Below are 72,089 nucleotides of genomic sequence, written 5' to 3'. Positions count from 1 at the left end.
TTTATCCTCTGCAAAGAAAACTAATCAGAATTTTTCAATGCGATTTTCTGCGATTTATTTAGACTAAGTGATGGAAATGTACAGAGAGGTTCAATAGAAATTATTGGTTGGTTTTCCTTCAAAAAATGAAACATGATCAGATATTTTTGCTGTCGCGATCTGAAAAATTCATTTTTTTTTTTAAAATTCTTGCCACGAATACATGACTCTCAACAGGAAAATCGACCTTGAGTCTTGTACTCGGGTGGCAGTGGCGGTAAACCAGCGTGTTGCCAAAAATTGACAAGTGCATAATGCCATTTCCACCTAGAAAGTAATCAAGTTTCTTCATACTTCGAATATTTTCCTTCACTGAAAGCCATCCACTTTCCCAGTACCTACAATGTGCTCAGGTGCCTATGAGAGAGGTTGAATCGAACGTCATCAAAACATCATGCGCATTACTGCCGTGCTAAGGAAGAACGCCGTATGAAAATTCAAGAGTTGCCAAATTTCCTTCGATAAAATGTTTCTTTTTGAAGAAAATTAGGAATATATTTTCTTGAAATTTTCAGGAACTTTAGGTGAAATTGCAAACAATATATCTGAAAAATTGGAAGAAAAATGGTCATGAGTTTACCCGGTGTTTCGTGCCTTGCCAATCGAAATATGGCAACGCCTGGGGGTTCATACGGCGTTCTTCCTTAGCACGACAGAATAATGAAGGACTTATTGTTAAGCCAGGAGCATTGACTCAGGGTTTGATACCACAGAAATGAAGTTCAAGGTGCTTCTAGATCAATGTTCGCAGTGCTTCTGGATCAAAGTTTGCAGTGTTTCTAGATCTACTTAGATACGTGTGCATCGAAATCAAGGTAAAAACTCTCAAACTTTTTTCTCATTTAGCCGCAATTTAACCCAACGCCTTAGGCGTAAAAAACTATTTTCTGAGAACGGAAAACCGTGATTCCGCGAAGTCTGACAGATGAGATACGGTGGCTTTTTTGTTATATTGTCTGCTCATTTTTCAGCCTTGGGACTTCATAAAAAATTTAACGCTTAAGAAGAGGGGAGGAGGTCGAGAGAAGGGCTACGCTATTAAGGAGCTTTCCGGAAAAAGGGCACATAGCAAAAAATCGCGTGTGAGAAAAATGCATTTTAAGTTTCCATCATTACTTTTTGGCCACTGATGGTAACTTTCATCGCAGCTTGGACTCCCGATCTAGAACGTAAGTCACAGTCAGTGGCCGTAGAGTAATGATAGAAACTTCAAATGCATTTTTTCAAACGCGATTTTTTGCTATGTGCCCTTTTTCCGGAATGCTCCTCTATTGTTTTTTTACGAGTTAAAGGATGGTAAATTACGTTACTTTAGCGTTACAAGGTCCCAAGGGTGGTAAAAAAAAAAAAAAAAAAAAAAAAAAAAAAAAAAAAACAATAATTAGCGTTACGTATTCTAGGGACGGCCTATTGAGGGGGTTTTGTTTCATAATTACAGTGTTTGAAAATATCAAAGACTTTTAAAAGAATCTTAACAACCAAAATTAAGGACTCTCAAGAACTATTCACCAACTTTCGAGCAAATTTCAAAAGCTCTCAAAGGCGTATACAAAATTTATCAGGCGATATTGAAAAATGCCTTCTATTTCCCAGAATTCCACCCAGTCAGTATTATTTACGTGAAAAGAGGCAAATGTATGACGTGCATGAAAAAACGAAGCCTTTATTGCGAAACGCGCCACATTAAACGCGAGAACAACCTATCTGCCGAAGATTTAAAAAAATTCAGTAGCGCCATTTCCGCCCAGATTGGCTGAGGACCGATACTTCGCGGGTAAATATTTTATGATGTTTTTTGTTCCAACATTTTTGCGGTGCAAAATTCTGTGCTCTCGCATCTGTAAGTCAAGTCAACGTTTTCAGGAACTAATGGTATCTTTTTCAGCGGATGAACATATTTTAATGAGCAAATTCTAGTCTTACTAACTTGCAAAAATTGCTAATGCTTGTTTTTTTCCCCTCTTCATTAAACCGAAAACCCAGAAAATCATTAAAATGCGCTAGGAATTATACAGACAACTTGTATTAACGATGGAAAACTTCCAACACATGAGAATGTGTGTAATATGCATTAAGTGCTACTGGTAACTTTGCAGGTTTGCATCTTTCTTTTTAAAAATAATAAAAAAAGAACATGTCGGTAAAACGTGCCAGATGTTTCAGAATGATTTTAGATTCATTCCTCACCAAGCATAAACATGTCTCTTTTCCTTCCAAGGCCAAGTTTAGACAATCGGCGAAACCCTTTAAAAAAATGAACATTTCCAAATAATCGACAGAAATTGGAACAAATTCATTCCTGAGAAAACACTTCAGTATGAATTGGGCGTATTGAAATCAGGAAGAAATTGAAGGAACCTTGCATCATTGAAACGGACAATTTTTGTAAACCTCGAGTAAAATTCAGTGGAGACACCCTTCTGAAAAACCCTTCACCCTTCTGGAAATGTATCCTTTTGGGGGCTTAAAATTATTTTCCACTATGAAAATTACAAAACATGGAAGTAATAATGCAACTTTTGTACATTTTCACGGTAAATCGCTCCTACTTTAAAGTTTTTTCAAAATCCGATTTTTTTCTTCTTTTTTTACGTATTGTAGTGACAAATCATTGCAATCTCCCGTGAGGATCGATTTTCGAAGTTTCACCACTGAATTCGACTAAGGGTTTGCAAGAAGTGTCCTTGTGATGATCCCACCTATAATAGTTACCGGATCTATGTCAGCAATTCTTTCGTTCACGATAACCATCGTTAGATTTACGTTAGCTGTCTCAAATTTTGTAATTTTGTCCATTTTGATCTGATGAAGAACTGTATAGATTTTCGGTTGAATCGCATTTACCGTTTACTTATAAACGGTAATTAACGTAAGTGCCCTACTTACGCTGTTTTCCACTAAACTGTTTTTATGAAAGTTCCATTCCTGGTTTCCTTGGTAACCTTTGTTTGCTATCAGCTGATGTTTTATTTCAACTTATTTTTTGATTTTTATTCATTTTTTTTCTTTCTTTTTTTAAAAAATCATTGCTAGGTTAGTTCTAATTTTTTTGCCAGCATTTATTCAAACCCCCCCCCCCCTCCACCCGCAGCTCATTTTTCTAGCTCCATCACCCTCTCCTCACAACTCATTTTTCTATCGATTTTATAATTTTTTTTGTATGGCATGTCTTACTACCCTACCACCATTTTTTCGGGGTTATAGATATTTTAGCGGCCTCTAGACCCGTGACTCCAGTCACGGGCATTTCGCTAGTGCTGTAATAAAGATCACATTAAACCTCCCCTGGTCACCATGGAAACCATTCGGGACCTCCTAACGAAAGGAGCTGATTGAAGAACTTTTATGAATATGACCTATGGGTGCGTTCATAAGGGGTTAATGGCACTGCGTTTTGGTTTAAAACTAAACTGACGTGTTACTGTATTTTTTATCTCAGCAGCACCGCACAGTGGAACGAGCAAATAGAGGAGGTCGGATATGAAGTTTTTGGCTTTCATTTAAACTTTTGAAGTTTACTTCGTCACAACGTTTACTTACCCTTTACAATAGTTACGTTTAATTACCCGTCATAATAGCAATTTAAAGCTAGCAACGTTTAATTGCCCTTCACAATAGTAATTTAAAGCCAGCAAAATAAGTAAAATCTTCAGCGCACTGGAAAAAAAACACATTGGATCTAGAGTCCAGACTCTTGAAAACATTGACAAGAAAAAATACTCTGGATTCAATCGGATTTTTGCTTGAATCAAATCGAAATCCGCTTAAATTAAGAGGCTTGGTTCTTAAGTTAAGCTAGATTCTGATTGAATCAAGATTACTTATTCTTGTCGATGTTTTTAAGAGTCTAGACTCTAGATCCAATGTGTTTTTTTTCCAGTGCGTCTTAAAATCTTTGTGGAACCCCGAACCATATAATTTATTATTTCATGTTAAAAACAAATTTGTAAAGACTAAAGCTGTCTAGAAATGTGTATGTAAATTTGTTCGATTGTTAATTTACAGAAAAGAAAAAAAAATTATCACAAATTCAATTTCAAGGTGTGTTTCCGTAAGGAGATTTCACGAAAAAACCAAAGGCACCACTCTCAATTGTTTTATTCATATTTTCGAAATAATGGGGAACATTTAGTTATATTTAATTATTTCATGTTAAAAACAAATTTATGAGGACTAAAGCTATCTACAAATGTGTATGTAAATTTGTTCAATTGTTAATTTACAATAAAACAACAACAAACAAAAAATCGTCACAAATTCAATTTTAAGGGGTGTTTCCGTAAGGAGATTTAACGAAAAAACCAAAGGCACCCCTCTCAATTTTTTTGTTCAAATTTTCGAAAAAAATAAGCTTCAAAGTTTCCAAATTTTGTCCGACTTCTCCTATTGACGCGGCCCAGTGTGCGCCGTTACCTTTTCCAGACGAGGTGTCAGTTGCTTCGATAAACGGGCATTACAAGAGTATAATTTATTTTTTTTTTTACCGATGTTCAGGTCCGTCTATTACAATTTCAACTTACTCAATTGTACGCACAATCCGAACTGCGGCATCAGTTCGGTTGCTCGAGTTGTGCGTTGCTATCACGCGATGGATGTTGTTCGGGCCTCCATCTTGTTGGTGAGTAAAACTTTGGGTAATTCAATAAAATTTCACTGTAAGGTTTAGAACAATGATTTTAAAATCCAACATACATTTTGCGGAAAACTTCTCTGTGGTGTATACAAGGTGTCTGCCAGTAAAAAAAAAGCAAAAGTGGGGGATTTTGGGGGACTTTTTTTAAGGAAATCGGGGACTTTTTGTCCCGAAATAGTAAGAAAAAGGGAGCTATAGTTAGAGCTTAAAAGGCGTATTTTATACGACTAATTTTACAAGTCATCTTGAACCGATGAAAACATACGAAAAACCAAGCAACACTTCAGTTTTTATATTCACTGGAAAAAAAACACATTGAATCTAGGGTGCAGAATCTTAAAAACATCGACAAGAAAAAATATGCATACGTGCATTTTGTGCATATGTGCATAATATGCATAAATTGGACGGGCAGACACTTCCAAATAACTTCAAAACTACGCCCCAGTTGAATATCGTGATTTTCTATGTATTCCGATTTGCGAAAACTATTCCCGATGTACCTTTGGGATGTTATTTGTATTTCAAAGCAATTTTCGATCAAAGTTTGTGTGCAAATGCCTACTCGGCCAGCGTAATGTGACGCTCAGCAATTTTCGAAAAGATGTCCGAAAATCCAAAGAGTCTCAGTTGAGCTACAATCCTCAAACTGCAATGTGGCTGAGGCATCTTATTATTTAAGCTCTCGTACTATGGTTTCACTCGAAAACATGTCGAGACATTTGAGAGAATTTTTTTTTTCGAAAAAAAACCCCTCTGGCCATGAGTCGATCCAATTTTGTTAATTTTCTCTATTTTCCTCTGTTTCTCTCTCTCTTACGAGTAGCTCACGTTCGTGAACCTTGGCATAGCCGCAGTGATTTCACCTGAAAAAGAGAATCATGTTGCAACATTACACGTACCAGACCCAAACCAGGTGAGTTTTAATCCTTTCAAAAACAACACAAGTCGATTCGATTATATGTATAGGTAAATTTTGAAATTGAGTTTAAATGTTAACTTGGATGTTGCAGATCCGAAATTAACCTTACATGGAGAAAGAAAAAATGAACATATTTATGCTAAAAGGAACTATGTGCATACGGATTGCGTGTCCCGGGTAAAAATTGGCAGTAGAATGTGTGTTCCAAAATACTATAGACCTATAGCCGGCTGTACAATTCCTTATAGCCTTTTATAGCCGATGGCGATTACCGCTCTCGTTTTGTGCCGTAGTATCTTGATTTATTTTGCGAGGAAAGCTCCGTACTTTTGAAGGATGCCTCTCATTCTTAATATGTTGGAGCGCAATGCGTGAAGTATCCCTGTTAGGTTTGTAGGCGCCAGTGCGTCGCCGCGCAATGCGTGAAGTATCCCTGTTAGGTTTGTTGGCGCCAGTGCGTCGCCGCGCAATGCGTGAAGTATCCCTGTTGGGTTTGTAGGCGCCAATGCGTCGCCGCTCCGCTTTGTGTTAGGCTCTAATATTTAATCTCGCTGAGTCAGCGTTTTTCAACTCATGATTTTGAAATGTTTGCACACTCTGTATGGACTATCTCATTTTAATTGATGAAAAAAAAAATATGTTTTAAAAGAAAATATGATGTGTGTTTTGTAAATATTAAGGTAGTTCCGTATCAAACTTAATGATTTCCAAAGCACACGAATTTCTACACAATTTCTTATAGCCTTTTATAGCTAATGGCGATAAAGAGTAAAGCCCGGCGATAGGAACTATAGCCAAACTGTATACTTTTTTATAGCTTCGTATAGCGCGGCTATATGATTTGCTCCGCTTTCTACATAGCCAACTATATGATTTTCAATAGCCTTCTTTAGTCGGCTATAAGAACTCCTATGGTATTTTGAAACGCAGCTCGTATCGCCAATTTTTACCAGGGGTAACCTATAACATAGTTCCCTTTTTTAGCAAAATACATCCAAATGGCGGTATCGACTTGAATGATTGGCCATTGTATTTTATGTTGATCCCCCAAAAAGGTAGTGAGGGACTCGAGGCCCTTACCTCTGGGGGATGTACAAGACGTGGCCAGGGATTATATTAATGCAGCGTAATTGACTCATACCTCCTTTAAATCGACGTGCTTATGCTAAAAAGTGCTATATTTTACTTAAACCCTTTACACATACTATACCTTTTAGCATAAATAACGCACCATTTTTAGCTAAAAGGGTAAAAATTCCGCCAAAATGTCGAGTAATCAATCTCGGTCTCGTGATACCAGCGAATCAATGACTCCTTTTTCGCTTTTTTGATTCCACTTAAAAAGGAAATTTTAAAATTATTTCGAAACGTCCCGGGTTTTTTGACCTCCTCATTTTTTGTACGTTGCAGCTTCTCCCCAGATTAAGTTGTGATTGTAGAATTTCAAGATTTTCAGCCCTCATAGAGTGGTATCAAAAATTCAAATATTCTACGAGGTGGTAAAATGTTGCTAGGTCGACACGATTTTGCGGGGAAAAACAGGGCCAGAAAGTTCAAAAATTTAAATTAGAGTCAAAAGTTTTGAGCTATAATGAGTATAAGTACAAGACTGAGAGGAGAATGCTCAGCTCTGGCAGTTGCATTGTTGCATGCCTGCGCTGAACACTCCCTCTGCCTCAGTCTTGTACTGATCAGTGTCGTGGCGTGCTTTGCGATATATCGATTGATCGGCCATTTAAACCTATGGAAAAGTATCGGTAAACCGGGTGTCCGCAGCGAACACCTTGAAAATCGATTATTTACTACAGCTTCAAATGGCAGCTTTCAACAATTTAAGTCTTCAAAAATATGTCCGACATGTTTCAAACGTACATTCTACAATAACGGAAAGCTTATAGTGATAGTGGGTGGCATATTTTGTATTTTAAAATATACATCGAAACATGCCGGACACATTAAATGTGTGAAAAATGGGATAAAATGTTTATCTACAAAATTGTTCAATCAGTGAATTCATTCTTTCCCGTGCGCTCAAAAGAAGCTTGCGTTCGTTTGCAGGACACATTTGATCTCGACCATGTGGATGCGGAAGCCCTGATCGAACCGGATAATCCGGGTGTTGGACCCGTCGATCAGAAACTCGGAACTAGAGGCGGGGGCAACTCTAACAACTCGTTCAAGGACAAGCTTGTGAAGACGTTCAGCCTGAAAAGCTGGAGACATCGGTTAACCAAGAGCAGATCAACGGTCTCCAACCAGGCTCCATCGTCGACCACCTCTCACGATCCACAACGACTCACGGCCCAGAATAAGGGATCAGCAACCCCTCAACCGAGGAGCAAAAACAAAGGACGGATACCCGGGGTGCTAGGCGGCGGGAAGTCAAAACCGGCGAGAGCGGGTATGGACGACTTGAACAGGAACACACCGGACAGCCAATCTGACAGTGACTCCAGCTCTGACGGAGATACCGGGAATAACAAGGCGAAAAAAAAGTACTCCAGGCGAAACAAGCCAGTAGGAAAATTGGAATATAATCCTAATCGCGGTGCCTTTGGTACTCGCTAGACACCAAGCGTCGGAAATTGAGTCTTGAGCTCTTTTTGAAAATATTACAACTAATATTTAGATAGTTAGTTAGTATAATTTTGAGACATTCAGCGTCTCAGGCTATTAACGTCTTTACAGATAATTTTGAAAATGGGAGTATATACGAAAATTCAGATTTTTAAATTAAGAGAGGTGAAGAGTTTTAGAATTTTGGTAGTAATATTGGGTTCATCGCATGTAAGTGGGTTTAGGCGATTAAGTATGTTCCAGATACATATATACGAAATCAGTGTTTGAAACTCACAGGCGCCAACACGCCAAATGCGCCTGAGAAATCGGTCATGGCGCCTTTAAAATGAAGGCTCTGCGCAAACGTGACCCCTATAAATTGCCCCCGTCTCCCCCCCCCCCCTTCGCAAAAAAATCCTAATTTTTCTGTTTCGTGACTTTTCGAAATCTCCTTGAAATATCTTGCGTCTATCTTTTCATTATATGCGCCACAATACAGGCAAAAAGTTAATTTGACCCCCAAAAATCAAGCTTCATGCGCCACATGGCTCCTGAAACATTAAGGTGAGGTTCGAACACTGTATATAATAAAAGCTACGTGAAAAAATTCTTAAGTGTTAGGATTTTTACTTGTAATTACGGATAAAGCAAATAAATTTAACTTTTGAGTCTTTGTTCTTTTCTTTGTGATAATTTATTTTTAAACAAATCCATTATTAAAGAAGGCATTCCTGATAATTATACCCTGGAGCTAAAATATCAAGAGAATATGGCTAACTATCATCTCTTAGATGTGGAATTGAAGCGCTTGGAACCTATACATTGTTCAGATTCTAGATTTTTTGATCCGAGGTGTTGAGATTTGTACCTTTAATTTTACCTATAATTACGGATGAAACAAGTAAAATAAACATACTAATCTTCGTTCATTTCTCTCGGTTGCAATTTTTGAAAAACTATTATTAAAAAATAGCATCATTGATAACCATAACTCGGAGTTTAAATATCAAGAAAATATGACAAAATATCTACCCTTAGCTGTGAAGGTGAAGCGATTATGAAACCTGAACATTTCTTACATCAAATAGAAAATAATTTCAATCATGGGGATGGTTCCAATATGTTTAATTTATTATCTCCAAGTCATTGGAATGTAGAGTTATACCTGCTCCAATCAATTATTAAGTTCGTCGTTATGAGCACTTCAAGCGTCGCCAGGTCATTTCATAAAATCGATTAATTTTCTCGTGGACGCAATTTTTAGTTATTCAATTTTTTGCTTTGTGGAATTTTTCCGTGTTCTAATTGGACGTATTTATGCGAAAAGGAACTAAGCGCAAAGGAAAAGATGGGGTGTGCTCGTGGAAGCTGGATAAGAAACAATGCAAATATGGATATAGTTCCTTTTGAGAAAACGGAAAAGCGGGATTTTCAATTAAATCAAAAGGAACTGAGCGCTAACTCGTGAGCCTTCGGCATGTAATAGGATCGTTGTGGAAAGGGCTTATGAGTTAAAAAGTCCCGCCACCGATCTCCCCGTGGGCTCCGTCTTCCCGGTAGCCGCTGACGTCACTGGCGCTTTTTAATTCCCATTCATTCTTATGGCCCTCAACTAATAAGCACACTCCATCTTTCCACTTGCACATAGTTCTATTTGGCATAAATACGTCGAATTGTACTTTTAAGTCTACAATGTTTAGGCAAGCAAGAGTGTATATTGGGAAATTTTGTCGGTGGCCCCTCAGTAGTACTCTTATCAGAAGTGAACACTAACTCTCCCTTTTTACTCTTGAGAGGTGAAAACATAAAAACCAAAAACAAGCAGGAAGCTCCAACGCATTGGCGTCGGAGAGCGGCTCTGGGGGCAGTAGTTGTAGTCAAGAATGAGGGCCTAGACACATTTTGTCATTGATGTACAATCCGACAACTGTCGATTCAATCAACGAAAACGATTCAAACTGTCGAATCGCCCCAATGGCCACGATAGTTGTTAGACGTTTACGGTTTCCCTGGTAACCTTTGTTTGCTATCAGCTGATATCAAGTAATATGACTAGGAAGCTCCAACCCAGTGGTTAAAGCTTCCTTAACCGCGAAAACTTTAAAATTCAAATTTTCAAATTTTGAACGTAAAGTACATTTTTTCCATCACGAGATAAAAGCACAAACAAGTTTTGAATTGTTGACTGTATCACCATGATTCCAAAAATACAATACACAACATAGCATTGACTAACAATAAAACAGTATGCAATAAAATAAAGTCATGACAAGGAACATAGCCGAAAATGGCGCCGATTCCCATCAACCAACGCGCGGTCTCTACAATGTAACATGCTGCATTGATACTCCCCAGCTGGGACCGTCCGGAATAGCAGCTCTAGTGCAAGCACCAGAGCCGCTAAAAAGGTAATAGAAGTACTGCTGAAGGGCGGCGAGTTCAAGTCAATGTTACGGCAAAAATAGGCCAAAATGAAAAGTATGTTGGATCAAGAGGTTGAAGTAGGTCCAGAAAAAGGTATATGTATGAAGTCGCTCCTACAACGCACTCTGGTGTTCTGCGACACCCAAACGCCACATATGCCTGTCCTCCCAGAGGTTATCGAGCAACAGACACCGCGACAATGCAACATCTCCTCGTCAACGCCCTGGCGCCAACCCTCTACAGGACGTCCTCGTCACCTCTTCCCAGGCATAGAGAAAAAAAGGAGGTGCTTGCATCTTGAGGTTTGTTTACCCTGTGACGTAGGTCGGTACAACCTGGCCAGCGAAATCCGGAATTCGAAGTATGAAAAACGAACCATAATGTCCCATTTTTTTTTGCTTAGATCAATTCATGAAATAATTTCAAGCACATTTTATGGAATGACTTGTTTCCATAAATTACACCATTTCCGAGAAAATTGATGATAAAAGTCGCTGTACCGACCTACGTCATCAAAAAATTCCAAGATGCCCGAAATGCAAACACCTCCTTTTTTTCTCTATGCTTCCCAGGTGGTACCCAGTCCAAAACTTGATTGGGCAAACTTGTTGGGAGAAAAAGATACTGAAGGAGAAACGAGGAACAAGAGGTTGATGTGAGTGGAAATAATACAAAAAATTAGAATTATAAACTCGGGAAGAAAAGATAGAGAAGCCTCGATAAAGAGACGCCTAGATGAGCAAGTAACGACGCAAAGCCATTCGGAGCAAGCGACCACACGAGACTGCAAGGCTTCCTCATTAGATGACTTTAAACTTAAGGGAACTTTGTAGGTATGCATTAAATCAAACGGAGCTTTGAAGCAAGCAAAACGTCGCACGTAGTTTCTTTTGATTTAATCAGTTTACCCATAGTTTCTTTCGGTATAAGTACGTCCAATTATACGTATAGTTACTCAAGTCTCTCAACAGCTAACCTGCCGTGATAGCGAAGAGAGCCGTAAGTGCAAAATTTTCGAAATCGAGTTTTCTTCAAAATTCGTCTAAACTCTTTTAGATGAAATTACTGAGACAGATAAAACATCAAAATTCATCCTAATTCAATGAAAACAAGACGTATGAGAAAGCCGTAAGTGCACAAAAAATGACATAGTTTTTCTCAAGACAGCCGCAGGTGCATGAGAGCCAATGAAAACAGTGCTTTCCAGTAAGGTGCCGCCCTCTTCTGTCAATTTCTAACCTGAAAATGTGTTTGTTGTGCGTCCAAAACGCAACCACGAAAGCATGCAGAAGATAGCACTTACGGCTGTCTTGCCTAACAATAACCTAACATGAAAATGAAAAATACCCTTTTTATGTAATGGAAATAAAATTAGTCGATTTTTAACCATCCATACGATTTCTAGGAGTCTTCCGGACGATTAGTGGCCAATTTGACAAAGAACGGAGGCTTCTTTCAATAAAATGTTCTTGTCAGGAGCTTCTGAGCCCGTTTTCTCAAAACTTCATTTTTGCATTTACGGCTCTCTTCGCTATCACGGCAGTAACAAGATGGTGCTTTTACTATCGAGAGGCAAAGTTCGGAGGTAAACACAGATTTTCACTCGATGTTACGGTAGCTTCACCAATCTGCCGCGATAGCGAAGAGAACAGTAAGTGCATGCTGGGATGAACCTTGGGACACATAAAAGCATGTGCTAATCATCATGGTTCATAAAGAGATACAATTACTGCTCTCTTCGCTATCACTGCAGCGTTTTGCTTATCCTCGTGATCAGGAAGATACATTTAAGTATATTACAAACATGACAAAAGGTGCGAATAATTTTCTCAAACATGAGCATGGTTTTTGCGCCAATAGACCACTAGACAAGGCACGAATTTCAGCATTCTGATACATGCCTCTTAACCAAAATTTCACGTAAAACACGATGCGCACAACGGAAATTACCGAAATCAACTCCTTCCGAAGATATTTAATGATTCTTGATGCGTGCATTCAAACTACCCGCTCATGAAAACTCAGTGCTCTACGTGATTCACATCGCGCGCTAAACGTTATCATGACTTTCTCTACGATATACAAATCTGGCAACCTCAATATTGACGCTTTGGCTCAGCTGTAGCAAATTGCTTATAGTTTGAACAACACATGGTGGGACATGAACATTGCTCGACTGAGAAGCTTGCTGAAACCGTTGTAGTGCTCGATTTGACTTACGTAGAGCTTTGAGTTTCTTGTGAGCGGGCAGCTCAAATTCTTCGTAAAGAGTCAATTTCAGTAATTTTCGTTGCACGAATCGTGCTCTACGTGAAATTCTGGTCAAGAAACATGTATCAGAATGCTAAAATTCGTACCTTGTCTAGTGGTCCATTATATTACAAACATGACAAAAGGTAAAACTAATTTTCTCAAACATGAGCATGGTTTTTGCGCCAATTAAAAGGGGGTTTTGAGAACTATTCATACCCAAATATACTCCTAAATTTATTCCACCTAACAATAGGACAAGAAAAAAAGCCAAGAAACGTGGCCCGAACTGTATGTAACAAGGTGGTAAAAAGTGCTGCGTCTACACTATTTTGCGAGGAATACAAGGCCAAAATGTGTTTTTGCTCGCTGACGAGGACATTTTGTCAAAAATTTTTTGTCCGAGCGCCTGTTTTTTTCGAGTAGTTTACGTCCACGGGTAAAATAAGCAACAGTGACTTAGTGCAAGCGTTATATTTTAGTCCGTATGTAACATTATATGGACAATATCGAGACGAGAAAATTGAGAGAGAAGATGGTTTTGTTATGGTGACTCATGTTTTAAATAAAACGTTACTTTCTTCTTTTGATTAATGTTTTCAAATTGTCATTGGTGAATATTTAAATGGTTTTATTCATATCCTTAAAATTTTCGATATAAAATATACATTAAAAAACATTTTTCCCCCCTCCAAATGAAAGTATTACTTTATTTAAAAACATTTACATTTTTAAAACGTGGCAAATATTTATAAAACCTTTTCCAAGCGAAGACATCAATATTAATGTCGATGAGCCATAGTTGTGTTGGAAAAAACTATACAACAATTTATAAAAGAGGGGAAACGATGAAGAAGCACGAAATCTTTGGTTTTAACCCTTTAGTACATCGAGCTTTTTGAATCAAATACGTCCAATTTTGAGCGTTTGATTGCAAGTACACCACGCTGCAGTACTTTCAAAGCACGAAATATATAGGATAATTTAAGTGCTTTGGAAAGCATGGAACCACCTTAATATTTACTAAACACGCATTATACTTTCTTGTAATACTATTTTTCTTTTCATCATTTAAATTAGAATAATCCATGCAGAGTGTGAAAGCATTTCAAAATAATGAGTTGAACAACGCTGACTCCGCGAGTTATCCAAACAGAACGGAGCGGCACGTGGTGTGCTGCTAACGCGACATGCGCCTACAGACCTAACAAGGATACTTCAAGCATTGCGCAATGCGTGAAGTATCCCTGTTAGGTTTGTAGGCGCCAATGCGCGTGTCACGCTGGTCGCCCTCTTAACGTCTAAACTTAAAATTACGTTTTTTTACAATCTGTACATTTTTGTCTAGTAACTTCTGGAATATATCTCATTCAATTTTGAACAGTCCGAGTCAATATTGTGCAACTTTTTGAGATTTCTTTCCTTTAAGTATTAGAACAAATCTGAGGGAAATTTTCCCCTGGAAGATCCTTTTCACAGATCCGGTCACATATTGTCGTTTTCCGTACGAAAGAATGTAACCAAATTGCAATGTTGCAAAATTTTCCCTCACAAATTGAATTTATACCAGGAGAATGTGGGGCATTTTCGACTGAAAATTTCACCAATTTTTTGTCTGATTTCGCATGCAAAAAAGAGAGGAATTTCAGACAAATTTTCGTAGTTTATTCTTGTAAAAAATTAAATTATTTGAGTCGATTTTGCAATCTTCAATGGAAATGCGTTCCTTCATCCGGTAGACCAAGATTTCGGTGCAACTTCAGAGGTGGTATGACTCTTCGTCGCCCAGCTGACGAAAGGGCGTAACTACATGTTGAAATGAACCCGGAAAAGCATTGAATTGTATGGACGACAGGGCTCATTGCTGATTGTAGTTACGCCGTTAAGTCAGGAGGGCGACGGAACACTCCCCACATTTTTTGGCAGATTAACGTAAAAATTAGGATTTTTCTCTGGGGAAAAGTTGAATGTCTAACATGAAAGTTCTTCATGAGATAAGTTCTCATTACTTTCTTGGTTTCTTTTTCTAATCCGGGCATTGGCGAAAAATAGATTTTCCAGTAAAAAACTCACCGCTTTGTAACGCAGTAAATATGAAACTTTTTTAGTGCGCTCTGCTGTGCTAAGTTAAAACGCCGTATGAGCATTCGGGAGCTGAAATTTCCTTTCAGAAAATATTTGCTTGCGAAAGAAGTTATGAATATTTTTCCCTGAAATTTTGGTACTTTTTAGATCAATTTACGAACAAAATCTTCTGAAAAATCTGATCAGAAATACTCACAAATTCTACGATGATATGTGATTTGTCGAAGAAAATGTGGCAACGCCTGATGGTTCACACGGCATTTTACCTTAGCATAACATCGCTCCTCGTGGGTAACTTTAATGCGATGTAATCTTTAGAATCCTTATTCATCATCTGCGTACATTGTACACACTAGACCTAAGACTAGAGATTTTTCTGCTCGTCGCTCTTCCAAAAATTTTAATTTTTACCTGAGAGTTCAAAACATTTTAGACACCTGCACATAATCCATTACGATTCGGGCGAATAAGTTGATATTGAGGCTAAAATACCGCCGTGCTAGGAAAAAACGCCGTATGAATCTTCAGGCGTTGCCAAATTTCCCTTGAGAATACACGAATTTCCTGGCCAACTTAAGAATATTTTTCCTCTAAAATTTTCAGACAATTTTGTGAGCAATTTAATCTAAAATATCTGAAAATTTTAAAGAAATATGTAAACAAATGTCGTCAAAAATACATGTCTTATCAAGGGAAATTTGGCAACTCTCAAATGTTCATAAGGCGTTTTCCCTTGCCACGACAGAATAGGGGTTTACCGCACAAGCCCCATCCATTTCGACTTTTTTCCACTTTTTTCATACGTTTTTTCACTCGCATTTTTAGACACCCGTATTTTTTTGCGGCCTCTCACAGCTCTTGACGTCATGGTTGTAAGCTTTCGCCGACAACATCTACGCGCACCGAACGGAGATCGGGAAACTTACGGGTAACAATGCTCAAAAGTTTTCGATAATAAGTCGCGCGGTTTTTGTTGTAGGTCATTTTTATAAACACAAACTCGGTTCAGATACTACGGATCACTTCCGAAAATTAAAAGAAAACCGAAAAGATCGTTCGTCTTAAGTTGTTCCGCGTTTATCAAGGTCATTGAATATGAATAAAAAGTTCAATTTTTAGCCGGAGCGTTGTAAATTTTTGCGCTGTGTTAATTGCATTGTTGAAAGTTTTACATCTAATTTTGAGATTTATAATTTTTTGGTTGCGTCTTTGAGAATATTGAGGTGATTTCTATGTTGTGTTATGTGTTAGTACTCTGTGGATAGGTGAAACTCCGAAACGTTACAGCGAAAAATGTAAGTATCAATTTATTAAAATAAACACCCTGAATTCACAAACGCTATAACTTAACATCGAACTTCTTATTCATAGATTGTTTTGGGCCACCGTCTAAAAGGTGAAAGAAATTTATGACAGTTTTGACAAATCTCTGGTGACTCTTAACTTTCCAAAACTTGAAACACTGGATTTACCCCGTGCGTGTTTTTTTTTGAGGAAAATTTGCAGGCAATTTCACCTCTGAGGTTTTCTGCCGTGCAAAGGAAAAACTCCGTATGAACTTTCAGACGTTGCCGAATTTCGATCGATAAAACGCGAATTTTGTGGTAAACTTATGGATATGTTTCTTCCGATTTTTCAGACAATGCTGTTTACAATTTCACTTATATGTTAATTGATTTAAATGAAAAAAATTCACCTATAATATTAACCGAGGGAGGTATGGGAGAATTTCCTATGCACATAAAAAACCGTATGACCACTGCTGCAGGAATTATTGAAAACAAGTCCTGAAAATTTCAAGGAAAAATATTCATAAACTCCCTGAAAAATAGACATTTTATTAAAGGAAACTTGGCAACTCTCGAATGTTCATACGGCGTTCTTTCTTAGCACGAAGCTTTACCGTCGGTACATTTTAACGTGAACGAGTGATGACAAATACGTATTGTCGAGCCCAAGCGACACGATCCTCAAAAAAACAGATAGCCTCTCGCCGTCAGTGAAGAATTCTCCGCAGTTGCAAACGTGGGTAAAGGTTCGTGGTAATAAAGTTTCGCAAAATTTGCTCTTTCAGAATGGTCCGTCAGTTTTCGAATAAAGAAATGTTAGAACCGTGAGGATCTTCTGCGATAAATGTGGGAAATAAAGGTAAATGTTGATACATTTTTTTCAATAGTTCCACGTAAGATAAATTTTAATACGTAAGTTTCAGTGAAAATAAATCAACAATCGGGTAGAAAAAATTGATAAAACACAAGAGAAAGGCGGATCTACGATTGTGACGTTGCGAATAGTCGTACGCGTCCATATTCATTTGTTTCTCTTCTTTACATACAACAAAGCAATACTTTTATTGAAATTCTGAATTTTTCTCCTTCATTCAGAAATACCGAAAAGAAAAAAAATCAGGAATGCTCTTTTTAATTTAGTTAAACAATAAACATGTACACTGGAAAAAAAACACATTGGAATGATCTAGATTTCAGACTCTTAAAAATATCGACAAGAAAAAATACTCTTGATTCAATCAGATTTAAGCTTAAATCAAGAACCACGCCTCTTAATTTGAGCGGATTTCCTTTCGATTTAAGCTTAAATCTGCTTGAATCAAGAGTCCTTTTCCTTGTCAATGTTTTCAAGAGTCTGGACTCTAGATCCAATGTGTTTTTTTTTTTTTCCAGTGTATAGATTGTTTGACATCCCTAGCCCCGTGTAACGCACCGTAATGCTGCTCTGGACTCCCCTAAAATATTACGTAACGCTTGCTTGGAACCCCCCCCCCCCGCCCCCATTTCGATAAAAAATTGTAGAAATATCACGTTACATTTACTGTACGAATTGCCGTTTCTATTTATTCAGAACAAGTGAAAGGATTTCAGAGAATATTTTTGAGATTCTTCACAACCTCTAACGACGACGGACGAAAAATTCTGCGGAAACTCGGGAAAAAAAACTTAAAATTGTTACGAAACGCATCGCTCCATACCCTTCATCCCCCTGTCACGCCGCGAGACGCTGGCAAAGACCCCTCCCCCTTGAAGCGTTACGTATTTAGAGATGGACCGCTAGATTAAACCAATCACACAAACACTAGACAAGGTAAGAATTTCAGTAATCGGACACATGTTTCTAGAACAGAATTTCACGTCGAACACGATTCGCACAACGATCATTACTGAAAGCAACTCTTAACGAAGACATTAACGTTACTATTTCACATTGGTTACGAGGAATTTGAACTGCCCGCTCACAAGAAACTCAAAACTCTGCGTGAGACAAATCGCGCACTACAACGGTTTCAGCAAGCTTCTTAATCGAGCAATGTTCATTTCCCACCATGTGTTGTTCAAACTATTAGCAATTTGCTATAGCTGAGCCACAGCGTCAAGATTGAGGTTGCCAGCTATTTATATCGCAAAGACTGTCATGATAACGTTCAGCGCGCGATGTGAATCACGTAGAGCATTGAGTTTTCAAGAGCGGGTGGTTTGAATTCACGCATCAAGAATCATTGAATATCTTCGTAAGGAGTTTATATCGGTTATTTTTGCTGTGCGCATCGTGTTTTACGTGAAATTTTGGTTAAGAAACATGTATCAGAATGCTAAAATTCGTACCTTGTCGAGTGGTCCATTACATGGTGGCATCTGATCTTTAGAAGTATCGTACTCCAAAAGGAACAAATACCCAGAAAAATAGGCAATCGTGGTTTTAGCATGAACCGACTTGATTGAGTTCGCACTTAACGTGTCACGCCCTCATTTCTGCAAGTGAAGGAAACTCATTAAGAGGGCAGATTTTTTAATTCAAAAATCGTATGAGGTTCCACGTGCTTAGTAAAAAAAAGTTGCTCGGTAATAAAAAACTACCGTCAGTTTTTCCTGTTCTGAGGGTACATCCTCCCAAGCGATGAAAGATTGAAGCCTCCCTCTTTAGGTTCAGTTAAACGATCAAATTGAGCCATCAAACTGAAGCTCTGATTCGTGGTAAAAGACCTGAGGTGAGGATGCGACCAATGAGAGGCCCAATTTGATGGCTCAATTTGATCGTGTAACTGGACCTTTTGGAAATATTGAAAAATGAACTTTATGCTTAGAACAGCTTTTTAACTTGGGATGCTCACCTAAAATTTCCACTTTACATTTACTACTCGGGGTAATAATTTTTTTCATGTATTATCTATCTATGTTACGTTACAAAGTTGTTCTTCAGTTGAAGAGTGGAAGAGTTTCTTCGTCCGGGAGACGACGGATTGTGCACAGCGTTCTTCGCTGTGGAAGAACCTGTCTTAACTATGTGAGCTTTCATTCGGAAATTTTCTGTAAATTTTGGCCTTTTCCTCCACGAAAGAATTGACCTTACTTAAAATGAAAGGAGCTTTGTTGCACGAGAACTCTTTGCAGACAGTTTCTGAAGCATAACTGGACTACATTTTGCAATTTGGAACTATAAATTCTGGTCCGGTTTAAAAACAACGTATGTGCCATTAGTTTCCCCATGCACATAAGTGTTTTTCTAGAAGAGCCAGAATTTATAGTTCCAAATTGCAAAATGCAGTCCAACTGTGCCAAGTTGTTATTTTTAAGCCACTGGATTCGCGGTAGTTGGAACCAATAGTTTGACGATCTTGCAACATCTGATAGTGCTTCCAATGTCTTAATTTTCTGCTCTGCAGTTGCTAAGGATGGCTTTCAATAAATTCGTGCTTGCAAAATTTACGAGATCAACCACCGTGTTCATTTTGACCAGGGGCGTAGCTAGGGAATTTCTCTGGGAAGGGCCATGGGACCACCTCTCGTGGTGAAGAGAGCGGGGGGAGGGGGTGGGGAATGGAGGATCCCGTTTTTCTGGGGGGGGGGCACGAGATTTCTGGGGGGGCCAGCCCCCCCCCCCAGGACCCCCCTAGCTACGCCCATGATTTTGACAAATAGAGGCTGTGACAAATGACAATACTGGACCTTATGCAAGTCAGACAAATTTGTGTTCTTCCCAAAATCGCAGTAAGATTAGCGTGTTTATGGCAAAGATCGTGGCAATAGAGAATTTACAGGTGTCTGAAATATGATGAATTTCGTGTTTAAGTGGACACTACTGAGAGAACTGAACACGAGGATACCCTTAGTTCATGGATTGAACAATTATTGGAGAGGATATGACAAAATGATCTAATCCGCTAAAATACGCGTGTTTAAATGGGAAATGCCGCCAGATGACCTCACTAGGCGGTACATTTTCTCACTTTTAAATCTATTTTTATAATATTTCCCATATCAGAAAAAAAATTATTCGAAATACTGTGAAATCAGCTCTTTAAGCACGTTCAGATTAAGCAGTAATAAATTTGTATACAAATTCTCCATTCATCAAATTTATTAAATCATATCAGAAATCATTTTTTTTTTTTTTTTTTTTTTTTTTTAAAAAATTGCGGGGATTTTTTGTTAGGAGGTTGAGAATGGCGGGAGAGGGGCTGTGTCTTACTCATGGTGGTATCAGAAATGAGTTCGCTCATACCGTAACTCATCGGGGTCTCAAACCCGCCCCTCAGCGAGGCACTATAGGGAGGGGAAAAAGAGAAATGGAGGGGATAAGTTTACGAAACCGTGACTCGTCTTGCGTGCAACAACTGCAAGACTAGAGGATCGCGATGGGTATGGGTTGAAATTTGGGTGGAAAAGAGGTTTACACATTGGGACGGGCATGAAAAACCTGTGTTCCTAAATGACTATTTCTAGTCCAGATATATCCTTAGCATGAATTTGTCTTTACTGTTAGCCCGCAGACCCCTATAGCCACATATGTTTGACCGTTGCCTACGAGGATAGAGAGGCCGTAATCATAATTCTGTGACGTCATGCTAGTAGATGAAACTTGACCACGATTTAACATGTGTCCTTATGGGAGAACGCATGACACACGCTCCTTTCGTACTAATATCTTTTCAGGGGTTGATCTGATGCAAGAATCCATAAGGATCTTTTTGAAAGAAGATTATCACATCAGAAAACTGCCTAGTTCATAAATTACATTGTCTGATAATTGAGGAAATAAAAGATAAACACGACTGAATACCGAAAATCGTTACCCCACTACGATTCAAACGGGCCGCTCATGCAACTTCGGCCAACAGAGCACAGGAGAGAATTTCATGAGCCGCCCTGCGCCTGACATGGCGCACGACCCGCCTTTCGTTATTACACTTCATGTAGCGTTGAGAGTTCACTAATTATTTCACACGACCAGCATGTAATATTAAAGTGAAAAATTTAAAAAAAAAATTACACACACGAGTTTCTCCGCCAGGGAGCTCTCCCCGCAAAAAATCGGTCACCACCCTCCTGCCGAGAGAGCTGCGGCGTGCTGTCAACGCGAGACGCGCACTGACGCCTACAAACCTAAGGGGATACTTCACGCATTGCGCAATGCTTGAAGTATCCCCTTAGGTTTGTAAGGCGTCAGTGCGTGTTTTGAGCTGGCAGCACGCCGCGCCGCAGTGTGCCATAAACTTGCCCACAATTTCTAGGTCAGGGCGTCAAAATGTAAACAATTTGACATCGAATTCGAAATTAGCGACTCCAAAACACATCAGATACGAAACTTTCGTGATCTTTCAGTCATTATCGGACTTATTTCTTCCTGTTCTTGAGTTTTGGACCATGGTGTGCCGCGGGCAGCCGCGCTCAAGAAATTTTCCCCTGTGCTCAATCGAACTTCCGCCGATCGACGGCGGCTCTGATTGGTTAACACGGCGATTACTCAACTAGTTTGACGTCAGGAAACCGAGTATTTACTGCCTCTCCATTCTCGTAGACAACGGTTTGACCTTGCCACTAGGAAAACCCTAACGGTTAAGGAACGACCATGCAAAATGGAGATGTTGCATATATGAGGAATTTGCGATTTTACTGTTGATTCTTATGTAAAAGTTCGCGAAAAACACGATGGTCCCACTTGTTTTCTCTGATATCAACTCCCAAGCTTAAAAAAAGCTCTCAAGTTGAGGCCAAAATGGAGGGGATATCCCACGCTATCCTGAGAGTCCACCTCTACATCAAGACAAACTCTCCATGCAAAGATAGGGAGCAAATACATTAGCAGTGTTGCCGTGTTTTCAATTTTGGAGTCCCCAAATAAAGTGGCAGCCCTGTCAATGTATTTGCTCCCTATCTTTGCATGGAGAGTTTGTCTTGATGTAGAGGTGGACTCTCAGGATAGCGTGGATATCCCCTCCATTTTGGCCTCAACTTGAGAGCTTTTTTCGAGCTTGGGAGTTGATTTCAGAGAAAGCAGTGGCACCGTCGTGTTCCTCGCGAACTTTTACATAAGAATCAACAGTCAAATCGCAAATTCCTCACACATGCAACATCTCCATTCTTGCGGCGAGGGTGGTGGCTAGGCTTGGATCCTGAGCGAGAAAAGATGCTCATCACTATCCTTGCAGTCAGGACTCAGCCTTACCGCGGTAGGACTTTTTCTTTTGGCGATGGCCTGAAGCCTCTCTTGTGCATTATGACGTGAGGCCTGTTATGCATATATCTTTATGGATATCAGGGCTCATGTCTAAATGCACATAGTTCTCTTCGGCAGAAATAAGTCCAAATAGAGCAACTATATTGGGTGAGTACGGACATGTCGGTAATTTTAAGGCTAGGTCATAGAGCTTTTAAGACCCAAAAGTGAGACCAACCTAGGAACTCAAATTATCCAGAGTGATTTATTATTATATTTATTTGATCCGTCGTGCGTAAAGCACATATTTGACTTAGTTTTTTAAAAAAATTCACTCACATTTACGGAGTAACGCTCATTTAAGAACATTCTTCGACGCATCTTGGTTTGATATTGGAATCAGAGGATTGGCAGTGACGTTTTTTGTGTTAGGAGGTTGGCTGCCATTTTCGGCTCGAAGAGCTCTATATTTCGACATGCCCGTACTCTCCCTACATGAGAGCTCTACTCAAAAATATGTGGCGTGGTGTTTGCGAGCCGACTGAGAGGAAACATTCACGCTATAGGGATGCGAAATTTTAGAGGTGACGCAGATCACATTGCGTGATTTTTAAATGATTTTTCACAAATCACAATTAACGCCTCATAAATTAAATGCAAATTAAAAAATAATAAAAAAAAAATTGAATATGTGGGAAAAATGAAATCCACAGATCAATCTGCTTGAATGACTTATCTAATCCTGATACCTGTGAAATGCCATAGGGACAGTAGTTCGGAAACACGCTTCTCATGATATTTGGAAGCGAAGAACTGGAGACCCGGCGAGAGAGGCAAATCGGTCGGCTGTTGAGTATCCACGTGGAAAATCCGTTTCACAGTTGCAGTGCAATGGACAAAACTTGTTCTCTACTTTTAGTGGTGAGGCCATTGATTATCTCTATTCTCTTTCATACTTTTACTTTGAGTAACTTGATAGGACATCCCATGGAAGCCGCAGAACCCCAAAATGGCGACGCTTTGTTTCGAGTTCTGACGGTGGGGGAGGAATGGGTCACTAAACCTTGTCTTTTTTGTACAAATAGTACCAGGTGAGTAGATCGCGTATTTTTGGAGCCAAAATCCTAGATGTAAAAAAAAAGTCAAAGAATTCTCCTTTTAAAAAAGTCAAATGACTCGAAGGAACTTGAAACGCGCCGGAGAGGCGGGAAAATGATGGCTGTGAAGTACTGCGGCAGTCAAATCACTGTCTCCTCTTATTTTCCACTCACGTTTGGTAAAATAAATCTGATTTCAATACGAAATTGTTGCTTGTTTACTACAGATAACATGAATGAGATTCAATTCTTTGATTCTACAGATAAAATTTCGACTTTCCTATTGTTTTTATATACGGAGAGCAGACAGACATGTGACGGAAGTCGTAGAAACCCGTGCTCGCTTCTGATTGGTGCCGATGACACAATTCAGTTCGGCGCGAGATCGGGGAGCTTTAAATTTGCGGAAAAATTTCGCTTTTTAAATTGGTTCTAAATTACTTTTTCGCGTTTTTCGTGCGTCATCGTGCTCCACGCGTAAATTACCTTTGAAAATGGGCATTTGCAAGTCACGTGTGCATGGTTTAGTCACCCATTATTGCCCACTGTTGATGGCACTCGTTGGCAATCTTACTACTGCTAAAAAAAGTTTTCTCGGAAATAGCATACGATTCACCGTAAAACTATATTAATCCGTAGTAATAATACATTTGAGTCAAGTTCCCCATGTAATATGCAAATATAACCACGATTTAAGTCATTTTGTAACTATATTTGCTTACAAGTCCGTCATTTTTGAGTTGGAGGTCCATTAAGTGCCAGATGGAGGATCCGATCAAAAGTGGTCCTTTTAAAACAATCCTCTCTCTATTCAGTTACTCTACCTTCCCTTGAAGGAACACGACGTGAAGTTACAGCAAATGTAGCAAAGTATATATCGCTCACATCTATAAACGATACATTTTTTGGTAAATGGCGTGCAATGGCTTACGAATTTTCTGTGAAGATCACGTATTCTGAGTCTTCACGGTAAAATATATCGAAAAATATATGGTTCACTAGAAAAAAAAACACATTGGATCTCGAGTCCAGACTCTTGAAAACCTTGACAAGAAAAAGGACTCATGGTCCCATCAGATTTAAGCTTAAATCAAAAGGAAATCCGCTCAAATTAAGAGGCGTGGTTCTTGATTTAAGCTTAAATCTGATTGAATCAAGAGTATTTTTTCTTGTCGATGTTTTTAAGAGTCTGGACTCTAGATACAATGTGGTTTTTTCCCAGTGTTTGTCGGTTTGGTTTTTCGTTAGAGGGGTGTACAGAGTTATTCAGCAAACAACATGTATTTGGAATCTTTGGTATATTTGTCTACACAAAACAAAAAAGATAGCATGTACACAAATGGACCTTGAAAAATATCAATATCAGAATCGAGCTTCAAATACAGCGCTTTTCGATGAAAACTCATGCAGATCCTATAAATTTATACTTCTCTTTAGTTTTAAGGGGCAGATACCTGCAAACGTGTAAAATTTCCTCGTATCTGTAAACTTGCAAATGATGGAAGACAATATTTGCAATCGGGGTTTCAATTTTTAAAAGAACAGTTAAAAGTTATTGAAATCAGCGTTTAGAACTGCAAAATGAGTTTTCCTCGAAAATAGTTTTTTTTTCCTTTTTTTCTGGACACTCTTTCACTGAAAAACTCCTCAACTTATTTACGATAAGTGGAGTTCACTCTTGATCATATTTTTTGTTTCAAAATTCATAAACACGCAAATGGGTCCATTATCATCTGACTTAAATACAGGAGATGCTTCTTCCTTGTAGAAAATAAATTATTCTTCTCCGAGGAATTGTGATAAAGAGGTATCTCGGTTTGATGTTCAAGCCTCTATTTTTGACCAAACCATTATTACTTCCAATTCGACCCGAGATTTTACTTTATGTGGGATCATTTGGGCGTATTTATGATAAAAGGAACTATGTGCATAGGGTTTGCGTTAGATATAATTCCTTTTAGCATAAATACGTTCATTTGAAGGTTGCCCTATAGATTTTCCATCGTGTGTTACATATCTGGGCTCAGAATCATGAGGCCGAAATTTGTATGCATGTTTGACACTTTTATGCTGCCAAAAAATTTGCAGGAGTTGTTCGACCTTGAATTGTAGCATGTAGCAGACCTGAAAAAAACCTTGAATCTAAAAACCATTTGCACGCGTCGTGCAATCATGAAAAATCAAATTTTTCGGTTCGTACTTTTTTTGAGGGCACACGCTTACGAGGTATACACCATCAAGCGGAAAAAAGTATCAGAATTTTTGCTTGCTTACCCGGAAAAAAGAAAAAAATTTAAAAAAGGGGAATTTTTTTTAGAGTGAGCGGAGTAGTGTGAATGTATTTTTTTTTAGATTCAATGAAACCTGACAATTTTTGTCAAAAACCCTTAAAACAGAAGACATCGATGGGATGAATTCCTTAACTTTCAACTAGATGTTGAAATCTTAATTTTGATCACCAAAGCAAAACATGCGATGAGGATAACGGGTACAATTGGATGTAAAGCTGGTGGTTTAGATGTTTGGGAGACTGCAGCTCTCAGATGAAAGAGACGCTACAGAAGAAAAATTAAGAAACAAAAAACATAACTTCGACCCAAAAATCGCCTCATGCATTTTCTTTTAAATTGATCTTGAAGTGTGCTACAAAAAAATTCTTAAATTCAATCATGAATCAGTTTTCGTCATTCATTGCATCAGATCGTGAAATGGTTTCTTCCACTTTCATTTCAAATAGACCGCATTATGCAAAAGCGGACTCGTTACAAAACTGCAGGCTCCTTTAAGAAACAATGTTTGAGCCATCAGTTTCCCCATGCAGATAAGTGCTATTAAAAAGAGCTAGAAATAAAGATGTCTTATTTGATTATGAACTTCATGTGACGGTACCGTATTAGAAACACATATGGCATACAACAAACAACCAAAACAAGACTTATTTAGACCGATGAGAAAGCCTGCCCTCACATATACCGAAATTAAACTCAGCTAGCAAAAATTCGGTTCACATGACCAAAAATCGGTTCGTTGCTGAAACTTGAAAATCTTTGGTATTTCGTAATTCAGTCCATTTCACCGAAGTTTTTTTTCATGGCGAGTGGAGCGCAATTCAATCTCTGTTTTTTTTCTCATTTTTTTTAAAAAAAAATAAATTTACACTCATACCTATTACTTTGTTCGTTGATTGACAGCTCTCTCTTGTAGACATCCGCACAGACGCACTAGTGACAGGTGATCAGGAGAAATACACCCCGAGTATAATCGTAACTCCAGAGGTTAGTCCCGTAATTTTACTAGATTCATAATAGTTTTGAGGATGAAAAGAAATCCTCTGGACTATTAAATAGAACCTATTGAATTTCAACGTGGTAAATTGTTCTTTCACGCATGCACGTAGCAAGGAAGGTCTAGGGACAGGTGTTCCCTTGAATTGAAAATGGTATCATTTGCCTCCCCCTCCCAGAAATTCTAGAGAGCGAGAAAAAAACAGAAGAGTTATTGAGTCCATCCATCCGTAAGTATTTTGAGCTAAAAATACTCGAAACGATGTAAGTTTTGTGCAGAAATGTATTGAAAATTGTGTTACGAAGCCTTAAAATATTTTAAATAGAGTGAAAATAATACAAATTCAATAGAGTTGTAAGAATTGAATGGAAATTTGACCTGCGTTCTAATAGAGGTAAATTTTAAAAATTTACGGGAGGGAGTAGAGAGCTTGATTAAAATGTTGGTGAATTATAGTCTAAATCAGCCAAAATCATGCATACTTGTATGCATAATTTTGCTCCTAAAACACACTCTTCTGCGTTTTTTTCCAGTGCGTGCTTTGCGATATATCGATTGACACGCCACTCAAACCTATGGAAAAAGATCGATTATCAGGGTGTTCGCAGTGAACACCTCGGTAATCGATTCTTTACCATAGCTTCAAATGGCGAGATATCGGTAATCGATCATTCACGCCTCGCCACTGTTAGAGTACCTATATTGAGAGAGTATGGCCACTGGGCCCCATGGGGAGACTTAGGACCCAAAAATGGCGGTGCTTTGTTTTGGTTTTTGTGGATGGGAGGGGGGTCATTGCCAACTTTTGACGGTTTTCACCAACCGCACTTGCTGCCAACCTTACTACATCTAAGATAATTTTTCTCAAAAATTGCACACGATTAGCATTAAAAATATATAAAGAATCGCAAAAGTGCATTTGGGTAAATATCTCGTTACGATAAGCAAAGAAAACTACAATTTGAGTCATTTTGCATCACATTAATTTATGGCGTCCGCCATTTTAGGGTACTAAGGTCTCCATTCAGCCTAAGATGGCTGAGCCAATCAGAGGTGGTAACACCAGTGGCCATACTCTCTCAATATAGATACTTTAGCCACTGTTGTCAAGAAGATGAAACATCTCTCATTCCCTCCTCGTTTACAGTTCAAGGTGGACAGCGATCGAATCTCAGGCGATCTAAATGGTTCTACGGAGACGATCCCTGTCGAGCACAAACTCAAGCCGGGTCTCGAGACAAGATCCCTCAGGAACTTCCGAAGATCCCCGACCTGGAGATGGCTCAACGGCAAGCGGAAGGACATCGTGGAGAAAGCCGGGCCCATCATCTACGACGCCAGCAAAGTCGTCGCCACACAAGCGGTCCGGCTGATCGACTACCAGGAGAAACGGGGAGGACGCACGCTCCTCAAGGGAAGTTGGAAAAATAAGCTCAGGTCCTTCTCGGCCAGCGGGAGTGACCGGTCGAGCAGCACGACGACGCGGCAGGGGGGCCAAGGGATACGTCATCCTGACGACTTGCAACACGTGGACCAACGCTACAGAGTACCCCCTTCACCCGATACAGCTCTGCCGGATCTCGTGAGTAGCTTGGACGTCACACGGCAAAATGGAGATTTTGCATGTGTGAGGGATTTGCGATTTAACAATTGGACGGAGTTAAGCAGAAAGGAACCAACCCACATTTTGGAGAAAATTGAGTTATGAGTGGTTTTGAACTCAACCACTGCTCTACTATCTATCGCCAAAAATTCAAAATTTTTGTTAGAGCAAATTTTGCAGAAATTGAACTTGAAGTCTATCTTTTACATTGAGTCTTATGCAGGAGCCAAACTTTAAACCTCTTTTTCTCGGTTCGATCCCGATGTGGCTTGGTTCCTTTCTGTTTAACTCCGCCCAATTGATTCTTATGTAAAAGTTCATGAGAAACACGATGGTGCCACTTGTTTTACTCTGAAATCAACTCCCAAGCTCAAAAAAAGCTCTCAAGTTGAGGCCAAAATGGAGGGGATATCCCACGCTATCCTGAGAGTCCGCCTCTACAACAAGACAAACTCTCCATGCAAAGATAGGGAGCAAATGCATTGACAATGCTGCCACCTTATATTTGAGGACTCCAAAACTGAAAACATGGCATCCCTGCTAATGTATTTGCTCCCATCTTAGCATGGAGAGTTTGTCTTGATGTAGTGGTGGACTCTCAGGATAGCGTGGGATATCCCCTCCATTTTGGCCTCAACTTGAGAACTTTTTTTGAGCTTGGGAGTTGATTTCAGAGAAAACCAGTGGCACCATCGTGTTTCTCGCGAACTTTTACATAGGAACCAACAGTCAAATCGCAAATTCCTCACACATCCAACATTCTCTATTGGACGTATTTAAATCAAACAGAACTATGTGCAGGTGAGAAATTTGGGGTGTGCTCTAGAAAGCTGCATAAGAAACAATGTAAAAGTGGGCGTGATTCCTTTTGAAGAATTGGAAAAGCGGGATTTTAAATTGAGCAAAGAGAACGATGTGCCGACTGAATGCGGGATATATGAGCCGCGGGCATGGCACGAGAGCGTTGTGGACAGGGCTCATGAGTTAATGACCACTACGACTACTACGAAGAGCCGCGACGACGGCGCGCATCTCCGTTGACGTCACTGGCGCTTTATTATTCTCATTCACTCTTACGGCCAGAGAACTGACGAGCACACCCCATATTTCTCACCTTCACATAAATCTAGCTGTTTGATAGAAATGCGTCCAATTGAACCGATTATTCTCCAAATCATGTACGTGCCAAAATTGCGAATGCGAGAAAAACAAGAAAAACCGTTATATTCGCTTTCTTAACAGTCTTCGAATTCCAAAAAAGTATGATTTTAGAGGGTTATTCTAGAATCAGACATATTTGATTATACCAGATAATACAAAAAAATACCTCTTTAACACGAAAATAGCGATTGGCGCTTACAAGATTTGGAGAATAATCGGTTCAATTGTTGAAATGGGCCGGTTGTAAACTTCAGTTAGAGCAAGAAGAAGAGCTATTTCCTATGGAAAATGACCGAAAAATGACGATGAGCACACCGGGAAAGTCTCGAATAAAATTCTAACTTTACAATCGATCTCCATGGGAACATGCGTTTTTTCAGCTTCCCGCTTCAATAACGATACTACGGCACAGGTGAATATTTCGTGAGAGGGTTCGTTCTATCCAACCCTTGCGCACTAGGATGCTACACAATATTTAACATAGCCGACGCCAACCCGTAAAAATACATTCACACAATCCTATAATATTCGATTCTCACTGGTCCGAGATTTCGCTTGGGCTATGAGCGCTATGTTACTCAAAGTTAATTATTAGGTTATTTTCGATTCGCCTTCAATTGCATCTGCAGCGATTGTTGTTTCGAAAATGTTGTGCGTGCTGATTTTAGTTCATTACATAATTAACTCTTTGAAGGCATTTTATGTGAGCAAATGGCGCACTCTGTTGGAGAACAAACGAAGTAGGGGTTGAGCGATTATTACATTATCTACTTCAGTTTTTTTCGAACAGGGTGTGCTGTTTGCGCACATAAAACGCCTTCAAAGAGGCCATTATGTAATGAGGTAAAATCAGCACGCATGGCATGCTCGTAACAACAATTGCTGCAAACATAGTTGAAGGCGAATTGAAAACAACCGTATGATAGGCATGTTGCTGACGCTTCCGCGCGGAAATCGCAAGGAATTACCATGCTCGCAAGGAAAATGTAAATATAAACACGCCGGTTCATAAATTCCCATCTCGTCGCCCGTGTTTTGGCGGATCGGCGTCGGCCATATTTAGTAGTGTGTAGCATCCTAGTGCAGAAGGGCTGGATGAAACGACTCCTCCTGATAATATTCACCTGTGCCGTAGTATCGTTTTTGAAGCGGGAAGCTTGGAAGCTCATTTCTCTTGCAGATTGAAAAGTCAAGAGCAGGGTGGCAAAATTGCATGAAAAATAAAATTTTGAAATTTCACGTGAACTATTCCATGAAATTTCAGAAGTTTAGGAGAGATAATAAAAAAATACCAATTGCTTTTTATGTTTCGCAAAATGTAAAAATTGTGACTTTCTTCTATTTTTGTGCGTTTGGGTGTACGTTGCACACTCTAACCTCTGAAAAATATGAAAGATTTCATAGCCTCACTGAAAAAAAAAAAAAAAAAAAAAAAAAATCGCCGTGGAGCCACAATCGGGCTATATAGACATACCGTCCATTCCGGGCTCAAAGGCCGAAAATTCCGGCTGCTGGAGGCGTAGCTTCGATTGCTCCGGGTTCAGAGGCCGAAGCTACGGCTCCAGCAGCCGGAATTTTAGGCCTTTGATCCCGGAACGGACGGTATGTCTGTATAGCCCGTAATTGCGGCTCTCACGGCCGGAGTTTTTTTTTCAGTGCTCCTGATATTTCATGAAATATTTCACTGAAATTTTCAATCATTCATTTCTTTCTTACGTTTCATGCCACGTTGTCAAGAGAGTATTTCAGACCTTCACATATACTTATTTATTCCTTTCCTTCCTCTCTTCAGCGTCAAGTCTACCGGGACTCGCGGCCAGAGGACGTACCCTTTAACACCCAATATTTTCATCAACATCCCCGCGGCCAAGTGCAACAACGGCGACCCGGGGAGATGACGTCACCTACACGTCGAGAAGACCTCCGCGGGGGAGGCGTCACGGAACTTCACCAAGCCCCAACGCGAGGGGGCAAAGACAGAGAGATTTGCCGAGAAATAAACACAACAGGACCCAACTGAAGGGAGTTCCTAACGGGGAGATAAATGGGAAACATGTGCATTTTGCAGCGCCTCAACCATCGCCTCCGCGCGAGCAGAAGGGAGCCGATGTTAATAATCCCGATGAAAGGAAAAAGAAAAAATCGACAAAGATAGATAGCTGGTTGGCCTCATTGCCCGATGAACTAGATGTTCCAGGTGATTATATAAACGAAGATCCTCTCAGTAGTCCCAAAAATATATACAAGAGACGCTAGGTCTGTTGCACGCAAGAGATAGAGCCAAACATAGACGATGTACTGGGCTGTCGAGCAATTTTCAACAAAAAAATTCCCTGACGTATTCTTGATTGTCTTGGCCAAATCGGCCAGAACTGAGAAAAAATTGAAATTCCCTGACATTTTCCTGAGAAATAGGAAAAATGGACGTATTTCTGTCAAACGGAACTAAGCGCCAATTTGAGTTCCTTTTGAGGAATTTAGAATGCCGGATAGTGCGTTCTGTCAAACGGACCTAAGCGCCATGGAAAAGCATTGCGAGTATGGGACGGAATGAGCCCAACGCTCGGTTCCGCCGCCAATCTAAGCCCCCCTCTACATCCCTCCCCCAATGGCGCTTAGCTCCGTTTGACAGAAATATGTCCAAATAATACTAGTTTTTCAACGCGGTTGAACTGATTAGATGTGAGTGATAATGTTTTCATGTTTTAGGAATAGAATGTAATAAAAAAAAGCAAAATATATGGTGCCTAAACTTACACAAGATATTTTGCCCTCGTTTGTAAAATTTAAGGAAAGTTCGTGAAGAATTTTCTGAAAAATCCGTGTTTTTCGATTTCCCTGACGTTTTCCTGGCACAAAAATAGCTTGCAAAATAAAATTCCGTGACATATTCTTGATTGTCTTGGCCAAATCGACCAAAATACAGAGAAAAAATTGAAATTCCCTGACATTTTCCTGACAAATAGGAAAAATAATACTGATTTTTCAACACGGTTAAACTGATTAGATGTAAGTGAGATGCTTTCATGTTTTAGGAATAGAGTGTAATAAAATTAAGCAAAATATATGGTGCCTAAACTTTCACGAGATATTTTGCCCTCATTTGTAAAATTTAAGCAAAGCTCGTGAAGAATTTTCCGAAAAACCGTGTTTTTCGATTTCTTTGGCGTTTTCTTGGCACAAAAATAGCTTGCAAGATAAAATTCCGTGACATGCCGAATTTTTGCGGACTCCTTGACGTTTTCCTTGACATTTTCCGGTTTTCCTGGGAGCTAGTGTCTCTAAGTTGCTGGGTTAGTTGCGCTGGTAAAATGATCGTGTTTTGACGATTGATTCCTACATTATAGCTAAAAATAATGAGATCCGTCCAAACAGCATCACTCTACGATCAATATTATCTGAGGTATCGCACTTTGAAAAATTCGGTCGTCCTTGTTACACCCTTGGTTCCCCTCACCTTGCTTTGATTTGAGTTTCATATTGAGTAACCAGAGCAAATACGTATGTATCACCGGCTGATGAACGCAAGGTAAAAGAGATAATGGTATGCATAACCGCGGAGGATGAAGTGGATTGCATTTTGCAAAAAGGAACCACTAGCATTGCAATGATGCTAAGATCGTGCAATTTCATCCTTTGCAATAAAATTGCGGAAATCGTGAAAAACTATGAAAAGATGGTAATTTTTGTCTTAAATTTACAGTTTTTAGCGAGTAAAATAGAAACTATTAAGGGATAATCGGGTTTTTCCTCCAAGACAAAAGAAGTTGCACAATCTTAGCAACATTGCAATGCAAGTGGTTCCTTCTCGCAAAATGCAATCCAAGTCATAAACCGAATGCTTCAAATCGCGATATCTCGGATAATGTTGAGAGTAGAAAGTTGCTGTTTGGACTTATCTCACTATTTTTAGCTGATCTACGAGACTCCAGCATCAAGTCACGATTCTGTGACCTGCACGATTGACCTTTTTTAAGGGTCAAAATAAGACTTTATCTCCATTAATTGTTTTCTGAAAATACTTTTTTTCGACGCCACACCAAATCAAAATCGAGGATTTTTCCCCGAAATTTGCCCATGACTCTATTCCAAAGCAGATCGAAAGAATAGACGTGTTCCTGCCATACGGAACTATGTGCATTATGACAAGAACCCTGATATGCATACATTCTTATGGGTCTCAGGGCTCATGTCTCAATGTACATAGTTCAGTTTGGCAGGAATGCGTCCATTTTATCTCCAATTATCTAAGACACGGCATGAACGCCTTCTAGAGGCAAATGATTGCTTCGCAGTTGTGCACGTTGAAGCACTCTTGCTTGCACTAAAATGTTTAATTTTTGACCGAAATAAAACGTGATGAAAATCGAATCTTAAAAAAAGGCGAAAAAATATCATTCTCTCGAAATGAAAAAAAAATGCATAAAATAAATGAACCCGTTGAGACGTGGTTTCCTGCCGGTTGATGTAAGTTTTCTATCTTGTATTTGATAGAACGGATGTATTGAAGATGTCTTTGAGTTTTTGGTTTGTATTGTGATGAAAATGTGTCTTTCACCTTCCCAAAAAGTCAATCAGGCCCCTCCCTATCCTTCCAAATTCACCGTCTCCTCGTAAAATGGTGTTAAATTTTTATCGACGAACATAATAATATTAAAAAATGCTTATTTCAGTGAAAACTGTCTCCTTGATTTTTCAAAGAAGTATCATAGTTGCGTTTCTAGCAATTTTAACTTTCGAGACTTTAGCGTCATTAGTTACGTACTGCAATGTATACACGCAGTGGCAAATTACCAGTCCACGGGTTTCATGCGTGATTAGGCGGGAAAAATTGGACACATTTCTGCCAAACGGAACTATGTGCATTAAGACATGAGCCCTGAGACCCATAAGAATATATCCATAACAGGGCTCACGTCATAATGCACACAATTCTGTTTGGCAGAAATAAGTCAAATTTTTCCTTGTAAAGTGCGCAATCCAGGCTTCATTTGATTCATGTACCATTTTTTGCAAGATCAGCTCACTTTCGAGTTGCTCATGACGTGGGTGTAAGACTTGGCGCTCAATCATCTTCAACTTTTTACTGATTCATTGTTCGAGCGCATGTCACCTGACAGTATGAATCATTGTGCACGACTGCACGTGTTCGCTATGTGAATCTTTTTAAAGAGCCACTTTAGCTCAAAACTCGTTCTGCTCCTGCAAAGTTGGAACAAATTGATCCAATCGAAAGTTTAAAGTTCAAAAACCCATACCAGGCCGATATAATTTACACTAGCTTGGTTGAGTCGGTCGTTATCGGTTCCAATTTTGTTGGTTGACGCAGGGACAGTAACGAGGGATTCCACCCGAGAAGAAATGCGTTCCAGGTAAGTGTGTGATACTTGAACCACGTGAAGCAGAAAGGAACCAAACCACATCAAACGTTGCCAAATTTAATTGGGCAGTTTAATTGTTTACACGAAAACGCAATTGTGCAATTCTCAGTGAATTTTCTGCATAGTGCGAAGCCAATTCCCTAAAATTTTCAAATGAATTCGCATAAAAGTCCTCTTTTAAAAAGTCACATTACCCAATTAAACTTGGCAATTGCTGATGTAGCTTGGTTCCTTCCTCTAAACACGGTCCAATTCACAGTGCAACACTTCGATGGCTTAAAAAAGATTTCAATTAGAAACTAATTAAAGTTAAGTTAAGTATACCCCTTCTTTGACAAGAACAGATATTGACGAGGATCTGGGATGAAAAGTATGGACATTTTGGGGAAACTTTTGGAGGGTAAAAACTATACTTTATACGACAAAAGGCATCCATAACTTCGTCCAAAGGCACGGTTCCTAAAAACTTCAGCATTAAAAGTTCTAACGTTCCGAGGTTACTTTGAAAGGTGAGGAAACAATTATGGTCAATTAGACTACATATTACCCTGATGTTTCTTGAAGATATTAAATTTTCTGATATTTATCGATTTTTACTGACGGTAGGCACCCTGATTTTGCAAGTAGGAACTGCAATCTTTGGCTCATTTTAGAAACAACACATATGCCATTACTTCCCGCATGGAGAAAAATGTCTTTATCAATGAGCCAAAAATTGTAGTTCCTTAATGCAAAATGAATAAGTCCGTAAAGGCCTGATAAGGTGGATATAGAGTGAGACATCAAAAGGTGCTTATGAGTCAGTGTATAAATTAAAGGTTACTTAATTTAACAACTTAGATCAATTATGAAAAAGGTGAACTTAATAAAAATAAATTGCCTAGCAAAAAACTCATTTGTTACATCTACAACTCGTTAGTGCTTATCGTTGTTTCGCATGCTCGACAGGATTATTCTCAAAACAGTATCATGAAAGCTTTCTTTCGTGAAATGTGTTACGAGCAGACAACAAGAAAAACTTGCTTTCTTTCAAACGAAGATGTACCATTTCGACGGTGTAAGTCGGCAATCACACATATAACTCGGTTTTCGACGTCGCAAACTTCCTGTCATACTTTATTTTTTAAACGAAAAACTACTCGACGGAAATGCTTTAAAACTGCTGTGATTTTTCTTCTCTGTGCGAAGAAAATTCTACAAAAACTTCAAGGGTTGATGTCAATTTGTTCTCCTTCAAAAAAATAACATAGAGGCGAAGATTTTCAGACACTGCAAACGAGTTATGTGATTGCTGACTTACACCGTTGACTTGTTATTTTTAGTAGATATGAAATAAATAATGCAGTTTTCAAGTTCGTAAACTACCTCCGGCTATTATGGGAAGCTTTCTGTTTTTGTGGAGCTTTGAACTTACTTCCAGCGTTAGCACGGGACATTTTCTCGGGAGATTCAGAAACCTTCAATCTCAAAAATCAGGATGCAATGATCGAGTACATTAACCGTGTTCAGACGTCATGGACGGTAAGAACCTTTCCTCAAAATTAAAAAAAAATACAAATTAGCAAAAAATCTGGTTTTCTTTTCTTCCTCGACTTTTTAAAAGGAAAAAATGAAGGAATTTCCACGAAATTTGCAGTATATGAGTCAAGGAAATTTGGCGACGCTGAAGTGATATGATTAACGTTTTTAAGGCGCAGTATTACACTGAAAAAAATCGGTAAGATTTACCATTCCTTCACGCTGTATTCCACACAGCGTCAATTCAGAGTTAATTCTACCAGAAGAAAGGTAAACGTTACTATATACTGGTACAGGTAACCATTCCTCTGGCAGACTCGACTTTAAATTCACGCTGTGTGATATACAGCGTGAAGGAATGGTAAATTCTACCAATTTTTTTTTTTCAGTGTAACATTAAACTCTGATTGTAGCACCTGTATACAACTATTTGTGCTTCTTAGTGCCCGAGTTGCATTATCAAATATTTGAAGGCACACTGTTTTTTTTGCTTTCCTCCTAGTGCTGTCGACAAATTGAACTGCATTTTGCGATTAGGAACTGTAATTTCTTGGTTATTTCAGAAACAAAGCAGTATGTGCCATTAGTTTCCCTATGCACAAAAGTGATTTTACGGTTGAGCTAGAAATTGAAGTTCCTAATTGCAAAATGAGGTCCAGTTGTCCCAGTATGGTGCAAGTATAAATCGATGTATGCGTCCAGCGTAAACCAAAGGATATTAACAGGGATGTTATAGATATGTAGTCAACTTCTTTAATTATGGCACGACTGGACAAGACTGGAATTGGAATGACTGTTCATGAACTTTGATACAGATGAGTTGTGATAACAACAGCCAAGGTGTTATTTTTGGATTAAACTAGCTAAGATTCATTTTGTATGGGTAATGCATTTTCATAGCGTGTACATGAAGAGAAAAACTTCGTACGTAAGACCCGAAGTTCACGGATCTCTGAAGTTTTCGTGCATGGATCGTGCACCCGATAACTTGAGGTCCGGCTGTTGAAGTTCAAGCGACATACCTGAAACCTTTCGGTGATTCGGCTGAAGCTTTTCAAGATTCGAAAAAAGCACCGAAGTATCTCTTATGTGTGACACAAAATTTGACGGCTGAATTTCAAGTTTTCAGGTGCAAGAACAGAAAAATTCAGAGGTCAATAGGACCTAAACTTAGTGTCCCCAGCACAAAGTTTTTTTCTCCGTGTATTGACTTTTCATCGCTTTTGACGCAGGCCTTGTAGAGTTATCGTTGCACATATTTAGCCACTAAAGATGATTATAAAGCGTTTAAGGTCCCTGTCAAAATGAATATCAGAAAATATTACACCTTGGCTGTCGTCGTTGTCATTTCAACTCATCCAAATCGAATGGGCTTTGTTGTGAACTTCAACTAGAGCAAGAAAAAAGAGCCACTTCTTGTAGATAATGACTCAAAAATCACGATAAGCGCAATGGAAAGTCTAAAATATACTCCTAATTTCACAATCTACGTGAGAAATGCGCGTATTTCTGAGATTCCCGCTTCAAAACCGGTACGGCACAGGTGAGCATCTCGTAAGAGGAGCTGTTCTGTCCAACCTTTGCTCACTAGGATGCTACACAATATTCAACATGGCCGACACCAACCACCCAAAACATACGTGACAATACGAGATTTATCAACCGGTATTTTTATAATGGACCACTAGACTAGGTACGAATTTCAGCATTCTGATACATGTTTCTGAACCAAAATTTCACGTAAAACGCGATGCGCATAGCAAAAGTTACCGAAATCAACTCCTTACGAAGATATTTAATGATTCATGATGCGTGAATTCAAACCGCCCGCTCATGAAAACTCAATGCTCTACGTGATTCACATCGCGCGCTAAAACGTTCATCATTATAGTCTCTACGATATAAAAATCTGGAAACCTCAATCTTGACGCTTTGGCTCAGCTATAGCAAATTTCTTGTGGTTTGACTAACATATGATGGGCAATGAACATTGCTCGATGGAGAAGCTTGCTGAAACCGTTGTAGCGCGCGATTTGACTCGAGTAGAGCTTTGAGTTTCTTGTGAGCGGGCAGTTCAAATTCCTCGTAACCAATGGAAAATAAAAACGTTGAAATCTTCGTTAGGAGTTAGTTTCAGTAATATTTGTTGCGCTAATCGTGTTCTACGAGAAATTCTGGTTAAGAAATATGTATCAGATTGCTTAAATTCGTACCTTGTCTTCCGCCTTCCGCCGATGGAGACCATGGTGCTTCCTCACGATTTGCGCGCGGAAACGTTAGCCATGTTGTATATTGTGTGGCATCCTAGTGCTCGGTTGTTTAAAATTCGACTTCAGCTGCATCTTCAGCAATTGCAGTCACGAATATTTTGCGCGTGCTGATTCCCTTTCATTACATACATGACTCTCTGAGGGCGTTTTATGAGCGCAAGCAATTCGCCTTCAGCTGTGTCGGGAGCAATTGTTGTTACGAATATGTTGTGCGTGCTGATTTTAGTTCATTACATAATTGACTTTTTGAAGGCGTTTTATGTGGACAAACAGCGCTCTCTGTTGAAGAAAATCAGAAGTAGATTTCAATCTCTTATTTTGTTTTTCTCCAACAGGGTGCGCCATTTGCCGACACAAAACGCCTTCAAAGAGTCAATTATGTAATGAACTAAAATCAGCACGCACAACATATTCGTAGCAACAATTGCTCCCGACGCAATTGAAGGCGAATTGGAAACAACCAAATAATTACCTCTGAGTAACATTTTAGCGCTTACAGCCCAAGCAAAATCATGGGTCATTGAGAATCAAATATTCTAGAATTGTGTGACTGTGTTTGGTGGGTTGGCGTCGACCATGTTGATTATCGTGTAGCATCCTAGTGCGCAAGGGTTAGATGGAACGACTCCTCTCACGGGAGTGTTAACCTGTGCCATAATATCGTTTTTGAAGCGGAAAGCTTAAGAAACGCACACTTCTTAGGCAGATTGTGACGTTAGTAGTGTAATTCAGACTTTCTTGACGCGCTCATCGTGATTTTTGAGCCATTTTCTATTAGAGACAACTCATCATTTTGCTCTAGCTGAAATTCGCAACAGGCCCATTTTATTGATTATATGGATGTATTTCTGGCAAACGGAACTATGTGCATTATGACGCGAGCCCTGTTATGCATGTATTCTTATGGATCTCAGGGCTCATGTCTTAATGCACATAGTTCCGTTTGATAGGAATACGTCCATATCAGTAAATCGACGTGGACCATATCTTCATGAAGCACAGTGGATCGAGTCAATGGGAGAGGTCGGACAAGAATGAAAAACTTTAAAAGCGTACACCTACGTTAATATGAAATTTAGATGTTTTGAAAGTAGTTCCATTGGTTTTCTCGTAAAATTTCTATAGAGCGCACCACTAAATATTATAATCGCGATGAGATAAACGTAAAATTTTACAATTTTTGTCGACAATTTGGATTGCATTTTGCAAAAAGGAACCACTATCATTGCAATGATGCTAAGATTGTGCAACTTCTTTTGTCTTGGAGGAAAAACCTGATTATCCATTAATAGTTTCTATTTTACTAGCCAAAAACTGTAAATTTAAGACAAAAATTACCATCTAAATTTCATAGTTTTTCACGATTTCGGCAATTTTATTGCAAAAGATGAAGTTGCACAATTTTAGCATTATTGCAATCTTAGTGGTTCCTTTTTGCAAAATGCAATCCAAGTGTTCCTATGGGTGTGGTACAGGCAGGAAGGAACTTCCCCGACGACACGGATCCGGACTACCTCAAGCGGCTTGTTTCAGCCTGGAGACCCGAGAGAGACGAACAAGCAAATGGAACGGTTTCAGACGACCTCGAGGAAGAGTTCCACGTCACTTATTCGGGTGCTGATCCACCGGCTGAGTTCGACGCGAGGAAGAAGTGGACCAACTGTCCCAGCCTTTCCCACATCTATGACCAAGGGAACTGCGGGGGCTGTTGGGTATGAGTTTCAATAAAATATTGACAATTGGACCGCGTTTAACAGAAAGGAACCAAGCCACATCAGCTATTGCCAAATTTAATTGGGCAATTTAATTTTGTACATGAAAACGGTTGTGCGGATTTTCGTACCAATTTCAGTAAAAATTCTCCATGCTACGAAGCAAATCCCTTAAAATTTTCAAAGAAATCCAAACAAACGTTCGCTCGTAAAAAAATTAATTGCCCAGTCAAACTTGGCAATAGCTGATGTGGCTTGGTTCCTTTCTGTTAAACTCGGTTCAATTTTATTCATTTTTTTGGGTTGAAGGAGATATTAAAAGTTATTTCATGAAAACTTCCGTAACTGTTTCACTGAGTGAACACAGGCCTATGAAAATTGCAAGCAATAGATAATGGACCACCAGATAAGGTAGGCATTTCAGCATTCTGATACATGTTTCCTCACCAAAATTCTACGTAAAACACGATGCACACAACGAAAATTACCGAAATTAACTCCTTACGAAGATATTTCGTCACCTTCCAGGCAAAGTATCACAAGCGCCATGCGACGTTTAAAAATTTCCGCCGCCATTTTATTTCTTTACTGAGAAATTGTTGGTTGAATCTGTTTGGAAATTTCACTAAATTTTATCGGCAGCACAAAGAAAATTCAGTGAAATTTTCGGACAGCTTCGTTGAAAAATTTCTCTGTAAAAAAGTAAAATGGCGGCGGAAATGTTTAAACGTCGCATGGCGCTTGTGATAATTTGCCTGGAAGGTGACGATTTCATGATTCTTGATGCGTGAATTCGAACCACCCGCTCATGAAAACTAAAGGCTCTACGTGATTCACATCGCGCGCTGACGTTATCATGACAGTCTTTGCGATATAAAAATCTGGCAACCTCAATCTTGACGCTTTGGCTCAGTTATAGCAAATTGCTAATAGTTCGAACAACACATGGTGGGAAATGGACATTGCTTGATTGAGAAGCTTGCTGAAACCGTTGTAGTGCGCGAATTGACTCACGTAGAGCTTCGAGTTTCTTGTGAGCGGGCAGTTCATATTCCTCGTAACCAGTGTGAAATAAAAACGTTAATATCTTCGTTAGGAATTGGTTTCAGTAATTTTCGTTGTGTGAATCGTGTTCGACGTGAAATTCTGGTCAAGAAACATGTATCAGATTGCTTAAATTCTTACCTTGTCTAGTGGTGCATTTGCGTGGAAAAATGAGTGGTGTATCTGACAGTCCTTATGAGCTGCGTCCGCAGTATTTTTCAAATTTTTTTCGTACGTGTGAAATTGTTTGAAAACCGATTTTAAAGTGAGAAAATCTGCCGCTTTGAGCCGCCATCGGGTGGAATTTTCCCTATTAATCTTACGTATTTCAGCAGAAGTGGCTTGGTCATATCTCTTCTTATGATTGCGTTGGATGCAGAAAGAGCACATCTTGGTTGCGGTGTTTTAGAATCTCCACCGCTAATTCATGTTTTAGAGAAGAAACTATTGGGTGAATTTTCTGGGTTTTTTATTTCGGCATCTCAAAATTATAAAGAAAATTCAGTGAAAGTTTCAACAAATTCCATACATTTGCTTTCATTAAACCCGGATACAACTTCAATGGTGATTCTGATACACTGCAACTAACAATAAGAAATGTCCTTCCTGCACTAGCGCTTCAATTGGACGTATTTCTGCAAAACAGAACTGTATACATCATGACGTGAGCCGCGTTATGCGTGTATTCTCATGGATCTCCCAATTGGACGTATTTCTGTCAAACGGAACTATGTGCAAAATGGCGTGAGCCCTGTTATGCATATATCCTTATGGGTCTCAGGTTTCATGTCATAATGCACATAGTTCCGTTTGATAGAAATACGTCCAATTGGACGTATTTCTGTCAAACGGAACTATGTGCAAAATGGCGTGAGCCCTGTTATGCATATATCCTTATGGGTCTCAGGTTTCATGTCATAATGCACATAGTTCCGTTTGATAGAAATACGCCCAATTGGACGTATTTCTGTCAAACGGAACTATGTGCATTAAGACATGAGCCCTGTTATGCATGTATTCTCATGGATCTCAGGTTTCATGTCATAATGCACATACTTCAGTTTGATAGAAATACGTCCAATAGTTCCTCTTAGAAACCAAGGATAATCTTACGCTGATTTCACTCAGTAGAATCATCTCAAACCTGAAATTCCCAAAATTGCACACACCTACAAATTCTCGATAGCTCTAGTTTTTCTTCTTTTGATTGAATGGGAAGGAAGATTTTAAAATACTATGAAAAAGATTCGCGATTTTTTGTAGTTTTATCGTCTAAACATTAATGACATACAAAGTGAAAAGTAATGGATCGTATTCGGACCGCGTTAAACGGAAAGGAACTAAGCCACATCAACTATCGCCAAATTTAATTGGACAATTTAATTTTTTACATGAAAACGATTGTGCAGAGTTTTGAGAAAATGTCGATGTAATTTCTGTATGTAGTGCGAAGCAAATTCCTTAAAATTTTCAAAGGGATCCGCACACACGTTTCCTCGTAAAAAACTAAATTGCCCAGTTAAAGGTTACTTCCTGTTAAACGTGGTTCAATTGAACGAGTTTATGACGTGCGAGTTGGAACTATGTGCATTAAGACATGAGCCCTGAGATCCATAAGGAGATATCGACGGTGTAAGTCGGCAATCACATAACTCGGTTTGCGACGTCGCAGACTTCCTGTCATACTTTATTTTTTAAACGGAAAACTACTCGACGGCCGGCAATTCTTTGAAACTGCCACAATTTTTCTTCTCTGTGCGAGGAAAATTCTGCAAAAACTTCAAGGAATGATGTCAGTTTGTTCTTCTTTAAAAGAATACCATAGAGGCCGTGATTTTTAGACACCGCAAACGAGTTATGTGATTGCCAACTTTCACCGTCGATATGCATAGCAGGGTTTATATCATATTGCACATGGCTCCGTTTGGCAGAAATACGTCCACTTGACCATCAAAACGGTCGTTTTCAGGCAGTTTCCTCCGCATCCGTGATCACAGATAGGATTTGCATTTCCAGTGACGGAAAATTCAAGGACATGATTTCAGCGTGGGAGATCCTTTCTTGCTGTGACGAAGATAAATGTCGTGGCTGTGACGGGGGCTTGGAAAAGATTGCTTTCAAATACTACAAGAAACATGGCGTCGTAACCGGAGGAGAATTTGGCACAAACCAGGTAAAAACTGAATCAGTTCAATTAATCAGTCACTCAGCACTATATTTGGATTGCATTTTGCAAAAAGGAACCACTAGCATTGCAATGATGCGAAGATTGTACAACTTCATCCTTTATAATACAATAGCGGAAATCGTGAAAAACTATGAAATTTAGATGGTAATTTTTGTCTTAAATTCACAGTTTTTAGCGAGTAAAATAGAAACGATTAATGGATAATCAGGTTTTTCCTCCAAGACAAAAGAAGTTGCACAATCTTAGCAACATTGCAATGCTAGTGGTTCCTTTTTGCAAAATGCAATCCAATTAATCAGTCATTCAGCACTATATTTGAATTGCATTTTTCAAAAAGGAACCACTAGCATTGCAATGATGCTAAGATTGTGCAACTTCATCCTTTGCAATAAAATAGCGGAAATCGTGAAAAACTATGAAATTTAGATGGTAATTTTTGTCTTAAATTCACAGTTTTTAGCGAGTAAAATAGAAACGATTAATGGATAATCAGGTTTTTCCTCCAAGACAAAAGAAGTTGCACAATCTTAGCAACATTGCAATGATAGTGGTTCCTTTTTGCAAAATGCAATCCAATTAATCAGTCATTCAGCACTATATTTGGATTGCATTTTTCAAAAAGGAACCACTAGCATTGCAATGATGCTAAGATTGTGCAACTTCATCCTTTGCAATAAAATTGCGGAAACCGTGAAAAACTATGAAATTTAGATGGTAATTTTTGTCTTAAATTCACAGTTTTTAGCGAGTAAAATAGAAACGATTAATGGATAATCAGGTTTTTCCTCCAAGACAAAAGAAGTTGCACAATCTTAGCAACATTGCAATGCTAGCGGTTCCTTTTTGCAAAATGCAATCCAATTAATCAGTCATTCAGCACTATATTTGGATTGCATTTTGCAAAAAGGAACCACTAGCATTGCAATGATGATAAGATTGTGCAACTTCATCCTTTGCAATAAAATTGCAGAAATCGTGAAAAACTATGAAATTTAGATGGTAATTTTTGTCTTAAATTCACAGTTTTTAGCGAGTAAAATAGAAACGATTAATGGATAATCAGGTTTTTCCTCCAAGACAAAAGAAGTTGCACAATCTTAGCAACATTGCAATGATAGTGGTTCCTTTTTGCAAAATGCAATCCATTCAGGAAGGTATTGACTTGATTGACGTGAGCCGATCAACATAGATTGGATTGTCACCTTCCGACCGAATAATCACATGTGTCATGCAACGTTTCAAAATTTCTGCTTCCATTTTGTTTTTATAAAGAGGAATTGGTCAATGAAGCTGTCCGAAAATTTCACTGCAATTTCTTTGTGCTGCCAAAAAAATCCAGTGAAATTTTCAAACAGATTCAACCTATGATTTTTCTGTAAAAAAATAAAGTGGCGGCGGAAATTTTGAAACGTCGCATGGCATTTGTTATACTTTGGCCGGAGGGCGACGAAATCATTGGAACCCGAAATCAATTTGATCGACATGACTCGATGGTAAAATAAAACGTAAACAGGAGGATGTGATTCGATCGATTTACGGGTTAGTCGATTGGTTCGCGCGGGTTTTATCAATCGATTCATAGGTTTTGGGATCGATTGAAGGGTTAGTCGACCGATTCATGGAGTTGTCGATTTATTCACGACTATATCGATCAATTCAAGGGTTCGTCGATTGCATCACGGTTTTCAAATATTGAAATAAAATTGAGATCGATGACAGTAAAATTGCATCCCCCCCCCCCCCCCAGAAAATAACAATATTTTTATATCATCTGGTGCATAAATATCGTTTCGGACAATCAACGGGGTAAGTTTCATGATGTCAGAAAAATAAACAATTTGCAATGCAATAAATTTCCATGAAAAGCGTCCCTTCGATCAATGAATACGCAACACGCGCGACACTCTGATGCGGTAGAAAAAATATTATCATGTGATTGCAAGTTACTGAACTCTAATTGCAAGCTACTTGGGTACGAGGATTTTTCCTTTAAATTGACAGACACTCTCAATCTTTTAAGTAAAGTTCGCTGGGGAATAAAAACAGGAGGAACAGAGAAATATTCATAACTTCTTCCAAACACATTATACACATTAAAAGAAATGTGGCAACATTCAGATGCGTTACTCCTCAGGACGGCAGAGCTGATGATTCACTTATTGCAGCAAGATTCGTCCGAAGCTCACAAATTGATGATGAAAAGTACATGTTTAAAGCAAAAGGAACTACTTTCATTCTGATGTGAGCCCTGAGGTCCATAAGAATACATGCAGGACATGGCTCATGTCTCAAATAATATCGTTCCTTTGGATGCATATGCGTCCAAAAAAGGATAAGACGCAGATGAATTTCAAATCAGGACGTTGTAATCCCACGACCTTTTCTTTCGATGGAAAAACTAATTAAAAATTAAATTTCGCAGGGTTGCATGCCGTATCAGATAAAACCTTGCACGCATCATATGGGCAGAGATGGCAGATATAAAGATTGCGATAGTTACAATGAGACGGTAGTCCCATCCTGTAAAACGGAATGCCCTAATAAAAGTTATCAGACTCCCTATGCGAAGGACCGACATTTTGGTGAGTTTACGAGAATGACAAGGATTCTCGAGCAGAACATTCTACGCCTACGCACTAGTTGGTTCTCACTTTACACACACGCCTTGCAGTGCGTGGCGTGCTTTGCGATAAATCGATTGATCTGCCATTTAAATGTATGGAAAAGGATCGATATAGAGGGTGTTCGCAGCTTACATCTGAATAATCGATTCTTTGCCATACACCGGAAAAAAAAAACACATTGGATCTAGAGTCCAGACTCTTAAAAAACCTCGACAAGAAAAAATACTCTTGATTCAATCGGATTTTTGCTTAAATCAAGAACCAAGCCTCTTAATTTGAGCGGAATTCCTTTGGATTTAAGCTTAAATCTGCTTGAATCAAGAGTCCTTTATCTTGTCGATGTTTTCAAGAGTCTGGACTCTAGATCCAATGTGTTTTTTTTTTTTTTTTTTCCAGTGTAGCTTCAAAAGGGAAAAGATCGATAATCTGAGTCACCTTCCTTGAATTTTAAATATACATGCTCATGAAAAATACTGATCGAGGCTACTAAATTTGCGACTTAATAATAAACTACCAGACAAGGTATGAATTTAAACATTCTGATCTGGCCTATATTTTGCAATTATTAGAAACTACAATTTCTGGCTTAATTTAGAAACAGTAGACGTGTCATTTGTTCCCCGATACAGACAGGTGCTTTTATAGATGAGAGGATACCTGTAGTTCCCAAATGAAAAATGTGATCCATATACGTTCCATGTACAATGTTCCAGGTAGAACACGATTCGCAAAGCCGTAATTACTAATTTTAACTCAAAACCAACAGAGATTTTCTTTCGAAAGAGTTTCATTTTAAAAGAGTTTCAATTGAAATAAAGAATCAACTCACAATTTCTTTGCTTGAATTAGAGTTGAAGGAGCGAAATCAAAAACTTACCTGTAACAGAGAGAAAATTCAAATGAAACAATTTATATTAAACGCACAAACATTCAAAATATTATTACCAGTTTAGTTCTGGTTTCTAGAGCTCCTGGCTAATTTTGCTGCGAATACTTCGTTTTCTGCATTTTGATTTGGACCACCAAAGAGGGTGCGTTTAAGCATTCGGATACATGTTTCCTATTCAAAATGTCATGAAGAACTTCATTTGTGCGATGAAAATTACTAAAATGGCCTCCCAACTAAGATATTAACGTTTCAATTCAAGATTTGTTACGTACAATTTGCATTTCCCGCTCACACGAAAAATTATAGTACATACAACGGTTTTGGCAGGGTTCCATATCGAACAGAGTTCCTTCCCTACCCTACATTGTTTAAAGCGTAAACAACGAGCAAAAGTTGAGCTAATGCGCCGAAATTAAGGCTCGCGTAGTGTATTACCGCCAGCTACTGTCACAGTAACGTTTACTGTGCGATTTAACCAAGAGAATTATGATTTTTTATGAGCTGTATTGAATTTATGCATCGAAAAATATTAAAATGATGATCAGCAGTTAGTCTTAGTAATTTTCGTTGTAGGAATCATTTTCTACGGGAACTTTTGATGAGAAAACATGGATCATAACGCTGAACTTCGCACTTCATGCAGTATTTCATTATGAACTTTACGGTATAGGATAAGGAAAACCATATAGAGCCGACAGGCGGACGTCATTTTGCAATATGGAACAAACATTTCTAACCCATCAGTAACGAGCCTATTTCTATAGAGAAACTAGTGGCACAGACGGCGTTTCTAGAATAAGCCAAGAATTGTAGTTCCTTAATGCAGAGTGTAGTCTGCATCTGTGTATAGTGAGTTGAGTCCATGTATTTTAGAGTGTTTCGTATCTGAAGCTACGGGGTCGAAGTCATGCACAATGCATAGCATAAGTGAATTGCATTTTGCAAAAAGGAACCACTAGCATTGCAATGATGCGAAGATTGTACAACTTCATCCTTTATAATACAATTGCGGAAATTGTGAAAAACTATGAAATTTAGATGGTAATTTTTGTCTTAAATTTACAGTTTTTAGCGAGTTAAATAGAAACTATTAAGGGATAATCGGGTTTTTCCTCCAAGACAAAAGAAGTTGCACAATCTTAGCAACATTGCAATGCTAGCGGTTCCTTTTTGCAAAATGCAATCCAAGTATCAACACTACACATTTTTCAAGGCTTATGATACTAATTGGTAAACTACTTAATCAGGTAAACGCGCCTACCAAGTAAAAGCTGCTGATCTCAAAAAGGAGCTGTTTGAATTTGGCCCGGTCACGATGAGCTTTGAAGTGTTCGCAGACTTCCCACTTTATAAATCAGGTACAGGATAATTGGGTTTCTAATTTCTCTACAGCTCCAAAAATCAGGATCTCTTTACTCCTTAAAAGGCTCCGAAGCGGGGAGCTCAACGTGGAATGGGTCACTAGACAAGGGAGGACACTAGACAAGAGTCGTAAATGGGGGCTCAGGACGATTAAATTAAATTCCTGAGTTCCAGTGGCGTGGCGTGTTATACGATATATCGATATTTTCCCATTTGAAGATGTGGTAAATAATCAATTACTAAGGTGTTCGCTGCGAATACCCTGATAATCTATCTTTTTCCATAGGTTTGAACGGCAGATCAATCGATATATCGCAAAGCACGCCACACCACTGCTGACTTCGATGCCCGATTCGCTCCCGCAATCTCCGACGTAGTCTGACCTGAAATAACAGAGAAAAAAGCCCGACTCTACACCAACACTGCCGTGCTAAGGAAAAACGTCGGATGAACCTCCAGGCGTTGCCAAATTTCCTTTAATAAAATGTGAAATACCCGGTAAATTTACGAATAATTTCCTCCCAATTTTTCATATAATTTAGTTCGCAATTTTACCTGAAGATTCTGAAAATGTATAGGAAAAATATTCGTGACTTTAAGATATTCGCCAAGAATTTTAGTCCCTTATTGCAGAGTGTAGTCCGCATCTATGTATGGTGAGTTGAGTCCATATATTGTAGAGTATTTTCCGTCTGAGGCTACGGGGTTGAAAGTCATGCACACTCAATGAACAAGTATGGGAAGAGTGACTTCCTGGCCGAGTTATGGATCATTAAGCCATAAACCATGGATCATGGAGGAGTATTTCGGTCTCCGACCTAGTCTGACCTGAAATGGCAGAGAAAAAAGCCCGACTCTACACTAATAGTGCCGTGCTAAAGAAAAACGTCGGATGAACTTTCAGGCGTTGCCAAATTTCCTTTGATAAAACGTGAAATACCCGGTAAATTTACGAATAATATTCCCCCAATTTTTCATCTAATTTAATTCGCAGTTTTACCCAGAGATTCTGAAAATGTATTAGAAAAATATGCATAGCTTTCCTTAGAAAATAAACATTTTATCGATGGAAATTTGCCAACTCTCGAATGTTAATGCGGCGTTCTCCTTTAGCACGGCAGACCAGGTCCCGGGTTCGAATTCCGGTCGTGGAGACAAATTCTCAAGGACCGTCAGTTCCTTGAGAAAAACTTAAACAATAAAAAACTTTAAAAGTTAAGTATTAAAGTAAAATAAATCAAATACCAAATATATCTAAATAAAATTGATAATCTTACTTTAAAAATATATAAAATGTAGAAATTTAGCTTTAGATTTTAAGTGAAAGTATTGGATCTGCAAGAAGAGACTCCAGTCGGTCTTAATCCCTAAAAATGCGAGAGCCTGGAGCATATGCGCGCACTAACACTAATCCAATGCTCATTCAAGGCTGTAGAATCCTCCAATGATTTAAAAACCTAAGTAACTTTTTAAAAAAAGCCCGGCAAGTGTATCTCGATTTATTTTGCGAGGAAAGCTCCGTACTCTTAAAGGATGTCTGTCATTCTTGATACGTTGGAGCGCCTTCAATTTCGGGTGATACTGTGCAACACCTCTAAGGCATAATAGTTGCTTGCAGCGCCGCGCCGCGGCGGGCGAGGGCGACCGGCGTGACACGATCTTTAGCGCCTACAAACCTAAGTGGATACTTCACGCATTGCGCAATGCGTGAGGTATCCACTTAGGTTTGTAGGCGCTAGTGCGAATGTCGCGCTAGCAGCACGCCGCGCCGCGTGCCGCTCCGTTCTGTTTGGCTCTAATATTTAAGCTCGCGGAGTCAGCGTTTTTCAACTCATGATTTTGAAATGTTTGCACACTCTGCATGGATGATTCTCATTTAAATTGATAATGATTTCCAAAGCACTTTAATTTTTTATTGTAAGTTTTGTGATTTTATTGTGCTGCCGCATGGTGTACGCGAAACCAAACGCTCAAAATTGGACGCATTTGACTCCTATAGATTTATGTAAAAATGAGTTAAAACCGAAGATTGTGTGCTCCTTCTTTTTCTTTTATTACTTTTTGTATAGTTTTTTTCAACACAACTACGTCTCATAGAATTACTAACGATTCCATCGCCTAGAAAAAGTGTTGCAAATCGATTTGTAAAAAAAGTAAATGTTTTTAAAATGAAGTAATATTTTTATTTAAAAAAAGAGAAAAGAAAGGTATAGTAAGGTACATTTTATATCGAAAATTCTAAGGGTAAAAATTAAACCAAATATTCACGAATGATAATGAACCAAAAGAAGAAATCAACGTTTCACTTCAAAAATGACCTATCATAACAACACCTCCTCATCTCTCAGTTTACTCATTTTAATATTGTCATTATAATTTCACATACGGATTAAAATATGACACTTGGACCAAGTCACTGTCGCCAATGTTACTCGTGGACATAAACTACTGGCAAAACAGTTGCGCGGAAAAAACAATTGTTGACAAAATGTCCTGAAGCCAACATTTCAAATGGTATCTCCTGATTTTTACCGCGAATAAATTGACACTTATTTGATTTTACAAACCAAAATATTGAATTAATTAAATCAAGGTGGTCACGCTTTCCTATAGATTCGGAATTCCCTGATCCATGGCCGATTTTCCAGATATTTTCCTGACGACATCAACCAAATCCTAGTTAGCACCTCTGGCCATTCAAAAAATCGTGTGAGAGTGTGTTAGTGATAGCTGCGACGAGGTTGCCAGATGATACTGTAAAATTTAAATATTATAGATGGGTTTAAATGGGTAAATGTGCTGATTTTCAGCACCATCTGGTAACAATGAATTCCCCGGAGGAGAACATCCTCTATATTCGCATGCAATAAAGAATTTTTCCATTCATTTAAATTGTGATTCTGTCATACAAATTTGTTACATGTGATCAAACCTGCCCAGAAATTCAACTGAAAATTCCATGCCCGGAGCAAATTCACTTTTCTAAGTAAAATAATCAATTATTTCAAGTCTTCCTTTTACGATCCCGCGTGTCCTCCGCAGCTATGACCAGATAACCGCAAAAACTGACCAGGTATGGGAAGGTGGTATTGTATCAACATATTATCCGGGTTTTAATGCTGCCGTGCTAAGGAAGAACGCCGTTCGAATCTTCAGACATTGCCAAGTTTCTTCCAATAAATACCGAATTCTCCGGGAAAATTGTGAACATTATTTTCCAAAATTTTCGGACTGAAATCTAAAATACATGAAAATTTCAAAGAAAAATGTGCATGAATGTCGTCAAAAATACATGTTTAATTGGGAAAAATTTGGCAGCTCTCGAATGTTCATGCGGCGTTCTTCCTTAGCACGGCAGAATGACGGTAGACACCCTGTCAATCACGTGATCGAAAAGAAAAGAATCTAAATCTCTAGTGCTTTAGACTAACCTTCTCTGCACTAACATGACCAACACCTGTGAATTTTTCCAGGAATATACCATCATGTAACTGGAAAATCGGTGGGATGGCACGCCGTAAGGGTAATCGGGTACGGTCCCGGGTACTACCTGGCTACAAATTCTTGGAATTCCGAATGGGGAGACAACGGGCTGGTCAAGTTTAAAAGTGGTACGAATGAATGCTCGAACGAAGAGGACGGTTTCCAGACAGCTTCACCGAAAGAATGATCATTCTTCACGGGAAAAAATGGATTGAATTGTTAAAAATATGTCCCACATGTTTCAAAAGTGCATTTTACACTAAAGGAAAGCTAATTTGACCACGGGGTTGGTTAAATTATGATTTTTTTATTTTGAAATTTATTTCGAAATCCGTCGGACACATTTTCCTTGAATGTCCTCCAATGAATGCTCGAGCGAAGAGGACGGTTTCCAGACAGCTTTACCAAAATAATGATCATTCTTCACGGAAAAAATAGATTCAATTGTTAAAAATATGTCCCACATGTTTCAAATGTACATTTTACACTAAAGGAAAGCTAATTTAACCACGGGGTTGGTTAGATTATAATTTTTTTATTTTGAAATTTATTTCGAAATCCGTCGGACACTTTTTCCTTGAATGTCCTCCAATGAATGCTCGAGCGAAGAGGACAGTTTCCAGACGGGAGGCTGTAAACTGCCACCCATTTCCTGGAAACATGGACAACTGCCCCCCGTATAAATTTGAAAACTGCCACCCGACTTGACAACTGCCCCCCGTGTAAATTTGACAACTGCCACCGGTAGTGACAACTGCCACCCGTTGAAATTTGACCAAGGAGCGCGATTGAGCGGGGTCGCACAGTTTACCAAACTTTCCTTCACACTTGGACAGGCTGAGGACTGTCTACTGAAAATCAACACATGATAAGAAATTGAGCAGTGTCTGTGATGATTTTTTAAAGGCGTGTTTAAAAGTTATTTTTTAATACAATTTTTTTAAAATTTTTTATTATGGTGAAAAGAGGTCAATGGGCTCTTAGTTGAAAGTAGTGAAAAATTGTAAAAAGTATTTTTACAGTAATTTACAGTATTTTTATAGTAAAAAATAGTTAAAAGTAGTAAAATTTTAGTAAAATTACAGTCAAAGAGTACATCACTACTAGGAGCTTTTTTCATCATTTGGCATTACTCTTAGTTGAAAGTAGTGAAAAATTGTAAAAAGTATTTTTACAGTAATTTACAGTATGTTTATAGTAAAAAATAGTTAAAAGTAGTAACATTTTAGTAAAATTACAGTCAAAGAGTACATCACTACTAGGAGCTTTTTTCATCATTTGGCATTACTTTTGTTATTCTTTTTTTTCTTTTTTACCATTTGAACTTTCTTCTGACTTTTACCTTCTTTCTTTTTGGTGAGGTTGGTGGGATTTTTGGCGAATTTAGTGGAAATTCTTTTCATGAAGTCATAAAGGGACATCACTTCGCCTTCTTTGTTGGGGATTTTTTCATCAAATCGCTTGATGACAGCATCCACCCACTTACTTTTTTTCTTTACCTGGGATCTCCGAAAATCTCTAAATGTCCGCTTCGACCCTCTGTGCGCCGAAATTCATGTGGGTGGCAGTTGTAAAATTTACACGGGTGGCAGTTTTCACTACCGGTGGCAGTTTTCAAATTTATACGGGTGGCAGTTTTCATACAAATTTCTTGAAAACTGCCACCCGGGTGGCAGTTTGCCGTCGCCCTTCCAGACAGCTTTACCGAAAGAATGATCATTCTTCTTGAAAAAATATGGATTGCTCATTTAGCAATTAAATTGTTAAAAATACGTCCCACATGTTTCAAATGTACATTTTACAATAAAGGAAAGCTAATTTAACCACAAGGTTGGTTAAATTATAGTTTTTTTATTGCAAAAGTTATTTCGAAACCTGTCGGACACTTTTTCAAACTGCAAAATTGTTAATTTAGTAACATCATTTTTTTCGTGTTCTGTCCCGTGGACTTAATCTGTACACTCGCCCTTGGAAGCGATTAAATTTACATAGCCTTCCATATTTCTTGATTTTAGCATGTACAATTATTTTTGCATGTCCTCTTGATTGTACTTAATTTTGTAAAATAAATAGAGAAAATAACATTTTGCCGGACATGAGCCTCGACAAGAGATATGTTTTTTCACTGGTTTTTAGTTTACCATCAATAGTGACGTGTCTTCTTGACAGGAAACATGATGTTTTCAGTGTTTAAGCTTCCTTCCCCATACAGTTTTAGCAAGAACCTTGGACCCTTGGCCGGGAAATCCAATTCTTAAGAGCCATCTGCAATTTTTCAGGAGCCATATATCAGATTTTCACAAATAGATGGCTGAAGAACAATACCACCTACCTGCAAAGTTAAAATTTTGCAGGAAAAAGAGATTAAATTAACATTTTCGTTATTTGGAAATGAGGTTTGCAATTTTTTCATACGTTACAGCGGCATTAGAGCGCTTCACTGCAGAATTGGAAAAAAAATAAGAACATCAGCTTGCGGAATTCATGGTGTAAAGGCGGGAAAGTCGCTAACTCATTTTTGCTAAAATGGACCACTAGACAAGATACGAATTTCAGCATTCTGATATGTGTTTCTTACCTAAAATTCCACGTAGAACACGATGCGCACAACAAAAATTACCGAAATTAACTCCTGACGAAGATGTTTAATGATTCTTGATGCGTGAATTCAAAACACCCGCTCATGAAAACTCAATGCTCTACGTGATTCACATCGCGCGCTAAACGTTATCATGAAAGTCTCTGCTATATAAAAATTTGGCACCCTCAATATTAACGCTTTGGCTGAGTCATAGCACATTGCTTATCGTTTGAACAACACATGTCGGGAAATGAACATTGCTCGGTTGAGAAGCTTGCTGAAACCGTTGTAGTGCGCGATTTGACTTACGTAGAGCTTTGAGTCTCTTGTGAGCGGGCAGTTCAAATTAATCGTAACCATTGTGAAATAAAAACGTTATATATTCGTTAGGAGTTTGGTTTCAGTAATTTTTGTTGTGCGAATCGTGTTTTACGTGAAATTCTGGTTAAGAAACATGTATTAGATTACTTTAATTCGTACCTTGTCTAGTGGTTCATTGTCAGAAAGACGGTATTGTTTTTCAGCCATCGATATGCATCATGGCGCATGAAATCGGGAATTGGAAAGAATCCACGGGACGCGTCAACTTTTCTAGGTGCAACAATGGCCCCATTGCCCCAATTTTTAGGCGCCGAAGCCCGATTTTTAGGCGGAGAAGGCGCCTAGTGCCCGAGGATGGCAGAACACTGGCTCCTTCATATTGTCTTCTGTAGTGGACAATTCAGGATTCAAGGGATTCATAACCCATTTTTGCTGGATAAACTCATTTTCAAGAACGCGGTAAACTAGCTCACTCATGAGAGATTTGGCGTTCGATAATGTTCAATTTTCCACTGATTTATCGTTCAAATGCAAGCCGGCTGACGTTGCAAATTTATGAGCATGTGTTCGCTGCGCGCGGCTTCTCCTTGAAGATGTGGAATTAAGCAATTTATGCAATCACAAGTTCGAAGATAAACCCAAACGTAAACCGAGTCGCTAAGTGTTGCACTGGTCCAGTTGAGTACTTGATACCGCTGGTTTCCGATGGTGCAGCACAAACGTTCTTTCGTAAATACTAAATTTCCCAGTAGAATTTGGCAATATCTGTCGTGGCCTAGTTCCTTATTTCTTGACGCGGTCCATTTGGACGTATTTCTATCAAAGATAAACTATCTGCAGGTGGGAAAGATTGGGTCTGCTCGATAGTTCTTGGGCCGTAAGAATGAATGGGAAATATAAAGCGACAGTGACGAAACCGTCGTCGCGACTACTCGAAGTGGGCATAAACTCATGAGCTCTGTTTACAACGCTCCAGACACATGCCCATGGCTCATACACTTTGCACATAGCTCCGTTTGACAGAATGTAAAATCCTGCTTTTCCAATTCAGCAAACGGAATCGTGAGCCAACTGAATGCGGCACCCATGAGCCACGGGCATGTGTCTAGAGCGTTGTGAACAGGGCTCATGAGTTAATGCCCACTTCGAGGAGCCGCGACGACGGCTTCGTCACTGTCCCCTGGTAAAAATTGGCAGTAGAATCTGTATTCCAAAATACCATAGACCTACAGCCGGCTGTAAGATTTCCAATAGCTTCTATGGCCGGCTACACAATTTCTTGTAGCCTTTTATAGACGATGGCGATTAAGGAACAGCCAGGCGATAAAGTGTATGCTAAACGTTACTAATTACGAATTCTAGGACTTAGTGAGTTTTTGGACTACTGCTCTCTTTTTGAGCCGTAATATCTAGATTTATTTTGCAAGGAAAGCTCCGTACTTTTGATGGATGCCTGCCATTCCTGATATATTAGAGCGCTTCAGTCTCGTATGATACTGTGCAATACCTCTGGTGTGAAATAGTTAGCTTCAAGCGCCGTGGCAGGCGGGCAGCCAGCGCGAAACACGCATTGGCGCCTACAAACCTAACAGGGATACTTCACGCGTTGCGCAATGCGTGAAGTATCCCTGTTGGTTTGTAGGCGCCAATGCGTCGCCGCTCCGCTTTGTGTTAGGCTCTAATATTTAATCTGGTGGAGTCAGCGTTATTCAACTCATGATTTTGAAATGTTTGCACATCCTGTATGGATTATTCTCATTTTAATTGATGAAAAAAAATATGTATTAAAGGAACATATAATGTGTGTTTAGTAAATATTAAGGTGGTTCCGTATCTAACTTAATGATTTCCGAAGCACACGAATTTCTACACAACTTCTTATAGCCTTTTATAATCGATGGCGAAAAAGCAATGGCCAGGCGATAAAGTGTAAAGCTCGGCGATAGGAACTATAGCCCGGCTGCATAATTTTTTATCGCTTCGTATAGCCCGGCCGTATGATTTTCTCCGCATTCTACAGCCAGCTATATGATTTTCTGTAGCTTTTTTAGCCGGCTATAAAAATTCCTATGGTATTTTGAAACGCAGCTCTTAACGCCAATTTTTACCAGGGTCGCTTTACACTTCCCATTCATTCTTATGGCCCGAGCACTAACGAGCAGACCCTATATTTCCCACCTGCACATAGCTCTTCTGATAGAAATACGTTCATTTGAATGTTGATATGGCGTTTTTCCTTGAGACGGGCGCATCCTGGTCGCTCTACCGGGTGCGGTCGGGTGATGGGGCGCTTACGGCCTTTAACCGGCCGTAGGCGAGCGTCAGTGAATTGCAAAAGCGAGGCAAAGCAGGTCCCGGGACTTAGGCTGAAAGGGAGGCGTTTTAATTAAGGCGTCCAACAAACTACACGGGGGCATTTCACCCCCGTTTTATTGAGACATCCCGGTCGTGTCGCGCCCCGACGCGAGATCCGCGCCCAACGCCCCGCCACGGCGTCACGACGTCATGACGTCACGGCCGAGGCCTGAATTTAAAGCACCTGCAGCAATTCCACAAACCGAACCTATACTGCAGGCCCACCGCATTTCGGCCTGTTGCCAGCCGGATCCAATAATTACGAACACACTGGAGAAAAAAAAAACACATTGGATCTAAAGTTCAGACTCTTGAAAACATTGACAAGAAAAAATACTCTTGATTCAATCGGATTTTTGCTTGAATCAAAACAAAATCCGCTTAAATTAAGAGGCTTGGTTCTTGATTTAAGCTAGATTCTGATTGAATTAATAGTGCTTTTTCTTGTCACTATAATAAATCAATCACTCTGGATAATTCAAATTTCTAGGTTGGTCTCACTTTTGGGTCTTAAAAGCTCTACACTGGAACAAAAAAAAAACCACATTGGATATCGAGTCCAGACTCTTGAAAACATTGACAAGAAAAATACTCTTGGTTCAATCGGATTTTAGCTTAATTCAAGAAACAAGCCTCTTAATTTCGGCGGATTTCGTTTTGATTCAAGCAAAAATCCGATTGATACAAGAGTACTTTTTCTTGTCGATGTTTTTTAAGAGTCTGAACTCTAGATCCAATGTCTTCTTTTTCCAGTACACAGAAAAAAAAGGATGCTGACTTAACATTCTGGATGTAAAAAAGCGTGAGATACTTACAAAACTGAGTTAACCGCCACAGCGCTTAGCTTCACGACTCGACATTGCCATAGTAACTGCTGTGGCGATTAACTAGGCGTTTTTGAGTTGCCGCGCACTTTGTTACATCCAGGATGTCAAGTCAACAATCTCCGTCTTTACGGTGAAGCAAAATAGAATGAATGGATAAATAACACCGTTATGTAACTTTAGTCGCACATTTTTACACTAAAATTGTTGAAAGTTAACTTTATCCGGCTGCTCATCGAAAGATTTGCCACTTTTAAAGTAAAGAAATATTCGGAGAAAAAATCTTTTACAACAAACGTTAGCAACAAACGACAAACTTTAACGTTAAAATTTACAACACTCGCAATTAATTTTCTTCATGATTCTGGTTTTTTATTCTTTCTTTTTTTTTATTAAATCATTGTCATCCCTTTCAAGGGTCCGAATTTCCAACGTTAAGTCATACTAATAGATTTAAATTGATGTTTGCAAAAATTTACCTTTTATGATACTATGCTAAGGACCTTTTCAAAACTCCTTTAATCACAAAATAAGCCGAATGGGGCCTTCTGCGGAAAAGAGCTCTTTTTGAGGAACGACTATGAATACTAGTGGCTTTGCCATAAATGATTGATCTACCATTTAAACCTACAGAAAACGATCGATTAACAGGATGTTCGCAACCAGCATACCAATAATCGATTCTTCACCATAGTTTCAAATGGAGAAACAGCGATAATCGTCATTCACGCCTCACCATACTGATGAATTACATTCTGAGATCGTGCAACGTGCCACGAGACAGTGTATAAAATTACGGGTCACAATACATTTTTAATCATTGAAATTTTGCGTAGAACACGGTAGATACGGTAAAAAATACTTAATGGAGCCCTTCAATGCGTCAAGGTTTTGCCATTAATGCACTTTTCTGTTTGTTAAATTTCTTGGAAAACACGCTGGTGTTCCCGACTTTCCGTGAAATGAACTAAGCTCAAAAAAAGTTCTCAAAGTTGAGGCCGTGTCGAAGGGGATACATCTCTCATTTTCCACGCTGCGCCGATTAAAAGAGTTCAGATCTTCCATTCAAACTTTCCATGCACAGAGAGAAAAAGTACATTAGCAGGGTTACTAAGCTCTATTTTTGGAGCCCTCAAACAAGGAGACTTCGGAATTGTATGAGGTTATTTTTGACATATCGACGGTGAAAGTGCAGAAGTGCGTATCTCGGAAGACACGATTTTCCAGGAGAGTAAAAAATCTGTCTACATTTCTCTTTATTGTTAGTAGAAGGGTAATAATTCTTGAGGATGGCAAGACTAAGATGCTTTTTCAGACTGCATCAGCAGTCTGAATAATTTTTCGAATTGTTAGAAAATACAGCAGAAATGCCGAGATTCGCGTTTTCGGCACTAAGCATTGACACTTCATCACGAGATACGCATTTTTGCAATTGGTAATTTAAACCTGTTGTTGGCAAATGTGGATCATTTAAAGACTGAAAAATGAGTTTCACGGTTACAATTCCTCATCAGGTAAGCTTTAGTTTGAACTCATATGGCCCGATCGAGCATTGTATGTTTAGAAAATGGCATTTGATGACGAGACACGCATTTCTGCAATTAGCGTTTTGAACTGTCTCTTAATCATTAAGAACAAAAATAGAGTTTATTCATTCTTAAAACTTGTGCAGAAGCTTTAGTTGATCCAGTACGATGATTCACCAATAAGAAAATCAGAGATTGGCCTCCTTGAGTAACTTTTACATCATGGGTAAGAAGACAGTGCGTAGTCTTCAGAATATATCGTCTCCGCGCTGACCCTCAAAATATTATATAGGTAATACCTTTTAGCGGCTCTGGTGCTTGCACTAGAGCTGCTATTCCGGACGGTCCCAGCTGGGGAGTATCAATGCAGCATGTTACATTGTAGAGACCGCGCGTTGGTTGATGGGAATCGGCGCCATTTTCGGCTATGTTCCTTGTCATGACTTTATTTTATTGCATACTGTTTTATTGTTAGTCAATGCTATGTTGTCTATTGTATTTTTGGAATCATGGTGATACAGTCAACAATTCAAAACTTGTTTGTGCTTTTATCTCGTGATGGAAAAAATGTACTTTACGTTCAAAATTTGAAAATTTGAATTTTAAAGTTTTCGCGGTTAAGGAAGCTTTAACCACTGGGTTGGAGCTTCCTAGTCATATTACTTGATATCAGCTGATAGCAAACAAAGGTTACCAGGGAAACCGTAAACGTCTAACAACTATCGTGGCCATTGGGCGATTCGACAGTTTGAATCGTTTTCGTTGATTGAATCGACAGTTGTCGGATTGTACATCAATGACAAAATGTGACTAGGCCCTCATTCTTGACTACAACTACTGCCCCCAGAGCCGCTCTCCGACGCCAATGCGTTGGAGCTTCCTGCTTGTTTTCCTATTTTCCCCCAACACTTTAGCATACATCGTCACCTTCCAGGCAAAGTATCACAAGCGCCATGCGACGTTTAAAAATTTTCCGCCGCCATTTTATTTTTTTACAGAGAAATTTTTCAACGAAGCTGTCCGAAAATTTCACTGAATTTTCTTTGTGCTGCCGATAAAATTTAGTGAAATTTCCAAACGGATTCAACCAACAATTTCTCAGTAAAAAAATAAAATGGCGGCGGAAATTTTTAAACGTCGCATGGCGCTTGTGATACTTTGCCTGGAAGGTGACGATATACTGTTAGAAACCTACAGCCATCCAGTGCCCATAGAAACCCCAAAGGACATCCATGCTTCATCCATCCACGCTCTACGCCTTTCAAATGGACCAGTGGACAAAGTATCATTTTCGAGGTCAGAAGGGGCAGTGGCACCCGTCGGAGGATTTTCTCTCGAAAAAACACGCATGAACTAGCTGAAATTCGTACCCCGTTGTTTGGGCCAATGGTTTGCCTTCAATTAGCCAGCTATGCAAAATGACTGCCGTGACGCACGAATGGTGGTATCAGAATTTCTCATTAAGATTATACGCAGTGGGTTGAAGGCGCTCTCCTGTATCCTATTTAAGTGGTACTGTACATGATGTTGATTAAAAATATTCAACATTTTGGAGTCTTCAATCGAGCCATAATTTTGGAAAATGCCGAGTTTATTTTTTTATATGCTTTGATTTTTTTCTTGTCTGTGAGTCTCATCTTAAAAAAGAGAGTGCAATTGCACTCTATTTTTTCAACCTTTCTCTTCTTTCAACCAACAGTTTCTCTGTAAAAAAATGAAATGACCGCGGAAATTTTTAAACGTCGGGTGGTGCTTGTGATACTTTGGCCGGATGGTGACGATGAACTTCGACTTGTATTTAATGTTTCGACCTGATTTTGTTGTTATTCTGCTGTCATGTGCAGTAGGTTGTGCGTTTGTGAACGTGATTATGTGGTTATGTGGCTGTAAATTTCGAAAATAATGTATTGAAAATCTATGTTTGAAGTGGCTCCTTATCTTGTATTCTTACTGGATGGCCTTTCAAAGTCAAAATTTCGAGTCATTTTACTTGTTTTTTTACCCGCTAAAGAATGAAATGCGAGCCATTGGCGGATCTAGCAAATTGACAAAATTGTCTTTTCTCCATTTAAACCTATGGAAATGTATCGAGTCTTGGAGAGGCCAGGTGCTCTAACAAGACTCGATTATTTTGCATGAGTTTAAATGGAGGAAATGCGGAGTTGCCAAATTTCTGGTTCCGACTCTAACGCGAGCGGACACTTTGCAATTAAAATACGTGATAGTAAGTGTGGCTTTCGATTTATTCCTGAGAAATAACTTGCGGCTATAACATACTCGAGAGGCAACGCCGCGTTTTGAAAAAAACTCAGTCGGTGAAGGCTGACAGCAGTATTGTCTTCGCTGTCATACATGACGCAACTCCAACGCTAAACATTTTTTTAGGATTCTCCCTTTTCAAAAATACCGGCTAATTTTTTGCGGTTATTTTTGCGCACAGACTTAACTTTTCGGAAAAGACCGCGCAAATGTGAATGTAATGGCCCATAAAGGATCAAGAGACCTATGAAAAAAAAACCCAGGTAAATTCTTATTTACTCCACGTTCCTTATTAAGTCACTTGTTCTTATTCTTATTGTCAGCACGAATAAAAGTTCTCAAGCGTCGGTTTAGATTGTGCTCAAATGATTCACTTGACGCGAAGACTGTCAAGGTGCGATTTTAAGGGCATATAGATATTTTAAGGAAACGGGGGGAAAATATGTAGAAATATCTTTAAAAATTCGATACGTTAGATTTTACGGATAAAAATTGTTGTGTCACTTCTGTTTGCAGTAATTATGAAGCCATGAAATCAGTTTGATTAACATTGCGGCAATGTCAGAGGAACACTGTGTGATTACATGTATTCATTGATAGGTGTTTAAAAAGAATCAAAATAGAAAAAATAATCTGACACTCAAAATGTTTTTCTGGGAAAACGCTCGGTGAACCACCGTATTTTTTTCATTTTTCATTTCTCCGCTGTGGAAATATTTAACATCACCGGACGCTTACTTCCACTGTGATTTTTAGCCTGGGTGCAGGATGGAGACGAGACACTAGTCTAGTCGCTCTGGTGAGTTACGAACAATATAATTAAGCAACCGATATTTAGGATTGAAATAGCATTTTCTTATGAATTATATGCTCTGTGAATATCTTCAAGAGTGGTCAATCCTAAAATTCCCTCCTCGATTATAGCAATTTCTTTCAGGTTTTGTCGGATGTGGACTCTCAAGTCAACATAGAATGTTACGTCTTGATAGCTTTTTTCCGTAATGAAAGATTACCGATTTTTAAATGTGTATAATTTTACATTTTATCGTGGCTTAGATCAAAACCTACGTAATTATGAGAAAAAAGGTAATAAGAAAGTCAATGATTGATTTTTTATTATTTGAGGACTAAAAACCTTTCTCCGCCTATTCTTTGGCATCTCTGTACTTCACTTGTACTTGCCACACTTCTGGCATGATTACAATTTCTTAAACATACAGATGCACTAATACATCAAACAGAAACTTATTATTTGGAGATTTAATCTCTTTCTTCTTTGCAATTTGGAAAAAAACTGAAAAAATACCTATGCACGGTGTCTAGAATTCTTAATCATGCTCATACCATGATTTTCCCTTAATTTTCAAATGAACATTTCCTGATGAGAAACCGAAGTTTTCTCCCACTTCCTCGGGATTTTCTTTGGAAAAACAATATGAATCTCCGGAGATCAAGTTTCGAGAATCGATTATTTTTTTCCATCTTCCAGCTGATTCTAGGCGCTGATTCAAATTTTCAACTCCAAAAGAAATCCTGATGTTTACATTATCTGGTCAATGAAAGATTCTCAATTGTTTTGATGATTTGAAGATTCAAATATTTCATTCAAAAGGTCAATACTAATATCGGCCTCGACGTGATTGCAGGAACTTTAGCAGCAATAGGTACTTCGGATTCCCGCAAAATTTGAAAGTAAAATGGCTCCAAGCGGCAGAGGAAAAGATTTCAGGTATCTGGAAGAGGAACTCTGATTTTCAGTGAAATTTTCCATTCCCTCACGAATTCCGGTTTTTCCTGGTCTAAACATCATGTCGACGGCGTCGGTCCGCAATCACATATTTCGTTTGCGGTGTCTGAAAATCTCCTCCTGTATGTTATTTTTTTGAGGGGAACAATTCTCGCCCTTCTTATATAAGGACGTAACTACACTCTGCAATGAACCCTGTCTTCCATACAGGTCAATGCTTTTCCGGGCTCATCTCAATATGTAGTTACGCGGAAAGAAATTAAATGTTCATTCAGCATTTACACTGTTAAAAAGATGTCCGAAAAGTTTCAAATGCTGATTTTACATTTTAACAAATGCTAACGTAACAACGCCCACTGCAAAACGTACATATTAAAATGTTATGTTAGCATTTTTGTATTGTAAAATCAGCATTTGAAACTTGTCGGACATCTTTTTAACAGTATAAATGCTAAATCAACATTTAATTTTTTTCCGTGTGCGCCCTTATGTCAGCCAAGCGACGAATTGACATCATTCCTTGAAGTTTTTGCAGGATTTTCTTCGCACAGAGAAGTGAAATCACGGCAGTTTTAAAGAATTGCCGTTGAGTAGTTTTCCGGTTAAAAAATAAAGTATGATAGGAAGTCTGCGACGTCGCAAACCGAGTTATTTGATTGCCGACACACACCGTCGATGTATGATCCATAAAATAACCGAACGTTCATTCTAACCAAAAGAGTTTCTAAGAGAAAATACATGAGTCCATGACAAAATGACGTGGACTACCTCCTCTTTTACAAACGCATGCATACATTCACGTCGCATCACGGGTTCGTGGCAAACCCCGTCATTTTTCCGCCTATCTAACCACGAAACCTTTCAGGAATCAAGGACTTCAGCATTTCCGATTCACTCTCATTCCTCTACTCTCTTACTGCGTCCTCATCTAAGAAAAATATAATCTAGGTGTCTCTTAGGCAACATGTTTCCTGCTACTCTACGAACATGACCATACCATATAAATGGGCCTGTTCGTCCGAGAGCCAGACGATATTTGCGACAAACTGGTGACACAAGTTTTCACCACTTAAATCGACACGGAAAATGGTTGTGTGCAATGCTGTAGCGTGCGCCAATACGTAGCAGACATCCATTGCCCGTGCCAGTTCAGATTTAAATGGTCAAAACTTTGTCACCAGTTTGTCACTAAACATCGTTGGGCTCGCGGACTAAATTGCGAACTCTAGCTGGCGCAAAAACAAGAATTTCTTCGTATGGGATATGGCTAAAAAATCATGTTGAGCGCATTGGGAACGACTGCAGTACACTCCTAACTTCACAATATTCAATATGGGCTCAAAACAGTTGTAGTGAAGTATCAAAAGCAATTTTGGTAAAATCAGTAGGAAAAAGTTTTACGGAATTTGATTTAACAATATGCGTTTTTTAAGCTTTCCGTTTTAAAAAAAGAATCCGGCTGGCCCCGTGAATATTTCGTTGGAGGAGTCATTCTATCCAACCCTTGCGCACTAGGATGCTACGCAATATTGAACGTGGTCGACTCCAACCCGGGAAAACACGTTCACACAATTCTGCAATAATCGATTCTCACTGGTCCGAGATTTCGCTTGGACTATACACGATAATATATTACTCAAAGTTAATTTTACGGATTTTTCAATTCGCCTTCAATTGTATCTGCAGCAATTGTTGTTTCCAAAATGTTGCACGTGCTGATTTTAACTCATTACATAATTGACTCTTCGAAGGGGATTTATATGCGCAAATATCGCACTCTGTTCGTAGTGTTCAGGGGCTGGCCCCCGGCTTCGGCTCCGTAGTGTTCAGGGGGAGGACCCCCGGCTTTGGCTCTTTAGGGTTCAGGGAGCTGGCCCCCGGCTTCGGCTCCGTAGTGTTCAGGGGCGGACCCCCGGCTTTGGCTCCTTAGGGTTCAGGGGGCTGGCCCCAGGGTACGGCTCCATAGTGTTCAGGGGGCGGCCCCCCGGCTTTGACTCCTTAGGGTTCAGGGGGCTGGCCCCCAGCTTCGGCTCCGTAGTGTTCAGAGGGCGGACCCCCGGCTTTGACTCCTTAGGGTTCAGGGGGCTGGCCCCAGGGTACGGCTCCATAGTATTCAGGGGGCGGACCCCCGGCTTTGGCTCCTTAGGGTTCAGGGGGCTGGCCCCAGGGTACGGCTCCATAGTGTTCAGGGGGCGGACCCCCGGCTTTGGCTCCTTAGGGTTCAGGGGGCTGGCCCCCGGCTTCGGCTCCGTAGTGTTCAGGGGGCGGACCCCCGGCTTTGACTCCTTAGGGTTCAGGGGGCTGGCCCCCGGCTTCGGCTCCGTAGTGTTCAGGGGGCGGACCCCCGGCTTTGACTCCTTTGGGTTCAGGGGGCTGGCCCCCGGCGTCGGCTCCGTAGTGTTCAGGGGGCGGACCCCGGCTTTGGCTCCTTAGGGTTCAGGGGCTGGCCCCCGGCTTCGGCTCCGTAGTGTTCAGGGGGCGGACCCCCGGCTTGGCTCCTTAGGGTTCAGGGGGCTGGCCCCCGGCTTCGGCTCCGTAGTGTTCAGGGGGCGGACCCCCGGCTTTGGCTCCTTAGGGTTCAGGGGGCTGGCCCCCGGCTTAGGCTCCGTAGTGTTCAGGGGGCGGACCCCCGGCCTTGGCTCCTTAGGGTTCAGGGGGCTGGCCCCCGGCTTCGGCTCCGTAGTGTTCAGGGGGCGGACCCCCGGCGTTGGCTCCTTAGGGTTCAGGGGGTTGGCCCCCGGCTTCGCCTCCTTAGGTTGCAGGTGGCAGGTCCCCGGTTGTTGGGCCTTTTGGATGACTTTGCTGTGAATCACACCCCGTTTCCTGAAGTCAATGATTCGCCTTCAAATTGCCTGGTATGCAAAATGACTGCCGCGAGACACGAATAGTGGTATCAGAAATTTGCATATAGCTTACGGATTGATTTGAAGGCGCTCTTCTGTTTTCATTGTGAGTGGCCTTGTCCAATGATGTTGACCAAAAAGGTCATAATTTTGGGTTTTTAATCGAGCCGCATGTTCGAATAATGCCGACCAATCATAATTTGAAAAAAATAATAAGATTGTTTTTGGTCTCTCCGTCTTATTTCAAAGGAGAGAGCGCAGGCGGCTGGATCAAATTGTGTATTTTATGTCCCTTGGTTCGGTCATCGTATTCTGAGGCGAAACTGAAAGAGTCGCCGTTTACGAGATCGCAACTTTCTCAAAAGCGGTTGTGATTTTAAAAAGTTTCACTCGGATAAAATGAGCTTTCGTTGATTAACTTTGAATAATCGAAATTTAAGAAAAGGTACTTTTTCCACTGGTCCATTAGAAAAGCGTAAAGTATGGCTGGATGGAGCATCAATGACCAACTAAATCTTATCTGATAAGGAATTTTAAGTGTGAAACCCTTATTTCAATCTTTAAATGATCCAAATCCACCAACAAGTTTAAAACACTAATTTAAAAAATGCGTGTCTTCAGATGAAGTGTCGATTCTTAGTGGCAAAAACGCAAATCTCGGCATTTCTGCCGTGTTTTCGAACAGTTCGAGAAATTATTGAAACTGCTGATGGAGTTTTAAGAAACATCTTATTCTTGCTATCCTCAAGAAATATTACCCTTCTACCGACAAAAGGAGGAGTTCAGACAGTTTTTTTGCTCTCCTGAAAAATCGTGTTTTCCGAGGATTGCTTTTCTGCACTTTTTTCATCGATAACGTTCTTTAGTATTGTTTAATTAACATTTGCACAGAAAGTGATTGTGATTGTTCAGTCCGTAATTTTTTTTCTCATTAATTTCTTCACAAACATTCTCAGGTATATATGTTGCAGGCAATTAGCAATCGCCGACGAATTGCAATCTATTCGTGTTTAATCAACAAATTAAATCGTTTTAAAGTGAAAAACGAGATTGGAAGTAGGGATAATTATGCTTTGAATTCAAACATACGTTAGCCTCTTCTTCTTGAATACATGGTGCCAGCTAGCATACCCGCGAGTTCGTGAAATGTCATCAATAATCTGTGTTAGGTTCGGTTAAGCAACTAAACTAACTCCTTGAAAATGCAGAGAGTATCACTGGATTTGAAGGCGTAAAGGAATCTTTACTATATCGATGTTATCGTAATTACAAGTTGAAGAATTGACAAGTACGGAGCTTGCAAATTCCCGGCGATTGCTGATTCCTTACGACTTATACTCTGATAAAGATTTCACAGATATGTATTTCCATCTTTAAGTTTACATGTACTTTTCTCTCTTTTAATCAGCATGTGTGTTTCTTTTTTGTTTCTGGTGCATCTCTCGGAGTTCTTGGATTCAAAAATCGATGATATTCCTGGACATCGCAAATCGTCAAAAATTTTCAAAATTCAAAAATTGGGATCGTTCAATTAAACGGGACACTTGATTCACTTAACTGAATCTTGATATTAACTGGAAACTCAAAACCACAAATCCTACTCAACCAAAAACCTGATCTAACCCTGCTGACCAAAACTTTACTCAACCGGTGATCTTACCCACTGGAAACTCAAATCAATCGACCAATCGTCCGGCCGAATTTTACTTGACCGGAAATTGACGACCGTAAACTCTGCTCGACTGTAAACGTGCTCCAATCAAAAACTTGAACCTACTAGAAATTCGATCCAACCTGAAATCTGACCCATCCCAAAATTCCAATTCACTGGAACCGTAATCCATCCGTATATGGCGTGACCGGAAATTAACCCAACTGGAAACTATTTCCAACCGGTAACGTGTCCCTGTTGAAATGACTCGACTGAAAATTTGATTCGATCGGATATCTGACCGACCGGAAACCACATTCAACGGGATTCGTTATCCACCCGAAATTTCACTTGGCCGGAAATCGGAAATCTTAATTTCTACTTTACCGGAAATGTGCCCCAATCGAAAAATTGACCTAACTGGAAATCGACCCGACCGGAAATGTGTTCCAACCCAAATTTTGGTTGTTCTCGGATGGAGAATAACCAATTTCAATACCAATATATCATTGATTTTCCTGAAAAAAAAGGGAAAAATTCGATAAAAGCGATTGATATGTCGACTCGTTATTGTTAAAAAACAGAAAAAATACGTAGGTGTCGGAGTATTACAGTCATATTAGGTGCCTTTAGTCATTCATGAATCAAAAATGAACCATTTCAATCTCAAAAAATCGTCGATTTTCCGTAAAGAATCTTAAAAAATTGATATAACCGATCAATATATCGGCTCGTCAACATTAAAACTCGATTTTGCGTGTAAAAATACGCGGGAACCGGTGTGTATAACATATGTAAACAACGATAAAAACCCCGTAGACACATAAATTCAACAAGAAAATAGCGAAAAATAAGGCCGGAGTTCGACCCCTTTGCCCCCCCCCCCCCCCCCCCCGTAACTCGAGAAATGTTCCTATACTCATCTTGAAATTTTTTCGTGAGTTTTCTGTTATTATAAGCTTCCACTCAAGCCTTTGTTCGATGGTCGAATCGAATACCGAAAAGGGGGCAAGATTTTGGGAGGCTCTCTCGAGGAAAAATCCTCAACTTTGATGGGCTGCAGCGTCGGAAAAGTCGTTTCCAGAAATTTGTTCATACAACAAAAATGTTATATTTTGACCCAAACAATTGAGCCCTGAAGTCTGGCGCAGTAACGACGGGACACCCTGTACGATGTTGATAGCATAAAATCCTCATTAATTTGCTCTCTCATGTTGAAAAATATTGATCCATTTACTAGATTATGATCAGTGGCGTGGCGTGCTTTGCGATTTATCGATTGTCATGACATTTAAACCTATGGAAAAGGATCGATAAATAGGGTGTTCGCAGCGGACACCTTAATAATCGATTCTTTACCATATGTTTAAATGGCAGGACAATCGATACATCGCAATCCACGCCACGCCACTGATTATGATTGCTGTGATTGCCGATTTCGCCGTCGCAGCAGCTATCGGGGCTGAAGAGAAAGAGCTAAATAAGGACTTTTCCGTCGAGATTTCAGATTCACAGGAGGTAAAGTTTAAACATTATAACTTCGAACAACGGCGACTTTCAAATGCATGCAAAACAATCCACGCTAGTCAGGGCAGGCTGGTCTGCTGATTTTCTCTGAATCCGAAATTCCTGCATTCCCTGATTTTCCTTCACCTTTGCACACAACTTTTACACAGATTTTTGATCGCTCATTGCACCGACTTTTGCTAAAATTTGGATGAAATATTTACTTCTATAGATTAAGATAATGGAAGACCGGCGCCACTGGAACCAGATGCACTACTCGTAAAATTCGCTGATTTTCCCCCACAAATTCTCGGCAATTTCCAAGTCGCCCGGACAGCCGGAAACCCTAGTCTCGGAAACAAAGATATCATCGCATTACTTTCGAAAGAACCAAGCGGAATTGGGTTGAGCATTATCGAAGCACAATTGGACATTATTTTGCAACAAGGAACTAGTATTTCTGCATCATACCTACATAAAAGCACAAGCTTTCACGTGCTTAAAGGAACTAATGGCACATACGTTTTCCTATAATTAACCAGAAATAATGGATCCTTAGTGCAGAATGTCGTCCAATTATACTGTTAAACTTTTTTACTCCTTCTCCTGTTTTTGGGCTGTGTCGCACCCAACGGGTGGTAAACTGTTAAACTGTCAATTTTTCTCAGTGCATGGGTGTTACATGACTTTACAGGATCCACAGACTCCAGACGGAGAACTCATTGAGGGGCACGCGGACCAGAATGTCAACTCCTCTGATGAGCAATATCTTCATCCAAGATGCATAATCCAAAATTGGTGCGGGCTTCGATATTTATATTGGAAATTGAAGAATGATCACAGAAGGCGCAAAATGGAGAGGCGAAATATGAAGGTAGCAGGATCGATGGCTTATAGAGCGTCATCCTCGCGTGGAACCAAATAAAAAAGAGATATTCACTGAAAAAAAATTATATGCTGTTTTAGCACCTAGGATGTCAAAAATGTGTCTGGTGATCCTAAGATTCTGCCTTTACTGCCTCCGCAGTTAACTTTACATCCTGTGAATGCAAAGTCAACTGCTTGGGCAATCAGGGCAGCATCTTAGGATCACCAGACACATTTTTGGCATCGTAGGTGCTAAAACAGCAAACCAATTTTTTCATTGTGAGGATTCTAGGAAGTGGTCACTGATAAAACCTAAGCTGTCTGAAAAAATCGAAACAATTTTTTTTTCTTCACGGAGAAGTATTCTGCCGTGGTAAGGAAGAACGCCGTATGAAAATTCGAGAGTTGCCAAATTTTCTTCACTAAAATGTTTATTTTTAAGGGAATTTTTGAACATTCTCCCTTGAAATTATCAGACACTTTGGATCAAATTACAAACGAAAGTATCTTAGAAGTTGGCAGAAAAATATTCACAAATTTTCCTAAAAATTAGTGATTTGCTAGAGGAAATTTGGCAACGCCAGTATGACAGGAAGTCTGCAACGCCGGAAGCAAATATTCGCGTACTTTTGCAGATTTATCATCAATCTGTAGGAACCAGTGGCGTGGCGTGAATGATCGATTATCGATATTTTTCCATTTGAAGCTGTATTAATAAGAATCGATTATCAAGGTGTTCGCTGCGAACACCTTGATAATCGCTCCTTCTCCGTGGATTTAAATGGCAGATCAATCGATTTATCGTAAAGCACGCCACGCCACTGGTAGGAACAGGTCCTGTTAATATACTTTACTCTATCCAAAACACCCGGAATCACTGTTCTGCTGTGCCACGTAAAAACTACGTATGAGCATTCGAATGTCGCCAAATTTTCTTTCGAAAATATTTATTCGAAGAAAGTTATGGATATTTTTCATTGAGATTTTCAGAATTTATAAATCAAATCACGATCGCATTCCTCTGAAAAATCGAGGGAAAATTCACGATTTTTCAAAAAAAAAATGTGGCAATGGCCTGATGGACATCACGTTCTTCCTTAGCACGATAGTGTTGTCCGATGGTAATGTTCCGATTCTCGAAAGAGGAATCCCAACGAGGCAATGCAACGGGAATTTTGGTCGTCTTAAAGGAGTTTTTTTTCGGGAACTCTTGTCTGAGAGAACTTAAAAAGCCGGTGCGAGATTCTACATTACGCAAAATGTCAAAAAAATCACATTATTCTGGGAATTTCAAGAGAAAAGATAACGAGTCCAAAGTAGGTCTTGTTCATATATTCAAAGGAAACTGAGGTACATGGGCCAATTGGTCATGGCTTACTCCGGGCCCTCTTAAAAATATTAAATGGATCACATTACACAAAAATTTAGTTTGTGAAGTTTTGATTTCTTTTCAATCAAAATCCTTGCACACAAAAGTACAAGAAGTGACATTTTTCCGTACATAAATGGGCATTTACACACTACTTAATTACGTTTTTGTGGAAGTATAAAAATTGGCTCCAATATAAGACAAAGAGCGTAAAATTACTTCATCATTGTTGAGTGTCTTATTGACTTTACGGTATGTTAGA

General features: G+C 39.3%; 1 protein-coding gene across 4 annotated transcripts; it reads left to right on the top strand.

The window, feature by feature from the left end:
* The first annotated feature begins 34,655 nt into the window (after positions 1-34,655).
* Positions 34,656-52,604, top strand: LOC109040558 (cathepsin B). Of its 4 annotated transcripts, none has more exons than XM_072305099.1 (7): positions 34,658-34,879; positions 36,214-36,409; positions 40,152-40,388; positions 43,402-43,605; positions 46,043-46,202; positions 48,381-48,491; positions 51,969-52,604. In XM_072305099.1, exons 1-7 carry the CDS (start codon positions 34,869-34,871, stop codon positions 52,163-52,165), a joined length of 1,116 nt encoding a protein of 371 aa, XP_072161200.1. In that variant the 5' UTR covers positions 34,658-34,868; the 3' UTR covers positions 52,166-52,604. The 4 variants fall into 4 exon arrangements, with proteins under 4 accessions (XP_072161201.1, XP_072161200.1, XP_072161202.1 ...); XM_072305101.1 differs by having other exon boundaries at positions 34,659-34,879; positions 36,309-36,409; XM_072305098.1 differs by having other exon boundaries at positions 34,659-34,879; positions 36,211-36,409.
* The last annotated feature ends 19,485 nt before the right edge of the window (positions 52,605-72,089 follow it).

This window comes from Bemisia tabaci, chromosome 10 (assembly GCF_918797505.1).
Source record: "Bemisia tabaci chromosome 10, PGI_BMITA_v3".
NCBI lineage: Eukaryota > Metazoa > Arthropoda > Insecta > Hemiptera > Aleyrodidae > Bemisia > Bemisia tabaci.
Note: the sequence above shows the minus strand (reverse complement) of the source record. Positions and strands in the feature narration are given on the sequence as shown.

Bases quoted from the DNA above. Each gene is read 5' to 3' on its own strand.
- LOC109040558 (XM_072305098.1), top strand. The intron at 36,410-40,151 runs GTAAGAACCTTT...GGTGTGGTACAG, and splicing joins GTGTTCAGACGTCATGGACG to GCAGGAAGGAACTTCCCCGA. The intron at 43,606-46,042 runs GTAAAAACTGAA...TAAATTTCGCAG, and splicing joins GAGAATTTGGCACAAACCAG to GGTTGCATGCCGTATCAGAT.